At 47.3% G+C, this 52,999-nt stretch overlaps 1 protein-coding gene across 1 annotated transcript; it reads left to right on the top strand.

The window, feature by feature from the left end:
* The first annotated feature begins 7,439 nt into the window (after nucleotides 1-7,439).
* Ahnak (AHNAK nucleoprotein) lies at nucleotides 7,440-37,174 on the top strand. The gene is made up of 5 exons (XM_085833990.1): nucleotides 7,440-7,609; nucleotides 18,020-18,124; nucleotides 18,452-18,608; nucleotides 19,015-19,202; nucleotides 20,037-37,174. Exons 3-5 carry the CDS (start codon nucleotides 18,452-18,454, stop codon nucleotides 36,288-36,290), a joined length of 16,599 nt encoding a protein of 5,532 aa, XP_085690116.1. The 5' UTR covers nucleotides 7,440-7,609; nucleotides 18,020-18,124; the 3' UTR covers nucleotides 36,291-37,174.
* The last annotated feature ends 15,825 nt before the right edge of the window (nucleotides 37,175-52,999 follow it).

Raw genomic sequence — 52,999 nt, 5'->3', positions numbered from 1 at the left:
GGGTACCCACCCTACTCCCTTCCTCTAATGCTGTGCCACTGAAATATTGATGCCCCTGAAAGACAAGCTACCACCTGCTCCTGTCTGTGTGTACTAAATCAGGCTGGCATGGATCCCAGAGTAGGCTGTCTCTTAACTCCAGTGGAGTTCTGGGATGTCCTGTGCTCAAGTGCCTAGGGCTCGGGGTAGAGATCCTTCTCCGGGGGACGTCTGTAGAGTATCACTAGTCACTTTAATCATAAGAGGAAGAAAACCTAGTGTACATTGTATTGTTTTACTGTGGTATCTGACTTTGGAGTCTGTTGGTAATAATTGTTTTTGTTTTGTTTTGTTTTTTAAGAGGGCTTTTCAATGCGTTAGAGAGCAGAGAGTGACGTTGTACTTCTATTCCCCACCTTAGTGTTAGGATTACAGGTGTGTGATCCTGAACCTGGCTTATATAATGGCTTCCCTCTGCTTAGCTGAACCCAGGGCTTTGTTTATGCTAAAAAAGCAGTCTGCCAGCTGAACTACATCCCCATCCCTGATACTGCCCAGGACAGGAGCTGGGGTGGTCAGGCTGTTGGGACTGTTTTCTAATAGGATCTTCTATGGAATGTGCCTCTATTTCCAGCTGTCCCATCCCCTTGCACCAGCAGCAGCAGCAGCAGCAGCAGCAGCTGTCATGTGAAAGCCTCTAGCTGGCTCAGCCCTTTTGCAATTATCTGGCTTGTTCTGCCAGGTTTGGGGGTGGATAGTGAGGATGGGCAGAGCTAATGGCAGTTGGGAGCATGGCAGGACATGAGGGAACTAACTGGTGGAGGCTAAAGAGGACTGGGTTCAAGGCCTGAAGAAAAGGGAGGCAGGCTCCCATCATAGGAAGGGGGTGGTGGTAATGTGGGACCGACAACTTTGTAGATGTAAGGAGGGTGAGTGTTTGTCATAGCAGGACCCTAGCCAGTCATCAAGGAGATCCTCATTTCTCCTGACTCACAAACTGCAGAGCAATAATGCACTTTCCAGCCAGTCCTTTACCATGTGGGACTTGAGTCACCCAGTTCCTAGGGTGTTGGCTGCCTTTACGGTGGCAATGCCTCTGCCAGGCTCTGCCCACCCATTCCCATTCATCTCTCCTGTTAGGACAGGGGCTAGTGAACACACAGTTTTTATCCTACTCTCTTCAAATAGTAAGTATCCATTTCTTTGACTCAGCCTTACAGAATGTACCTCACGCTGGCTGTCAGTAAGACCATCCCAAGTCATTCTTTATCTCACATGCCAATGAACTGGAGCCCGGAGAGGGGAAGTGACTTATCACACATACTTCCAAGTCTCTGTTCTTGCAGCCACATACTGAGTCAGTCACCTTTGCTCCTAAGTAGGGGAATGCACCTCTCAGAAGGTGATGGTAATTACAGTGGATACAGAACACAAATTTTGGAGGCAGGGAGTAGGTAGCTTCTAAAGGTTCTAGCAGCCCCCAAGCTCTGTGTTAAGAAGCCTAGAAGTGAAGCCAGTCCCAGGGCAGGGTCAGCTACAGCAATCTAAGTCCTGGGGCGGGCAGAGGGCATAGGGTGTAGCAGAGACAAGACTGAGTGACAGGAACCTCAACTATGTGGTGACTCAGGCTCTGGGCAGCCTAGGCCCTTCCTTCTCAGCCTGATCTTAAGCTGAGCTTGGGGAAGTGTGAACAGAAGAGGGAGGGAGACCCAGGCTGGCATTCCTTTCCCCCAGGAAGGCAGAGGAAGTTAGAAAGCCGATTCCAAGGAAGAGTCAAGAATGGTGTTCCCCAGGGTCTCTGCTCCTCCCTGTCCCTTTGGGAAGGGAAAGCAGGCCGGACTAATTCTATTTGTTCTAGCTCCCTCTCTTTGCTTCTATTATAACACTGCTTGTCCAGTCTGAGCGCTTATCTTCTTCCTTACCTCCCCTCTCTTAAGCAATCATGCTCTGCCTCGGTTTCTTTTTCCTGATCTGCAACAGCACACCCATGACTGAAGTCTCTCCATTGCTGGTGTGGGTACCCACCTTCCCTCTGCTTAGCTCTTTTCCTTTCTCCAGATAGTCTTTCTAAGACTTCTGTCTCTCAAGACAGTACCATCATTCTTGTTTCCTAACCAGCTTTAACTTGAACTCTAGCTGGTCCTAAAGATTTCATTAGGACCCAGTGCCATGGAAGGTTTCCCTATAGTAGAGCAATTCAGGAAGTCCCTTATTTGAAGTCTGAGGTTAGTTAGGCTGGGATTTGTACTGCATTGGGAAAAGTGATCTTGTTTTTGGTTTTGTATTTTTCTTAAGAGGGAAGAGTTCAGAGTTTGAGAGTTGCTCAGGAAATGTTGGTTGGCTGGGAAAGAGGATAGAATAGAAGAGCTTAGAGTTAATGGAGAAGGGCCTGCTTAACAGGGTCCCCTAGTGCTGGGTGGAGCTTGGCGGGTGGAAGTAGGCACTGGGAGAACCCTGTGTGGAACTCAGAAGGGTTACCAGTCATTTTTCTGTGTTTAAGGGTGTTGTCCAAAAGGACCTTCAATAGGGGAAGGAGTATGTTTCTAAATTGCAGACAGCACACTTTGACTTCCTTTCTAGGATCACACTTAAAAAGCTGTTGTTTTTTTTTTTTTCTCTAAAGAGAAACCAGTACATTAAAATGTACTGGTTTCAGAAAAAGGGACTGTGGCAAGAAGGGAGGGGAAGGGGAATCCCCTGGCAGGCGGCCCATCCACAGAGCTCCCCTTTGTGGTTACTATGGAAACAAGCATAATAGGAACAAAACATAATCATGTTGCTTGGCAACCTAGGAGCCTAAGGTTTATCACACACATACTCATGACTCCTTCATTTCAGGGAATCCCCCCAGGGTAGGAGCGTCATTCCTGGAAGCTGGGTTATCCCAGTGATGAGTCCTGGAGCTCATGTAGCTTGCTTTGTGAATCGGAATGACTGGTGTGGGGCACCTCGGAAGGGTGACGCAGTGCCCCTCCTACAGCTGACCTGAACCCAGGCCATTCTAAAGTGTGCATATGAGAGAGAGGCTTGCTCCTGCATCTGGTATTAGGTGTGGGGTAGCAGGAAAAAAGACAGCTTTGCATTTTCTGAACAGGAACATTTTCTGGCAAGGAACTGAGAAGACAAGGTCAAGGGTTCTGAGCCATTCCTTCTGGGCTAAGTACCTGAAGGGCAGGGATTCCATCCTGCTGAGTTCCCTGTTACCTACTGACAAGTCCTGTGTTGGATGGACAATAATGTTTGTGCAGCTGCAACAAAGATCTGTAAGTAGAGGAATTGTTCCCTAGGGGCTGACAGTCTAGAGAAGGCTTGAGAGAGAGGCAAGACATTTGTATAAGGAGCAAGGGTTTTTGGATCCAGTTATATTAAGAAAGCATTCAGTAAATTAACACGCCACTGAGGGCTGGGGAATCTATCTTAGTGGTGGAGTGTTTGCCTAGCATGGATGAGACCCTGCCTTTGATCCCTAGCATTACAATGAATAAACAACTCTTGGTTCTGAGTGATTGCTGAATGTCTGCCAGGGCCTCCCACCCACCCACCTAGAGCGCATGCAGAGGGAAATCCCTTTAAGGAGTGTAAACGTGAGTGAGAATTTTTCCTTTGCCAGCTGTGTGACTTAAGTAAGGTAAATCAGCAACCCCTCTGAGACTGTTTCCCTATCGAGGACCTCCTTCTCAGGGTATGTGAGAACTAAGTGATCTTACCTGTGAAAATCTGCTGCAGAATCACATACAGTGGGCATCATGGTAGGGGTGAGGTAAGGAGGGGTGGCATGGGATGGGGATGGGCTAGAATTTCCACTTAAAACACTGAAAAAAATTGTTATGTGTGATTCCCTGAGGCAAAGGTCTCACTTTGTAGCATAGGCTGGCTTAGAACTATATAATCTAGGCTGGCCTGGAACTTGGTGATCCTCCTGCCTCACTCCATCAAGCACTTAGATTTGCAGACATGGAACCAGCATCGCCCCTGTCTGAAAACTTGAAAACAACGCCTTCCTCTGGGCTGATCAGGAAACTTCATGTCTGGTTCCAATTGCACGATCATGATCTTTAAGGATTTTAAGGATGGAGGTTATCCTTTCTCTGTTCTCTTAGCCTAGACTTGGACAGGAGCCAGTTCCCAGAACCATGCCCTGACCAGGCAATCTTGACATCCTTAACCCTGAATGAAACGTCTGGACAGTAATCCCTGTTCTGCAGCTCCAAAAGCCAGCCTTGTCCTCCTGCCTTCTTCCCTGTTGACCAAGAGGGTGGCCAGAACAAACACTGGGGCTGATACAGTTGGCTCAGGTCCCAGGAAGCTGTCCCTCTTGGAGATGCAGAGTGCGGCAAAGTTGAGGTGCCTGGTGCCCACATCTCTTCATTTCCTTCTTTCTCTCCTGTGCCAGCCTCCTTCCTCTAACACTCCTGCCTGGAGTGCACCTTGAAGATACCCTGTGTCTTTGGGCTTGCATCACATCATAGTCACCTTCCTGAAAGCCTAGGGATAAATCAATTTCCATTTGAACATGCATCAGGAAACTTGTTCTTTCAAAGAATAAAATGAAGACCCCCACCCCACAAAGTTCCCACACCCCATACACAAAGTTTCTCTGTGTAGCCTCAGCTGTCCTGGACTCACTCTGTAGACCAGGCTGTTCTCAAACTTAGAGAGCGTCTTGCCTCTGCCTCCTAATCTGTTGGTAATTGGTTAACTGGTGACTTTTGGGGGGAAAGTGGGTAGAGAAAAAGGGAGAAATATACATTTTTTTGAGACAAGGTATTATGTAGTCCAGGCTTACTTTAAACTCTTATGTAGCCAAGGTCACAGATGACCCTGACTCCTAGGTGTCTCGGTCAGACAGCCTCAGAGTGATAACCACACTAGGCAGAAGTTTGCTTTTTATGGTTCTGCCTCTCTATAGTGCTTCCATTTCAAGGACCGGGACGAAGCTCAATTGTACAGTGTTCATTTCTCACATAAAAGAAATTCCTAATACTCATACACAAAACACCTGCCAAATGCCCTGACCATTATGGAGGCATTGATTTAACGTCAACAGGGATTACCTAGCTAGTAGGATTGCAGAATACTTCATTTTTATTCTTGGTCTATATTTAAGAGGTGAAATAAACGCTATTTATATGTAGACAGGGTCTTACTATGTAGCTCAGGCTGGCCTCAAATTCAAAGTTTGTCAATCATTGCCTCTTGAGTGCTAAGATTAAAGGTATGTACCACCATTTCTGGCTCAATAACTGTATGAGTACCCATCTAAAATGAATAAAATAAAATGTCCTCTTTTTTTTGTTTTTTTGTTTTTTTTTTTCGAGACAGGGTTTCTCTGTATAGTCCTGGCTGTCCTGGAACTCACTCTGTAGACCAGGCTGGCCTCGAACTCAGAAATCCGCCTGCCTCTGCCTCCTCAGTTCTGGGATTAAAGGCGTGTGCCACCATGCCCGGTGAAATAAAATGTCTTGATGTGGTGAAGACTTGTAATCTCAGCATTTGAGAGGCTAAGGCAGAATTGTTGTCATTTGAGGACAACCAAACCTATATCGTGAATTCCAGAACAGCCTGGGCTACACTGTAAGACCCTGGTTCAGTAAATCAGAACTGTGGGCTAGGGGATGACTCACCGTGTTCAGGTAGTTGCCACCAAACCTCATGACCTCTTTGATCCCAGTGGAAAGAGAGAAGAGACCCTCACAAGTCCCATGGCCTCCACATGATCATGCACACTAAGTAAAAGAAAAAAACCATGACTGGCTCTTGAGTTTTATTTTTTGAAATGTGTTTTGGCCTGATCCTCACTTCGTATCTCTGGGTGGCCTGGAACTCACTGAGTTCACCCTAGGGAGTATGCTGGGAAGGGAGTAGATTTGGAGGGGGGGGCGCTGTTAAGCCTATTGACAGTGTGTTTGTGATGTCTAGTGGGTTTGAGGAGGGAGGGAGGGAAAGAGGGAGAGAGAGAGAGAGAGAGAGAGAGAGAGAGAGAGAGAGAGAGAGAGAGAGAGAGAGAGAGAGAGAGAGAGGAATGTTAGTAGCCAAGTCTCTGCTTTGCCTGTCTTTACATGTCCATGCCTGTCTGAATTTCTCCCTACATTTCTCTGCACCCTGGTGTGTCCATTATATCTGTGTCTGTTCCCTGTCACTCCTTTCTGTTGTCTCCCTCCCCCCATCGCCTGTACCCTGTGTGGTAACTGGACCTGGACACAGCCCCCAGGGCTGGCAGCAGACTTGGCTGATATTTTTAGCCTGTAAACATGTTTGCCATTTCAGAGGACAGGGCAGGGCTGGTCTCAGCCCCAGCCCACTCATGATCTTGGAGCGAAGGTGCTCCTGCCTCAGGCCAAGGTCTCAGTTCTCCAGCTTGAGGTCTCGGGGCATTTGGGAAGGAAGGGAAACTGGAGTGGGCAGCTGGGCAGCCACCTGCCAGAGAGGGTAGAACTCAATAGGGAAGAAGAAAAAGGGAGGTGTGGAGGGGGGATGCAGCCAGAACATCTCTGCAACCCCATCATTAAGCATTTAATAAAATCCACATAGAGTTAGAAGTGGCTGTGGGAAATGGCTGTAAATTGGGGAGCTGAGTAACTTGCAAATGGAAATATGGGGGAGGAGCTGTGAGAGGCGCAGAAGGCCTGGGAATGCAAAGAAAGAGCTGGATCTTGGGTTCCTCAAGCTTTCTGGGGCATAGTGGCTCATGCCTTTAGTCCCAGGGTGGCAGAGGCAAGGGGCTCTGTAAGGCTATCAGTTCTAGCCAGTTCTGTGATGGCCGGGCTACACAGTCTGTGCTCCCTCCCCCAAATAAAATACCCAAAAGGCATGGGGGACAGAGTTTACAGGAGAGAGTGAGCAGTTCCATGGTGCGTCCAACGGCTGCAGGCCTGACTGGTGTCGCTGCAATGAAGAACAGCACGGTGGTGTGGTGCATAGGTGACTCCATTCCTAGGGGTCGGATCTAAGTCTTAGAGTCAGTGTGTTTTGTAGAAGAGGAGAGAGCCTGAAGGCGAGGAATGGGGCGAGGCTGCAAGAAGCCTGGGAACTGAGAGAGGAGGCTGGGGCCTGGGACTAATGTATCTGAGCTTGAGAGAAAGCTCAAAGGTCTGTGTGGAGGCTGGAGGTCGAGGTTGAATCATCTGAGCTTCTTGGCTCTTCTGCAGACTAGGTTGATTCTGGATTCCGACTGTGAATCTGTGCCCCTGAGTGCTTCCAGGAATTTCTTGCCGGTGAAGACACACACACTGTTTAAAATGGGGTGGGAAGATCCAGAGCCGGGACACGAGCAATAGATGGGATAGGGGAGGGGAAAAGGCGACGCCTCCTCGTCCCTGAGCCCCCTCAACCTTCTCCCTTCACCGGCCCATTCCAGGGTGGCTTCAGTGTTAGTCGTGCTCTCGGGTCCCAGCCCTATTCGGGCCCCGCCCGGCCCCGCCCTCTCCCCACAGCTCCGGGCAGACCCGCCCGAGTTACAAGAGCCGCCTCCGCGCGCGGGGGCCCGGCCACTTGGAGCAGCTCTGCCGCGGGGACTGCACTGTCCGCCCTGCCAGACCCGCCCCGACTGGGGCTCGCTGTCGCCAGCAGTCAGCACTGCGACCTCGGGCCCTTCGCCGGCTATGGCTGCGTCCTGGGGCTGAGCCCGCAGGTAGGGAAGCGGAGCGCTGGGCGGTAAGGTGTGGGGCCAGGGTTCGGGTGACCAGGGGAGAGAGGGACTCGGGCGAGGTGCATTTGCGGTAGTGTCACTACGAGGGTTCCGACTGTTGGGAGCAAACCTGGCCGCTTGCGGCCGCCGGGGCAGGCGACGCGTCACGCTTCAGGAGTAAAGCTCTTTCTCTGGAGTTAGGGCCAAGTTTAACTAAGTTAGAAAATCGCTTCGAAGTGTGCTTTGCTGCGCTTTTAGTTTTTTCCCGCGGGTGTATTGTCGTTCCAACTGCACTGCAGGGTGTTCCTGATCTGGTGGTCCCTGACCGATTCCATCTCTTTGGGGCGGCGGCTCAGAGCGCTACTTGGTTCCTATACCATGTTTACTGGAGAAGTTTTCCAAGAGCCCCATCGCCCCTCCCGCGCCCCTGCACCGCGTGCCCCCTCTGCTGTCCTTCGCGGCTCCCCACACCTCCATCTCGAACTTCGCGTCCGGATTCCCCTCGGCCCCACCCTGCTCTGTACCACCAGCCTCTCCCTTTCTGGCTCCTAGCGGCGACTTCAACAGCTCCCCTTCAACTGCCCCGCCCTAGTCTTGCCCCTCCGTGTTTCCAGATCCAGAAAACTCCCTTCTTTCTCCTGGGCGTCGGAGCCTGGAAGTTTGCAGCGTGCCTCCCTGTGGGATGGGTGGGAGTCGGGGGGGGCATAATTAGGGAGATTCCTGCGCTGGGGTGGGCGGGGAGGGGGCTGTGCAATCCACACAGTCCCCAGAACCTCCCTTGCTCCTTCTAGGGGCGGTGCTTTCTCCCTACCCCACCCCACTCCCAAACTCGTCCGGGCGGGATGGCCCCCGCCCCAGCGCCTGGCTGGATTCCAGCAGCCTGAGGAATGTAGTGGTTGGAGCCGGTGACTAATTCAAACCAGAATTCGGGGGTGGGGTGGGGGTGAGGGGCAAAGCGGAGGGGGAAAGAGGCCGTGTGTAGGCGGTGGGGGCCAGAGCGCAGGGCGTAGGTGAAGGACTTCACTGCTCTCTTTGGAACCCTTTACTTTTGCAGTGCGCGCCAGCAGAGAGGGCGGGGGGCAAGATCCTACTGTGGGGTTGGAAAGGCAACATGCTTAGGGTGTGTGCAGAGCTGTGTTATGTAAGGCTTTCCCATGCAGGGAGGGGATGTGCAGTGTGCGGGAGCCTGGGCCTCCTCTGGCTGGAGCCCCTTTCAGTGCCAGGGCGGATTTGGAGGACGCAGAACCTTGGTGGCGTTGGGTTGGCATCAGGGCTAGCTGTACATGGCTATGAGGACTGAAGACTCTTGGGGTGACCCGGAGATATCCTACAAGTCAAATGGAATGGAGCCTTGACAACGTAGTGTCCCTGGTGTGTGTGTGTGTGTGTGTGTGTGTGTGTGTGGTGTGCTTGCCTGCTCACTCTATTGTCACTTCTGCACAATGTGACCACAGAAGATTGTGCGCATGATGTCTGGGTTGGCACCCTCGTTTGGCAGGGTGTGGCCCTAGGCTGTCTCTGAGGACACGCGCGTCCAGGGGTGCTTGTCTCAATGTCCCTGTTCTGTGGAGGCGATTTGCAGAAAAGCTTCTGGAGGTAGTTGGGGGGTGAGGGTGGGGGGTCCTTGGAAAGTGACCTGGAATTCCCAGGAGAAAAAGGACTCCCAACAAATGGTTTTGAAACAGTCTGCCCTTAAACTTTAGCAATGGCAGGAACCATCTTACTGCACCTACCTAGATGGGATGAATTCACAAGATCCAATGATTCAGCTAGCTGCTGTCCTCATAGGTGACTGGGAGAAGGGAGGGCACATGGGAAGATGCCATGGGCAATGTGGGCAATGTTTAGGGCCTCTACCCACACTGAGAATAGCTTAGGTGAGTATAACTGTTTTAGGGTCTCTACCCACACTGAGAATAGCTTAGGTGAGTAGAACTATTTTGGCCCTGCCCTATTAGGGAAGTCTCTGGGGGTAGGGTGGGTCTCTTTTCCTTTTCCCAAGCTGAATGAACTAGTAGCTTCCTTTTCTTGAAAAACTATGGGGATGTGGGGGAGGGCAGGCCTGTATCTGGTCTGTAGAGTGTGCAGATTGTGCAGTAGAAGGGAACCCCTCATTTAAGGGCTACTTCCTCGGTCTGAGCTGAGTTATGGGGCAAGGGGAGTGTGGGAAAGGAACTGGGAACATGGGAGCTGAGCTAGTAAAGGACTGGGGGGGGGTGTGGACTGGCTGTGGGTAGGGATGACATCTGGAAGATGTCTGAACTCCTTTCTAAAGCTCTTGTCCCTAAGAGATTATGCAAAGGGACATTGTGAAGAGAACCAGGACATTCAGAGAGACAGGCATGTGAGTCATCCGAGACTTAGTGCTCATGGTTTGGAGGTCAACAGTGATACTCTGAGGGTCTTGGCCTAGCACCCCACAGCTCCAAGTCCAGGGAAGGACAAGAGAAAGAAAGAGTGGACTGGGGAGCTCTGTGGAAGAAGAAAGGTAGCCTTAGTTAAGGACAGGGAATGAGTGATGGGGCCCCAGATCACTTCAGGCCTAGAGAGGCTCTGCTTAGAGGTTCAGAGCCCTACAGGCCTTATGCTCCACTTGGAACTGTCTGTCGGGTTCTGGCAGAGCACACCACTCTGAGCCTGAGGAGCTGGTTTGAGGGGTTGGGGTAAAGCTGTGGGAGTGGAGGATGTGTTGGGCACTGGGGTGTGGTCACTACCTTTTTCAGAACTTGGGAACTGCCTGGAGACAGACAAGAGAAGCAAACTGGGAGAGCTAGTCTGACTTCTGAAGGGATCTTTGCCTGGACACCCCCAAGTTTCTCTCCTTGGGGCTGGGCTGACCACGTGCTTATATTCACTTGGGTTAGAGGAAGGGAGGTGGCTGCCAATTTAGAATGTGCAATACACCTGGGCCCCTTCGGGCTTCAGCCAGGGCTCCCAGGAACTTGCAATTCCTTGAGTTGATCACTGGATCATCTGGCTGGCTTCCAAAGCCTTCTTGATCATAGTATCGTCCATGTTTGAGTGTGTCCAAAAAGTGTCCGAATAGGGGTTGGTGTCACAATGTTTCTGCGGAAATGTCTGTGTTATTTGATGAAGATCCCCCTTTCTCTTTCCTAGCCCCAGTTTCCGTTGGTGTTAAAGCTCAAATAATTGGTCTTGGGCCCGTCACTGTTTGCATTTCAGGAGTCATTGTTCACTTTCAGTGAAGTTTGTGTTATTGCCTGTGAGAGGATGCCCTGTTCATGGGGTCCTCACACTGTGATAAACCTGGATATGTCACCTCTGTTAGCCTCCCGGGACGTGGAGGGCAGAGGCAGTGACTGACTACTCTGGGGTAGAAGTTCCATGTCAGTGTACAGAGACTGCAGTTATGGACTGAAGTGAGCTCCTTTGTCCTGCACAGGTCCAGGCCTTGACCTAGAGGCCCTCAAGGAGGATAGGGCAGTCTTGGGAGTATTTTCCCCACACATGGAGGTTGAGCTGGGCAAAGCATTGGATACGGCCTGTCAGGGAGCGGCATCCTGCCTGGTCCCTGGGGCCTGGAGCGGAGGTTCTGGGGGAAGGGGAAGTGCCTGGAGCTGATCCTGGCTACGTGTCCTGGCTAGGCTGGTGGGAGGGAGCATTGCAGCCATCGTTTGAAGACCTGGCTCTGAGTCTTTTTGCTACATGGCTTGACCACTGGGGGGCGAACATGCAGCACTTACTAGGGAGCTGGGTGGGGCACAGGGTATAGTCTAAACTGTAATCTACCCCACAAGGCAACAACAAACTTCTCCCTCAGGTTCCCCAACCATAGGACACTGCCCTTAGAGTTGGTGTTTTAATCTCAGAAGTTCTGTCTAAGGCCAGTTTTTCCTTGGTGTTGTGTCCTGATGGGGAAGTTTCCACTGGGTAATACAATGCTGTCTTCAGTCTCTGTCACTAGGAGAGGTGGAGGGCCCCTTAGCTAGGGGAGGGAGAGGGACTCTCCCTTCCTGCTGGAAGTGAGAATTTAGAGTTTTAGGGCTTGCGACTTGTGGGGAAATGTGTGTGGCCCGAGTAGAGAGAAGGAGGTGGAAATCAAGAAGCAGTTATGGCTCTGGTTATGGCTCTGGTTATAGCTGTCCTAGAAGTCAATGAGCAAAAAACCTAGCATGCTGGGGAGGGGGCTGCTAACGGAGGCTGGTGAAACTTCCTTCTGGTAGTTGTGGTAATGTGGCTGATCCTCAAAGGACAGACACAGAGGAAGGTGCAAGCCCAGGGATCTGAGTACCAGGTGGACAGGTGGCCATAAAGCTTACCAAGAGGACTGCCTAAGCTGGGAAAGGTGGGAGATGGGATTGACAAGGGTCTCTGTGAGCTTCTGCACGTGTGTAGTGTGTGTGTGTGTGTGTGTGTTTTCCCCTTATGTCTTTCTCTGAATATCCCTCCAATATCCAGGTCATCTGGGTCTTGCTGGTTTAATTCTCTTTGATCCCTCCCATAAGTGGAAAGTTCCCTGTCCCATGTCTACTTAAGTAGCCTCATTGGCCTAAAACTTTAGATATTCTTGTCTTAGCCTCCTGAGGATTCTAGGTGACATGAGACATGAGGTTTACTCCTATAATGTTTTTTGATTGTTTTTGACAGGATCTCATGTAGTCAAGGCTATCCTTGAACTCACTATATAGCCTAGGAGGGGCTGGAACTTGCAGTGATCCTCCTGGCTCAGCCTCTTAAGTACTAGGATTATAAGTGTGCACCATGTCTGTCTCTGCTAAATGTTTGTTGCTTTTCTTGTTTTGTTATAAATGCTTTCTGTGTGTGTGTACACGCATGTGTGTGCGTCCTCATGCTTTGGCACATGTGTAAATGTTTGAGGACAACTTGCAGGCATCAGTTCTCTTCTACCATGTGGGTTCTGTTGATCCAACTCAGGTTGGGTGCTAGAGAGAAAAGCATCTCTTGTCTTCCATATGTCGGCCCAAGAGAGATCCAGAGTTAGGTTCTGGGGAGTTCAAGCGTTTGACAATCTTGGGATTCCTGCCTCTTGGAGACACAGTCTCGAAGAGACCCAGAATAAAGGTTCCTTAAATGCTGGGCCCGTGGTACCTACAACTCTGCCTAGGTAGGGTCGACATGAGGCTGGTGGAATGCAAGAGCGAGGCTTCTTGCCCTCTTCTGGTGTGTGCTTCCCTCTGGCTCATTCTCTCCTGCTTCATCACAGGACTTGCTTCTGGGTGTCTGTCTCCCTTATGGGTCTTTCTCTATGGTTTCCCATGTGTCTCATCCTATATGTATTTTTGTGTCTTGATCTCTTTGCTTGGACGAAGACTGTTGGATTGTTTTCTCCATATTCCTAAAATAGTGGTGTTAATTCATCCCTGTAGGATTGTTTGTACACGAGATGAGACCCTAAGAAAGGGATAACAGTGGCACAGTCCTGGCAGGGCAGGGTTCTGCAGAATTCCTTCTCTCTCTCTTCTTTTTTTTTTCTTGGTGAGAAATTTTTTTTTTAAATTATCTTTAATCTTTTTTTACAATCCAGTTGTTTTCCTCCTCCAGGCCTGTCCTAGTCCTCTGACAGTTCCACAACCCATTCCTCCTCTCCAGTCTTCAAGAGGATGTCCTCCACCCCTCCCCACTCCCCACCCTGTCAGGCCTCCCCACTCCCTGGGGCCTCAAGTCTCTTGAGGGTTAAGTGCATCTTCTTTCACTGAGGCCAGACGAGGCAGTCCTCTGCTGTATATGTGTCGGGGACCTGGTACTGGCTAGTGTACGCTGCTTGATTGTTGGCTCAGTGTCTGAGAGATCTTAGAATTCCTTCACTTAACTATTGATGGCAGGTCAGTGTTCAGCTCTCTTTCCCTTTGGGGAGTGTTTATGACAGCATATCTATCGTCCTTCTGGGTGTGTCTCTCTGACTATCCAACCCCTCACCTGGTTAGGAGTGTCAGAGCTTTCCCTCTGGTGGAGATCTCTAATCCTAGCTATGAGTCATTATGTTCTGGGGATGGAAACTCCGTGTCCCTGGCCTTGTGTGTATGGCAGGTTAGTTAGACCATGTGGGTGCAGCAGTGATGGAAGGTCCTCCCTGACGTAGGCGGAGAACTTTTTTCTTCCCCTGAGTATTATGCAGATCCATTCCTTGTGTCGTTCTGGTACAGGCCTATTCAGCCATTGAGGTCCTAGGGTTTGGCTTAGCAGAGAGAGAGAGAGAGAGAGAGAGAGAGAGAGAGAGAGAGAGAGAGAGAGAGAGGAGAGAATGAGAGATCCTGTCATCTTGACACATACAGTGGTTGTCTGTCGCTGCAGCAGCAATTGCCCCGAGCTTTCACCTGTGGGGAAGAAAGAACGGCCTAGTTCTCTGAGGACAGAGGGGAGAATGGCTGTCTGGAGGCCCCTGTTGCCGGGACTGTCTGCTTTTGGAAATCCTCTGGATCTGCTTAGTACAGCCCCTATCGTAGCAGGCACATATATTTTTGCTGCATATATTTTATTTGTGATTTTGAATTGCAGAAGGGGCATTCTGTTATGACATTTGGGCAGAATCATGCTCTATCTCTGAGTCCTTTCTGTTTTTTTTTTTACTTAGAGCATCCTCACTACCTCAGTCCTGTGTTCCCCAAGCATCCCTCTGCCTTCGGGGTTCTCCACTGCAATCCTGCCTCTTCTCATCACAAAGGATTACATGCTCATCTCTATTGGGTCATAGGACTGGAGCTAGCAGACCTGAGTTCTTGGGGTCTAACACTTCCTATTCTAGCCTCTGTGTATCTTCCTTTCCCTGTATGTGAGCAGCAGCCATGCTGTCCTCTAGGATGCTACTGTAGGGGAGATTTTGCATACCCTTGCTGTCTAAATATGGCAGGGACTGTTAGGCACCTGTAATGTGACTGTAATGTATTACATTTTTAACTTTGAGCCAGGCATAGCAGAATTCCTTTGTAACCTCAGAACTGGGAAGGTTGGAGGCATGAGGATCAAGAAGTTCTCAGCTACAAAGCTGAGGTCAGCTTGGACAATATGAGTCCCTGTCTCAAAAAGCTAAAGACCAAAACAAAAGACCCCACAGGGCTAGAGAGATGGCTTGGTGGTTAAGAGGGAGTACTCTTCTTTTAGAGGACCCACGTTTGGGACCTATGTTGAGCCTCTTAACAACCACCTCTAATTCCAGCTCCAAGGGAACTCAACATTCCTGGCCTCAGGGGAACTTGCAGTCACATACCCATATATACAAACACACACAGGTAAAATGAGTTTAAATGCTTATTTATGTATATACATGTAAGCCTGTGTGAGTGTGCGCCACATATGTAGAGGGATACATGGAAGCTAGAGGGCATGGGATTCCCTGGAGCTGGAGTTGTAGGTGGTTGTGAGTCACCTGACTTGGCTGCTGGGAGCGGAACTCAGGTCCTGGGGAAGAGCAGCAAGCATTCTTTACCACTGAGTTATTTCTCATCTTCTTTTCCCCATGTAGTGTGTGTGTGTGTGTGTGTGTGTGTGTAACCATGGTAATTTAATTACTTGCCTAAAATGATTTTAGTTTTGGCTTTTGGAGACAGGCGCTCATGTAGCCCAGGCTGGCACTGAACTTGTGCTGTAGTTCAGGCCACCCTTAAACTCTTGATCTCCTGGCTTTCCCTCTTGAGTGATGAGATTATAGGTGTGTACTCCCATGCTAGGCTAATCCATTTAAATTTAAACAGCTACATGTGGCTACCATGTTAGCAGCTCACATTTGACTCTTTTCAAGCCCCAAAGGCTTGTGATGAGTGACTGAATTGTGAAGAATTCTCCCAACCTCCAAAGATCTTTTTGATTTACCTGGAGGCCCGACTTAACCTTTATGGGAGGAGAGGGAGGAACATCTGGGCTGGCTACAGGCTCCATTAGTGGAGGACAGACCAAGAGCTGCTGCCCAGATGCAGAAAACAAAGCTTGTTGCCACCATGGCCTCCCATCTCTTGTATGGGTTGCCATGGCTTTCAGGACCATGCATGTTGAGAAGGGAGTCCTTATTGGCCAGTGGCACAGTAGACAGGTGCTTGGCAGACCCACTTGGGTAGGGCCAACCTGTGGCATGAGTCCGGTGGTTCCTTTTTGCAGTGGTTGAGAGCTTTTTTTTTTTTTTTTTTTTTTTTTTTTGGTTTTTTGGAGACAGGGTTTCTCTGTATAGCCCTGGCTGTCCTGGCACTCACTTTGTAGACCAGGCTGGCCTCGAACTCAGAAATCCGCCTGCCTCTGCCTCCCGAGTGCTGGGACTAAAGGCGTGCGCCACCACGCCCGGCTGGTTGAGAGCTTTTTAGAATGACTTCTCTCATTAACCTACTGAGCGGCACATACAGCAAGTCCAGGTTGGTCCTCAGTGCTTTCGGCATCTAAGGACCCTTGTTCCAGGGCTCAATCGGGAGAAGGGAAACTGTGGGAAGTGTACTTGGGTGCCTGGCCTAGGAGGTATTGCATTGACTAGGCTCTAGGCGTGACCCTGTGCATGTCTGGAGCTGTTGCTGCAGACTGCAGTGACTCACTGTGGAAGGAGGCAGGGTGGGGCCACCATGTGGGTGAGAGTGAGCTGGCTCTCTTTCTCCTCTGCTGGCTCAGCACCAGGATGTTTGGCAGAGCAAGGGGCCCTGCACAAGGAGGAAGGCGGGGACTAGGAAACTTGAAGGGTGGCTGGCTTCAGTTCTTAGGTGTTGGAGCTTGAGACTTTTACTTTCCTGTTTCTGCCGGGGATTCTGACTTCTAGTCTGGCTTCTCAGTGTTGGTCCAGGGTAGGGCAGACAAGCCAGTGCCAGTTTCAAGTTGTGAAGAGTCAGTGTGGCTTTACTCTTAAAGTAGCCTCTTCTGCCTGCTGGGAAGGGAGGGGGTGTTTCCCTAGCTCAAACCTGCACCAGCAGGCTTCTCTCTTGTTTTCTCTTACTCTCTAGCCAGCACCTGTGTTGTTAAGGAGGCCCATGATAAACACTGTGTTTATGAGTTTGTCAAGTTTGAGAACAGGTGTGGTGATCTAGGTTGTTGGATGTTTGTTTGTTTGTTTTGGTTTTGGTTTGTGTGCGTTTATCTTTTGTTGTTTTCTGCCTGAGACTGGACCTGCTGAGTGCCATGGGTTTCTAAAAGCTACTGTTCCCATCCTGGAGGCTCGCTCCAGCACCTTGGAAGCCTCATTTATATTTCATTTCCCGAGATGCCTCTGAACACTTCTGGAACATTGTGGAGCCCAGTTAGCCACACCCAGAGTCCCTTGTTTATCATTTGTATGGAGATAGGACTCAAGTCTTTTAAATTTCCATATCTAGCATAGGGAGTACGTTTAATAAATGTCTAGAGGATGCATGAATGTTGGGAGGTAACAATCTAATGCAGTGTACAATTAAGTGCTGGGCTGGGCTGATTTCCTTTGCAGCATCTAGTATAGACTCGGACATGCAGGAGGTGATCGGGATACATGTATTTATGATTGGTTGACTAATTTCTGGATGTAAACAGTTTCAGGGTGGGGCTTTGGGTGAGGCTCACCACAATTTATAGAGTCCTTCACACAATTTCACAGGTATGCTTTTAGACGACTGCCAGTGGTATTTTGTGTGGGTGGCTGTAGCTCATTGCCATATTCACCATTCTGCTGGGTGCTTTCCCAGGGCACCTCTGCAGCTGATAGCTCATCCTATGGCAATGAGGAACACCTTCACCTATAGTGTCTATCTTAGGGTCCACTGTGGGCATCCACATTGCCTTGACTAACTAGGGGCCCAAGCAAGGCTTTTGGCTTTGGGAACCTAGTGGGGATGGGATTGTCTTTGTCTAGGCCACTACCAGGAGCATGGCTATGGAACTTCCAGCGGGTAAGGGGTCCTTTTGGTCCTGAGGGCCAGGCTACAGATAGTAAGCTGAGTCACTGTCACTGGGGTGGATGCCACCAACCATGCTTAGAGAACAGTCTCACATTAGTGAAGATGTATAGATTGAAGTTGGCATAGCGGAAAGACCTGTAGAAATATCTGTGTCATCACCCTCTTTATGTGCACTCCAGGCAAATGGGCTTTTCAGAGTCTCAGCCTCTGCTTGTAACTGTGGGACCAGTTATTCTAGAGACCGATGAACATGAGCGTTTTGTGGAGCCTTCGTGGAGCTGCTGCTGTCTTATATTCCATCAGTCTGCATGGAACTCTTACTATTTCCATGTTCACAGACAAAGAAACATAGGTTCAGAGAGGTTAAGTGTCCTTGGCAGGAGTCCGATAGCTGGGAGGATGCAGATGTTAGAAACCTATTCCCTTTCCTTTAACCTCATTTTCTGTAGCAATGGGCTTCAGAGTCATGTAGTTACTGAGTGTAGTGGGGGCCAGAGTTTTGGCCTGCCCTGGGGTTCAGTATTCATCTGTCATTTGGGTGGTAGCTCACTGAGTTTTGAGAGGATGGGGGTGAATATCATGGTGAAATTTTTCCTAGGTTGTGTGGCCAAGATTCGCAAAGAGAGAGAGACTGATACAGAAAGAAAAGAAGGAGGGGCGGGCTCCTGGCAAGGCGTTTGCTCCTGAGCTGAGTCCTGCAAAGGTTAGTAGGTGGGATGGTGCAGAGGAATGGAGGATAGCATGCGGCATGCTGGATACTTGGTGTAACATTTGGACCTGTGCCATGGGTGGACCGAAGGGCGGGTTTCCCTCTTTCTGTCTTTATTGTGCATTGTGAGAACTTCCACAGTGGAAAGACATGGAACAGACCATCCTTCCCCAAGGAATCCCCAGGTGAGCCAGGGCTGAGGGAGCAGCTTGGGCTCTATTCCCTGGATGTGCACAGCACCAAAGATCTCTGGATCTCTCATATATCATACTGCTCTCCATGTCCCCGTGACCAGAGCTCTGTTCTTTCATCTCATCCCAGATGGAGAAGGAGGAAGAGACAACCCGGGAGCTGCTGCTGCCCAACTGGCAGGGCAGTGGTTCCCACGGGCTGACCATTGCCCAGAGGGATGATGGAGTCTTTGTTCAGGAGGTGATGCAGAACTCCCCTGCGGCCCGCACTGGGGTGGTCAAGGAGGGTGAGTCTCCCCAGGATAATGACTGGGCCCTGGCGGGGGGCAGGAGGCAGGAGGCAGGGGGGCAGGCAGAAATGACCAAACGACTGTGGAAGGCAACATAAAGAAGGTCAGTGCCCAAGCCCTGTCCCTTGCTACTCTGTGTCTTGTGAATCTCAGGGGAGGTAGTCACGTGGAATCTTGGAGACCGACCGTATCTTCAGATCTGATTCTGCGCTCCTCACCAATTCTGCAGCTATGTGTAAAAGAGTTGGCCTTTCCAGCTAGTTTCCTCCTCTGTGCTTGAATGGGCAATACTATGTCTGTGTGGTGTTCGTGAAGCTAAAGGAAAGTCAGTTTTAGTGGCTCTTATGTGGTGCTTTCTTGAGACCTGTGGCTCTTTACTTGATTGTTGTACTCCCTTACTTAGGGGACCAGATTGTGGGTGCCACCATCTACTTTGACAACCTGCAGTCTGGTGAGGTGACCCAGTTGCTGAATACCATGGGGCATCACACTGTTGGCTTGAAGTTGCACCGTAAAGGGGACCGTTCCCCTGAGCCTGGACAGACCTGGACCCATGAAGTCTTCAGTTCCCGTAGCTCTGAAGTGGTTCTGGTGAGTACCTGGTGACCCACCTTTGTTCAGAACTCCCCCATGATCCTGATGGCTTCTTGGCCTACTTCCTGAGCCTTCCTTCTTATCTCTTCTTCTGCATTCTCTTGTGACTTCTGTCCTCTGGTTTCTTTCTGTTTATATGTGGCATGTGGCTGGTTCCGTTCCTACAAGTATAGTGTTCCTTCAGTCTCTTAAGACTATGCCATGGTGAGGGAAACAACTCAAGCAGTGGGGGCTTAGGTGCCAAGAGGAAGGTTGGCTGCTTTACTCTGAAATGACCTTACTGGTGTTCAATCTGCCTCTCTACATTCCATGAGTGAGAAGATGAACAGCACAATGCTTGTGGAAAGTGCTTCTTTACTCCTAATGGCTTGCTAACTGAATAAAGCATGTGTCCTCAAAGTGAAAGTATTACCCAATCACAGCCAAGCCATCAGCTGTCACAGATGCTTTCCAGTGTGCAAAGGCTCCTGGGTGACACCTTAAACAATCAAGCCAGTGATCTGAGAATTGAAAGATGAAGGGCCTGATTGGGATGGGTCCCTGGAACAGGTTTCTTTGAACTATCACTGGGTGGTAGAGCCTTTCCTGGGCAGCCAAGACTTTTGCTTACAAGAATTTTCTTCCAAATAGTTTCTATTTTCCTCTTATGATATGACTGTCAACCCCTTTCTTCAGTGCCCTGTGTTCTGCCCCAGGAGGCTCTCTAGACCTCTGTTATGGTCTGAGCACCTTTGGGAACCAGGCAACCCTGTTGTTGGCTGGACTGCAGCCAGGCATCTGCTGATTCAGGCAGGCTTTGCTGCAACCTCTGCCGGGCATGTCTTTCTGCAGAGCGGGGATGATGAGGACTACCAGCGCATCTACACCACGAAGATCAAGCCACGCCTGAGGTCGGAGGATGGAGTAGAAGGGGACCTTGGGGAGACCCAGAGCCGCACCATCACAGTGACTAGAAGGGTTACAGCCTACACTGTGGATGTGACCGGTCGGGAAGGAGTGAAGGACATTGACATCAGCAGCCCTGAGTTCATGATCAAGATACCAAGGCATGAAGTGACTGAAATCTCCAACACAGATGTGGAAACCCAGCCAGGGAAAACGGTGATCCGACTGCCATCGGGATCCGGGCCAGCCTCTCCAACCACAGGCTCTGCTGTGGATATCCGGGCAGGTGCCATTTCTGCTTCAGGACCAGAGCTTGAAGGTGCCGGCCACTCAAAATTCCAGGTCACTGTGCCTGGGGCAAAGGTGGGAAGCCTAGATGTCAATGTCAAAGCAAAAGGCTTGGACTTGGGTGGCAAAGGAGGGATCCAAGTTCCAGGAGTGGACGTTTCGTCTTCTCTTGGGGCTGGCTCAGTAGAGGTACAGGGCCCATCCCTCCAGAGTGGTGATATTGGGAAAATTAAAATTCCTACCATGAAGGTGCCAAAATTTGGTGTCTCCGCAGGCCTGGGTGGCCAGATTCCAGAGGTAGGGCTGAATGTTTCTGCACCTGAATTCTCTGTGGGACACAAGGGTGACAAGCCAGGCTTGGCTATTGGGGGAAACATCCAGGCTCCTCACCTGGAAGTAACTCCCTCCTCTGTCAATATTGAGGGGCTTGAGGGGAAACTGAAGGGTCCCCAGATCACTGGGCCATCACTTGAAGGTGACTTAGGCCTGAAAGGTACCAAGCTTCAAGGGAACATAGGAATGGATGCCTGTGCTTCCAAAATTGAGGGCAGCATCACTGGTCCTAGTGTGGAAATCGGAACCCCTGATGTTGATGTTCATGGGCTAGGGGGCAAACTGAATATGCCCAAGATGAAAGTCCCTAAGTTCTCTGCATCAGGTTCAAAGGGAGAGGGGATTGGTCTTGATGTGGCACTGCCCACAGGTGAAGTGACCCTTCCTGGGGTCTCTGGGGATGTCAATCTGCCTGAGATTGCTACTGGTGAGCTCGAAGGGAAGATGAAGGGTGCTAAAGTCAAGACTCCTGAAATGATCGTCCAGAAACCTAAAATCTCCATGCAGGATGTGGATCTGAGCCTGGGGTCCTGTAAACTGAAAGGAAATGTGAAGACATCTGCTCCTGAGGTGAAAGGTGATGTTAAAGGCCCTCAGATGGCAGTTAAAGGCTCCAGAGTGGACATAGAGACACCAAACTTAGAGGGGACCTTGACAGGTCCCAAGATCAGCAGCCCTTCTGGAAAAATAGGGTCCTGTAGGATTTCTATGGCAGATGTAGACTTAAATGTAGCTGCACCTAAAGGGAAAGGGGGTGTAGATGTCATTCTCCCCAATGTAGAAGGAAAAGCCAAAGGTCCTGAAGTTGATGTCAAAGGCCCCAAAATGGACATCAGTGCTCCAGATGTGGAAGTCCATGGTCCAGAATGGAACTTGAAGATGCCCAAGTTCAGTGTCCCAGGAGTCAAAGGAGAAGGCCCAGATGTAAATGTTACTCTGCCCAAAGGAGATATTAGTATTTCAGGGCCTAAGGTCAATGTAGACGCTCCAAACGTCAACATGGAAGGTCTGGGTGGCAAACTTAAAGGCTCTGACATTAATCTTCCTGAAGTAAGTGTCAAGTCTCCAAAGATTTCTATGCCTGATGTGGATCTGCATATCAAAGGGCCAAAGGTGAAGGGAGAGTATGAAGTAACACCACCAAAGCTTGAGGGGGAACTGAAAGGCTCCAAAGTGGACATTGACACCCCACAAGTGGATGTTCATGGCCCAGACCTGAAGATTCCCAAGATGAAAATGCCCAAATTCAGTGTGCCAGGGTTCAAAGCAGAGGGCCCAGAAGTGAATGTGAACCTGCCCAAGGCTGACCTTGACATTTCTGGGACTAAGGTGGAAGTCAGTGCTCCAGATGTAAGCATTGAAGGATCAGAAGGGAAGTTGAAAGGGCATAAGTTTAAAATGCCTGAAATGAATATCAGAGCTCCAAAGATCTCCATGCCAGATGTGGACTTACACTTAAAAGGCCCCAATGTAAAGGGAGAATATGATGTCACAGTGCCAAGGGCAGAAGGTGAGATTAAAGTTCCTGATGTTGAACTTAAAAGTGCTAAACTGGACATTGATGTTCCAAATGTGGATGTTCAAGGTCCTGAAATGCATATGAAGATGCCCAAGATAAAAATGCCCAAGTTTGGCATGCCAGGCTTCAAGGCAGAGAGCCCAGAAATGGAGGTGAATCTCCCGAAGTCTGACATTGATGTCTCAGGACCCAAGGTGGATGTCAAAGTTCCAGATGTGAACATTGAAGGACCTGAAGGAAAGCTGAAGGGTCCTAAGCTGAAGATGCCTGAGATGAACATCAAGGCCCCAAAGATATCCATGCCTGATGTGGATTTGCATATGAAAGGTCCCAAAGTAAAAGGAGAATATGATGTCACAATGCCAAAGCTGGAAGGAGACTTGAAAGGCCCCAAAGTAGATGTCAGTGTTCCAGATGTTGATGTTCATGGTCCCGATTGGAACTTGAAAATGCCAAAGATTAAAATGCCCAAATTCAGCATGCCTAGTCTCAAAGGAGAAGGCCCAGAGTTGGATGTGAACATGCCCAAAGCTGATGTGGACATTTCTGTACCAAAGCTAGATATTAGTGCTCCAGATCTGAACCTTGAGGGACCAGAAGGGAAGTTGAAAGGCCCCAAATTTAAGATGCCTGAGATGCACTTCAAAGCTCCAAAGATGTCTTTACCAGATGTGGACCTGGATCTCAAAGGACCCAAAATGAAAGGAAATCTAGACATGTCTGCACCAAAAATAGAGGGAGAGATGAAAGCTCCAGATGTGGACATTAAAGGTCCAAATGTAGATATTAAAGCACCAGAAGTGGATGTGCAAGGCCCAGAATGGAGCCTGAAGATGCCAAAGATGAAAATGCCCAAGTTCAGTATGCCTACTCTCAAAGGTGAGGGTCCAGATGTGGATGTGAGCCTGCCTAAGGCTACTATTGATGTCTCAGGACCTAAACTTGACATTGAAACCTCAGATGTGAGCCTTGAGAGCCCAGAAGGAAAGCTGAAGGGCCCCAAGTTTAAGATGCCTGACATGCACTTCAAGGCCCCCAAGATCTCCATGCCTGATGTGGACTTAAACATGAAAGGCCCCAAAGTGAAGGGGGACATGGATGTGACAGTGCCCAAGATAGAAGGTGAAATGAAAGTGCCAGATGTGGATATCAAAGGCCCTAAAGTGGACATCAGTGCCCCAGATGTGGATGTACAGGGCCCAGACTGGCACCTGAAGATGCCCAAGATGAAAATGCCTAAGTTCAGCATGCCTGGCTTCAAAGCAGAGGGCCCTGAAGTGGATGTAAATCTGCCCAAGGCTGACATTGATGTCTCAGGACCTAATGTGAACATTGATGCTCCTGATGTGAATATTGAAGGGCCAGATGCAAAGCTGAAGGGTCCTAAGTTCAAGATGCCTGAGATGAACATCAAGGCTCCCAAGATCTCCATGCCAGATTTACATCTTAAGGGTCCCAAAGTGAAGGGTGATGTAGATGTTTCCCTGCCTAAAGTGGAAGGTGACCTCAAAGGCCCAGAGGTTGACATCAAAGGTCCCAAAGTGGATATCAATGCTCCAGATGTGGACGTTCAGGGCCCAGACTGGCACCTGAAGATGCCCAAGATGAAAATGCCTAAGTTCAGCATGCCTGGCTTCAAAGCAGAGGGCCCAGAAGTGGATGTAAACCTGCCCAAGGCTGACATTGATGTCTCAGGGCCCAAAGTTGATATTGAGGCCCCAGATGTGAGCATCGAGGGACCAGAAGGGAAGCTGAAGGGCCCTAAGTTTAAGATGCCTGACATGCACTTCAAGGCCCCCAAGATCTCCATGCCTGATGTGGACTTGAATATTAAAGGGCCCAAAGGAAAAGCAGATGTGGATGCATCATTGCCTGAGGTAGAAGGTGGAGTAAAAGTGCCAGATGTGGACATTAAAGGGCCCAAAGTTGGCATCGATGCTCCAGATGTTGAGGTTCATGGCCCAGACTGGCACCTGAAGATGCCCAAGATGAAAATGCCCAAGTTCAGCATGCCTGGCTTCAAAGGAGAAGGCCCTGAAGTAGACATCCCCAAGGCCAACCTTGATGTTTCAGGACCCAAGGTAGACATCGATGTTCCAGATGTAAATATTGAAGGTCCAGATACAAAACTAAAAGGTCCAAAATTTAAGATGCCAGAAATGAACATAAAGCCTCAGAAGATATCCATGCCAGATGTTAGCTTAAATTTGAAAGGCCCTAAGGTAAAAGCAGATTGTGATGTCTCAGTTCCAAAAGTGGGAGGAGAAATAAAAGCTCCTGCTGTTGACATCAAAGGTCCTAAAGTAGAGGCACCAGATGTGGAAGTTCATGGCCCAGACTGGCAATTGAAGATGCCCAAGGTCAAAATGCCTAAGTTCAGCATGCCTGGCTTCAAAGGAGAGGGTGCAGAAGTAGATGTGAATCTTCAAAAGGCCAATATTGATGTCTCAGGACCCAAAATGGACATTGATGTTCCAGATGTGAATATTGAAGGGCCAGAAGGGAAACTAAAGGGTCCCAAGTTCAAGATGCCAAGCATGAATATACAGACACACAAAATCTCTATGCCTGATGTTGGGCTTAATTTGAAAGGACCTAAACTGAAAAGTGGTGTAGATGTTTCTCTTCCAAAAGTAGAGGGAGAATTGAAGGGTCCTGAAGTTGATGTGGATGTTGGTGATATTGATATTGAATGTCCAGAAGGGAAGCTGAAGGGTCCCAAGTTTAAGATGCCTGACATGCACTTCAAGGCTCCTAAGATCTCCATGCCTGATGTAGATTTACATCTGAAAGGCCCCAAAGTGAAGGGTGATGTGGATGTGTCTCTGCCCAAAGTGGAAGGTGAGATTAAAGTTCCTGAAGTTGACATCAAAGGCCCCAAAGTGGACATTGATGTTCCAGATGTGGATGTGCGTGGCCCAGACTGGCACCTGAAGATGCCCAAGGTGAAAATGCCCAAGTTCAGCATGCCTGGCTTCAAAGGAGAGGGCCCTGAAGTGGATGTGAACCTGCCCAAGGCTGACATTGATGTCTCAGGACCAAAGGTGGACATTGATGTTCCTGACTTAGATATTGAGGGTCCAGAAGGAAAACTGAAAGGCTCTAAATTTAAGATGCCTAAGTTGAATATCAAGGCCGCCAAGATCTCTATGCCTGATGTGGACTTGAATTTTAAGGGGCCCAAACTGAAAGGAGAGATAGATGCTTCTATGCCAGAAATGGAAGCTGATCTCAGAGGCCCCCAAGTTGACATCAGAGGACCCAATGTGGATGTGAAAGTACCTGATGTTGATCTGGAATGTCCTGATGCAAAGTTGAAAGGCCCCAAGTTCAAGATGCCTGACATGCACTTCAAGGCTCCTAAGATCTCCATGCCTGATGTGGACTTGCATCTGAAAGGCCCCAAAGTCAAGGGAGACATGGATGTGACAGTGCCAAAATTAGAGGGAGAATTAAAAGGCCCAAGTGTGGATGTGGAAGTGCCTGATGTTGATCTGGAATGTCCTGATGCAAAGTTGAAAGGCCCCAAGTTCAAGATGCCTGACATGCACTTCAAGGCTCCTAAGATCTCCATGCCTGATGTGGACTTGCATCTGAAAGGCCCCAAAGTCAAGGGAGACATGGATGTGACAGTGCCAAAATTAGAGGGAGAATTAAAAGGCCCAAGTGTAGATGTGGAAGTGCCTGATGTTGATCTGGAATGTCCTGATGCAAAGTTGAAAGGCCCCAAGTTCAAGATGCCTGACATGCACTTCAAGGCTCCTAAGATCTCCATGCCTGATGTGGACTTGCATCTGAAAGGCCCCAAAATCAAGGGAGACATGGATGTGACAGTGCCAAAATTAGAGGGAGAATTAAAAGGCCCAAGTGTGGATGTGGAAGTGCCTGATGTTGATCTGGAATGTCCTGATGCAAAGTTGAAAGGCCCCAAGTTCAAGATGCCTGACATGCACTTCAAGGCTCCTAAGATCTCCATGCCTGATGTGGACTTGCATCTGAAAGGCCCCAAAATCAAGGGGGACATGGATGTGACAGTGCCTAAGATAGAAGGTGAGATGAAAGTGCCAGATGTGGACATCAAAGGCCCCAAAGTGGACATCAATGCCCCAGATGTGGATGTGCGTGGCCCAGACTGGCACCTGAAGATGCCCAAGATGAAAATGCCCAAGTTCAGCATGCCTGGCTTCAAAGCAGAGGGCCCAGAAGTGGACGTGAACTTGCCCAAGGCTGACCTTGATGTCTCAGGACCCAAGGTGGACATTGATGTTCCAGATGTGAACATTGAAGGGCCAGAAGGGAAGCTGAAGGGCCCCAAATTTAAGATGCCTGACATGCACTTCAAGACCCCCAAGATCTCCATGCCTGATGTTGATTTCAACTTAAAGGGTCCTAAAATCAAAGGAGATATTGATGTTTCAGTCCCAAAGATTGAAGGAGAATTAAAGGGTACAGAACTGGATCTCAAGGGCCCCAAATTGGATGCCAACATACCAGAAGTTGCTGTTGAAGGACCAGAAGGTAAATGGAAAAGCCCCAAGTTCAAGATGCCAGACATGCACTTCAAAACTCCCAAAATCTCCATGCCAGACATTGATCTTCACTTAAAGAGTCCAAAGATAAAGGGGGAGGTGGATGTAGATGTTCCCAAATTGGAAGGAGACCTCAAAGGGCCAAATGTGGACATGAGCGGGCCAGACATTGAGATTGAAGGACCAGAGGGCAAATTGAAAGGACCAAAGTTCAAAATGCCTGAGATGAACATCAAGGCTCCCAAGATCTCCATGCCTGACTTTGATTTGCATCTTAAGGGTCCTAAAGTGAAGGGTGATGTAGATATTTCTCTGCCCAAAGTAGAGGGTGACATCAAAGGCCCAGAGGTTGACATCAAAGGTCCCAAAATGGATATCAGTGCTCCAGATATGGATGTGCAGGGCCCAGACTGGCACCTGAAGATGCCCAAGATGAAAATGCCCAAGTTCAGCATGCCTGGCTTCAAAGCAGAGGGCCCAGAAGTAGATGTGAGCCTGCCCAAGGCTGACCTTGATGTCTCAGGACCCAAGGTGGACATTGATGTTCCTGATGTGAACATTGAAGGGCCAGATGCAAAGCTGAAGGGGCCCAAGTTCAAGATGCCTGAGATGAACATCAAGGCCCCCAAGATCTCCATGCCTGACATTGACTTAAACCTGAAAGGCCCCAAAGTGAAGGGTGATGTGGACGTGTCTCTGCCCAAAGTGGAAGGTGAGATTAAAGTTCCTGAAGTTGACATCAAAGGCCCCAAAGTGGACATTGATGTACCAGATGTGGATGTTCATGGCCCAGACTGGCACCTGAAGATGCCCAAAATAAAAATGCCCAAGTTCAGCATGCCTGGCTTCAAAGGAGAGGGCCCTGAAGTGGATGTAAATCTGCCCAAGGCTGACCTTGATGTCTCAGGACCCAAGGTGGACATTGATGTTCCTGATGTGAACATTGAAGGGCCAGATGCAAAGCTGAAGGGTCCTAAGTTCAAGATGCCTGAGATGAACATCAAGGCTCCCAAGATCTCCATGCCAGATTTACATCTTAAGGGTCCCAAAGTGAAGGGTGATGTTGATGTTTCCCTGCCCAAAGTGGAAGGTGACCTCAAAGGCCCAGAAGTTGACATCAAAGGTCCCAAAATGGATATCAGTGCTCCAGATGTGGACGTGCAGGGTCCAGACTGGCACCTGAAGATGCCCAAGATGAAAATGCCCAAGTTCAGCATGCCTGGCTTCAAAGCAGAGGGCCCAGAAGTGGATGTGAACCTGCCCAAGGCTGACCTTGATGTCTCAGGACCCAAGGTGGACATTGATGTTCCTGATGTGAACATTGAAGGGCCAGATGCAAAACTGAAGGGCCCCAAGTTCAAGATGCCTGAGATGAACATCAAGGCCCCCAAGATCTCCATGCCTGACATTGACTTAAACCTGAAAGGCCCCAAAGTGAAGGGTGATGTGGACGTGTCTCTGCCCAAAGTGGAAGGTGAGATTAAAGTTCCTGAAGTTGACATCAAAGGCCCCAAAGTGGACATTGATGTTCCAGATGTGGATGTTCATGGCCCAGACTGGCACCTGAAGATGCCCAAGGTGAAAATGCCCAAGTTCAGCATGCCTGGCTTCAAAGGAGAAGGCCCTGAAGTGGATGTAAATCTGCCCAAGGCTGACCTTGATGTCTCCGGACCCAAGGTGGACATTGATGTTCCTGATGTGAATATTGAAGGGCCAGATGCAAAACTGAAGGGCCCCAAGTTCAAGATGCCAGAGGTGAACATCAAGGCTCCTAAGATCTCCATGCCAGATTTGAATCTTAATCTTAAAGGCCCCAATGTGAAAGGAGATGTGGATGTTTCCATTCCAAATATAGAGGGTGATTTGAAAGGCCCTTCTCTTGATATAAAGGGCCCCAAATTAGATGTAAATGCTCCAGATATTGATATTCATGGTCCTGAAGGAAAATTAAAGGGTCCTAAACTAAAAATGCCTGACATGCATGTAAGCATGCCCAAGATCTCTATGCCAGAAATTGACTTGAATTTAAAGGGCTCAAAGGTCAAGGGAGATGTTGATATCTCTGGACCCAAACTGGAGGGTGACATTAACGCTCCCAGGGTGGATTTGAAGGGCCCAGAAGTGGACATTTCTGCTCCTAAGGTCAATATTGATGGGAAAGCAAAGAAATCTCGTTTTAAGCTTCCTAAATTTAATTTTTCTGGGTCCAAAGTTCAAACACCTGAAGTGGATGTCAAACTCAAAAAGCCAGATGTTGATATAACAGCTCCAAAAGTTGATATTAATGCTCCAGAAGTTGAAGTCCAAGGTAAAGTGAAAGGATCCAAGTTTAAAATGCCCTTTCTGAGCATTTCATCTCCCAAAGTCTCAATGCCCGATGTGGAGCTAAACTTGAAAGGTCCTAAAGTCAAAGGAGACTTAGATGCAGCAGGCCCAAATTTAGAAGGAGACTTCAAAGGTCCCAAAGTGGACATTAAAGCACCAGATGTTCAACTTAATGCACCAGATGTGGATGTTCATGGACCAGAATGGAATCTAAAAATGCCCAAGATGAAAATGCCCAAGTTTGGTGTGTCTGGCATAAAAGCAGAAGGGCCTGATGTGGCTGTGGATTTACCAAAAGGAGACATTAATATAGAAGGTCCCAGTATGAATATTGAGGGCCCAGAACTCAATGTAGAATGTCCGGAGGGAAGCTTAAAAGGCCCCAAATTTAAGATGCCTGAGATGAACATCAAAGCCCCCAAGATCACCATGCCTGATATTGACTTAAACCTGAAAGGCCCCAAAGTGAAGGGTGATGTGGACGTGTCTCTGCCCAAAGTGGAAGGTGAGATTAAAGTTCCTGAAGTTGACATCAAAGGCCCCAAAGTGGACATTGATGTTCCAGATGTGGATGTTCATGGCCCAGACTGGCACCTGAAGATGCCCAAGGTGAAAATGCCCAAGTTCAGCATGCCTGGCTTCAAAGCAGAGGGCCCAGAAGTGGATGTGAACCTGCCCAAGGCTGACCTTGATGTCTCAGGACCCAAGGTGGACATTGATGTTCCTGATGTGAATATTGAAGGGCCAGATGCAAAACTGAAGGGGCCCAAGTTCAAGATGCCTGAGATGAACATCAAGGCCCCCAAGATCTCCATGCCTGACATTGACTTAAACCTGAAAGGCCCCAAAGTGAAGGGTGATGTGGACGTGTCTCTGCCCAAAGTGGAAGGTGAGATTAAAGTTCCTGAAGTTGACATCAAAGGCCCCAAAGTGGACATTGATGTACCAGATGTGGATGTTCATGGCCCAGACTGGCACCTGAAGATGCCCAAAATAAAAATGCCCAAGTTCAGCATGCCTGGCTTCAAAGGAGAGGGCCCTGAAGTGGATGTAAATCTGCCCAAGGCTGACCTTGATGTCTCAGGACCCAAGGTGGACATTGATGTTCCTGATGTGAATATTGAAGGGCCAGATGCAAAGCTGAAGGGGCCCAAGTTCAAGATGCCTGAGATGAACATCAAGGCTCCCAAGATCTCCATGCCTGACTTTGATTTGCATCTTAAAGGACCAAAAGTGAAGGGTGATGTAGATGTTTCTTTGCCCAAAGTAGATGCTGACATCAAAGGCCCAGAGGTTGACATCAAAGGTCCCAAAATGGACATCAGTGCTCCAGATATGGACGTGCAGGGCCCAGACTGGCACCTGAAGATGCCCAAGATGAAAATGCCCAAGTTCAGCATGCCTGGCTTCAAAGCAGAGGGCCCAGAAGTGGATGTGAACCTGCCCAAGGCTGACCTTGATGTCTCAGGACCCAAGGTGGACATTGATGTTCCTGATGTGAACATTGAAGGGCCAGATGCAAAACTGAAGGGCCCCAAGTTCAAGATGCCTGAGATGAACATCAAGGCCCCCAAGATCTCCATGCCTGACATTGACTTAAACCTGAAAGGCCCCAAAGTGAAGGGTGATGTGGACGTGTCTCTGCCCAAAGTGGAAGGTGAGATTAAAGTTCCTGAAGTTGACATTAAAGGCCCCAAAGTGGACATTGATGTTCCAGATGTGGATGTTCATGGCCCAGACTGGCACCTGAAGATGCCCAAGGTGAAAATGCCCAAGTTCAGCATGCCTGGCTTCAAAGCAGAGGGCCCAGAAGTGGATGTGAGCCTGCCCAAGGCTGACCTTGATGTTTCAGGACCCAAGGTGGACATTGATGTTCCCGATGTGAATATCGAAGGGCCAGATGCAAAGCTGAAGGGTCCTAAGTTCAAGATGCCTGAGATGAACATCAAGGCTCCCAAGATCTCCATGCCAGATTTACATCTTAAGGGTCCCAAAGTGAAGGGTGATGTAGGTGTTTCCCTGCCTAAAGTGGAAGGTGATCTCAAAGGCCCAGAGGTTGACATCAAAGGTCCCAAAGTGGACATCAGTGCCCCGGATGTTGATGTACATGGTCCTGATTGGCACCTGAAGATGCCCAAGATGAAAATGCCTAAGTTCAGCATGCCTGGCTTCAAAGCAGAGGGCCCAGAAGTCGATGTGAGCCTGCCCAAGGCTGACATTGATGTTTCAGGGCCCAAGGTGGACATTGAAGGCCCTAATGTTAATATTGAAGGACCAGAAGGGAAACTGAAGGGCCCTAAATTTAAAATGCCCGATCTCCACCTTAAGGCACCCAAGATTTCAATGCCAGAAGTTGACCTGAACCTGAAAGGGCCAAAGTTGAAGGGTGATGTAGATGTTTCTCTACCTAAAGTGGAAGGAGACCTCAAAGGCCCTGAGGTTGATATCCAAGGTCCCAAAGTGGACATCAATGCCCCAGATGTGGATGTTCATGGCCCAGATTGGCACCTGAAGATGCCCAAGATGAAAATGCCTAAGTTCAGCATGCCTGGCTTCAAAGCAGAGGGCCCAGAAGTGGATGTGAGCCTGCCCAAGGCTGACCTTGATGTCTCAGGACCCAAGGTGGACATTGATGTTCCTGATGTGAACATTGAAGGACCAGATGCAAAACTGAAGGGCCCCAAGTTCAAGATGCCTGAGATGAACATAAAAGCCCCCAAGATCTCTATGCCTGACTTTGATTTGCATCTGAAAGGTCCCAAAGTGAAGGGTGATGTGGATGCTTCCTTGCCTAAAATGGAAGGTGAATTAAAGGGTCCTGGTATTGATATAAAGTGCCCCACTGTGGATATTGACACTCCTGATGTCAATATTGAAGTTCCAGAAGGAAAATTAAAAGGACCCAAATTTAAAATGCCAGACATGCATATCAAAGCTCCCAAGATCTCCATACCTGACTTTGACTTAAGTCTAAAAGGGCCTAAAATTAAGGGAGATGTGGACCTTGCACTCCCTAATGTTGAAGGTGATCTTAAAGGGCCAGAAATAGACATTGAGGGTCCTGAAGGAAAACTCAAAGGCCCCAAATTTAAGGTGCCAGATGTCCATTTCAAAACTCCACAAATCTCAATGAGTGACATTGATTTGAACGTGAAAGGGCCTAAGATAAAAGGAGATTTGGACATTTCTATTCCTAAACCAGAAGGGGACTTGAAAGGTCCCAAAGTGGATATCAAAGGCCCTAAACTGGACATTGACACTCCTGATATTGACATTCATGGTCCAGAAGGGAAACTGAAGGGCCCTAAATTTAAAATGCCTGATCTACACCTCAAGGCACCCAAGATTTCAATGCCAGAAGTTGACCTGAACCTGAAAGGGCCAAAGTTGAAGGGTGATGTAGATGTTTCTCTACCTAAAGTGGAAGGAGACCTCAAAGGACCTGAAGTTGATATCAAAGGTCCCAAAGTGGACATTGATGTTCCAGATGTGGATGTTCATGGCCCAGACTGGCACCTGAAGATGCCCAAGGTGAAAATGCCCAAGTTCAGCATGCCTGGCTTCAAAGCAGAGGGCCCAGAAGTGGATGTGAACCTGCCCAAGGCTGACCTTGATGTCTCAGGACCCAAGGTGGACATTGATGTTCCTGATGTGAACATTGAAGGGCCAGATGCAAAGCTGAAGGGGCCCAAGTTCAAGATGCCTGAGATGAACATCAAGGCCCCCAAGATCTCCATGCCTGACATTGACTTAAACCTGAAAGGTCCCAAAGTGAAGGGTGATGTGGACGTGTCTCTGCCCAAAGTGGAAGGTGAGATTAAAGTTCCTGAAGTTGACATCAAAGGCCCCAAAGTGGACATTGATGTACCAGATGTGGATGTTCATGGCCCAGACTGGCACCTGAAGATGCCCAAGGTGAAAATGCCCAAGTTCAGTATGCCTGGCTTCAAAGCAGAGGGCCCAGAAGTGGATGTGAGCCTGCCCAAGGCTGACCTTGATGTCTCAGGACCCAAGGTGGACATTGATGTTCCTGATGTGAATGTTGAGGGTCCAGATATGAAAGTAAAAGGCCCCAAATTCAGGATGCCTGAGATTAACATCAAGGCTCCCAAGATCTCTATGCCTGATGTTGATCTGGAGTTAAAAGGACCCAAAGTAAAAGGAGCCTTTGATGGGACTGTCCCTAAGATTGAAGGTACTCTTAAAGGACCGGAGTTAGACCTGAAAGGTCCAGGTCTGGATTTTGAAGGCCCTGATGCTAAACTTAGTGGGCCTAACTTGAAGATGCCATCGCTGGAGGTATCTGTTCCTAAAATAACTGGGCCCGATGCTAATGTGCACCTTAAGACACCAAAAGTTGGAATTTCTGTGCCTAAGTTAGGAGGTGGTGAGGTAGACCTCAAGGGGCCTAAAGTTGATTTAGAAACTCCAAGCTTAGATGTCCACATGGAAAGCCCAGATATTAATATCGAGGGACCGGATGTTAAAGTTCCGAAGTTTAAGAAACCCAAGTTTGGATTTGGTGCAAAAAGCCCAAAAACTGACATCAAGACCCCCACAGTTGATATGACAGTCCCTGAAGCAGAGCTGAATGTTGATTCTCCTGAAATAAACATTGGTGGCAAGAGCAAGAAAAGCAAGTTTAAAATGCCTAAAATTCACATGAGTGGTCCTAAAGTTAAAGCCAAAAAACAGGGATTTGATTTGAATATTCCTGGAGGTGAGATTGATACCAGTCTCAAAGCTCCTGATGTAGATGTTAGTGTTACAGGGCCTGATGCTGCACTCAAAGCTGAAGTAAAATCTCCCAAAGTCAAGAAAACTATGTTTGGAAAAATGTACTTTCCAGATGTAGAATTTGACATTAAGTCACCTAAATTTAAAGCAGAGGCTCCCCTACCTAGCCCCAAGCTGGAGGGTGAAATCAAGGTACCCGATGTGGATATTTCTTCACCAGGGATTAATGTGGAAGCTCCTGATATTCATATGAAGGCTCCCAAGTTCAAGGTGCCAGGCGTGGAAGCCTCAGGGCCAAAGATAGAGGGCAACTTGAAAGGTCCCAAGGTGCAGGCAAACTTGGACACACCTGACATCAACATCGAAGGCCCTGAAGCTAAAATCAAAGCACCCTCTTTTAGTGTTTCTGCTCCTCAAGTCTCCATACCTGATGTGAATGTTAATTTGAAAGGACCAAAGATAAAGGGTGATGTTCCCAGTGTGGGGCTGGAAGGACCTGATATAGATCTACAAGGTCCAGAAGGGAAAATCAAGTTCCCTAAGTTTTCCTTGCCCAAGATCAGTGCGCCAGGTGTGAAAATGGAAGGTGGGAGCACTGAGATCGGCGCTCAGATGCCCTCTCTTGAAGGAGGGTTGAGCACATCAGATATGAAGCTTGAAGGGCCTCATCTGTCTCTAAAAGGCCCAGGAGTAGACTTGCCTTCGGTGGACCTCTCTATGCCAAAAGTGTCTGGGCCTGATCTTGACCTGAACTTGAAAGGACCAAGTTTGAAGGGAGACCTGGGTGCCTCCAGTCCCAGCATGAAACTGCACGCCCCAGGTCTTGACCTCAAAGGCGTTGGTGGAAAAGTACATATAGGAGCAGATGGTGTGAAAATGTCAGGGATTGATGCCACAACAGCACTCAGTGTTGGGGCACCAGATGTCACACTGAAGGGACCAAGTCTACAGGGAGATCTGGCAGTGTCTGGAGACATCAAATGTCCTAAAATATCTGTGGCTACTCCTGATGTTAGCTTGGAGGCTTCAGAAGGTGGTGTCAAACTTCCCCACATGAAACTGCCTCAGTTTGGCATCTCCGCTCCGGGATCCGACTTGGACATTAACATCAAGGGGCCACAAGTTTGTGGAGAACTAAAGGGATCAGGGATGGATGTGAATCTGAAAGGGCCTCAGATCTCAGCACCAAGCATGGACTTTAACTCGGAAGGACCAAAAGTGAAGGGGAGCCTCGGGGCTGCGGGTGAATTGAAAGGCCCAGCGATTGGGGCAGCTCTTCCAGGCATCAGCATTCAAGGCCCAGAAGGAAACCTCCAAATGCCTGGAATTAAGGCTTCTGGGTGTGATGTGAAACTCTCATCAGGGCAGATTTCTGGTCCCGAAATTAAAGGAGATCTGAAAGGTTCAGGAATAGGTCTCCATGGGGCTGTTCCTGATGTCGGCATCAAGGGGCCTTCCTTTAATGTGGCGTCTCCGGAGTCAGATTTTGGTGTCAGCTTGAAGGGCCCCAAAGTCAAAGGAGGTGTAGATGTTTCAGGGGGCATCGGTGTCCCAGATATCAGCCTGGGTGAAGGGCATATGAGTGTCAAAGGCTCTGGAGTTGAGTGGAAGGGACCCCAAGTCTCCTCTTCTCTAAACTTGGATACATCTAAACTTGCTGGGAACCTTCATTTCTCAGGACCAAAGATAGAAGGAGACGTGAAAGGGGGCCAGATCGGACTCCAGGGTCCCGGGCTGAGTGTGTCTGGGCCTCAATGTCACTTGGAAGGTGAATCTGGAAAAGTAACATTCCCCAAGATGAAGATCCCTAAGTTTACCTTCTCTGGCCGCGAGCTCACTGGTAGAGAAGTAGGAGTGGATGTCAATTTCCCTAAAGTGGAGGCCAATGTGCAGGCTGGTGCTGGAGAAAGCAAGTGGGAAGAGTCTGAAGTAAAACTGAAAAAATCCAAAATCAAAATGCCCAAGCATATCTTTTCTAAATCTAAAGGAAAGGGTGGTGTCACTGGCTCACCTGAAGCATCCGTTTCTGGGTCCAAAGGGGACCTGAAGAGCTCAAAGGCCAGCTTGGGCTCCCTGGAAGGAGAAGTGGAAGCCGAAGCATCTTCACCCAAAGGCAAATTCTCCCTATTTAAAAGTAAGAAGCCACGACACCGCTCCAACTCCTTCAGCGACGAGAGGGAGTTCTCAGCGCCTTCCACGCCAACTGGGACTTTGGAGTTTGCAGGTGGAGAGGCTAAAGGCAAGCATGGAAAGCTGAAGTTTGGTACCTTTGGTGGCTTGGGATCAAAGAGCAAAGGTCATTATGAGGTTACTGGGAGTGATGATGAGGCAGGCAAGTTACAGGGGAGTGGCGTGTCCTTGGCCTCGAAGAAGTCCCGACTGTCTTCCTCCTCTAGCAATGACAGTGGGACCAAGGTTGGTATCCAGCTTCCTGAGGTAGAACTGTCAGTTTCCACAAAGAAAGAGTAGTGGGCCTTCATGCATGTACATATATATATATATATAAAACATCAGCCTTGGGTGTGTTTGTATATAAACTCCAAAGAGAAACACCCCAATAGCCTAAGCAATAATGCAAAGATCTTGCCCCTGCCAGTGGCAAGTGCCGACAAACCAAGTGCCTGTAGGCTCCTGGGACTCTGCAGCTAGGTAAAGAGTTCTAAGTTCATCTGGCCCACGTGCAAAGTCAACAGTATTGCCTTAAGATTTCAGTTTTTTTGGTTTCTGTTTTCTTTTCTTTTTCCTTTTTCTTTTTTTTTTTTTTTTTTTTTGCATTGAACGCTGAGAGCTCGTGTTTACTAAGCAAGCTTTTGTGTTTATCTTCCTTATTTTTACTGAACATCTTCAGTACCTGGGTAATGGAAACCCACTCTTTTTTCATTGTAATGACTTTGGGGGCTTTTGTGAGTAAGGGAGGGTGGGATAAAAGGTGGCAGAGGGAGCGAGGTCTTAATTGCTCTGAAGGTTGGACCTGTGAAGCCCTGGCATAGCCCTGAAGGGGTGGCAGCCAGTGGGTGGTTGATTCTCAATCTCTGTAGCATGACTTTTTAATCCCCAGGTGTGTTAGTCCCAGCCTAGTTTGGTGCTCCAGGTGAGAGGGGATTTGAATCTGTTTGCAAATTGTCCAACCCACCAGGTCAACATGAGGGGCTTACATTTTGGGTTTGATAAGAAAAGTGTTCATTCATGACCGCTATGTCCTGAGAAAAGTTCCGATTTCTTTTAACAAATGTCATCATGATTAAGGAAATGTCTGGCACTTTAATGGCAAATTAATTGAGAATGTATGAAAGTCATGAATGTACAAGCCAAATAAAGCTCTTTATTAACCCTGATATATCGTGCTCTTGTATTCTGTGTTGAAGGGATGAAGCCAAGGGAGGCTGCACACACAGCCCTCATGGTTCAGATTTGACCCACCCGATGCTATTGCTACTTTTGTTAGTGACTTTAAGGCATTACCTCTGCACAGGTACCAGAAGGAAGTCTTTGCTTCTTGATTATGATAGGAGACTGGCAGCATCATGACTGAGCAATTGAGAGTGAACAGTGGTCATAATTCACCATAGAACATTAGCAAATTGTCCTTTAGCGGGAGCAAGACTTTAAAATGGAGTGGGGGTTAGGGGTGAGGCTGAGGATGTAATTCAGTTCATAGAGTGCTTGGCTGGTATATGCATGAGAGCCTGGATTAAATTCCCAGACACTCATAAGACCCAGTGTGGTGGTTCACAGCTGCCACCCCAGCACATAGGGGTGGAAGCAGAAGGATCCTCTTTTTTCTTTTTTCTTTTTGTATTTTTGAGACAGATATTTTATATTTTGAGACACACTGTAACCAAGTGTTCATTGCTGTCCTGGAACTCCCAGTGTAGTATGAGCTGGCCTTGAATTTGAGACAATCTTCCTAAGTGATGGGGTCACACGTGTAAGTCATCACATCCAGTACCCATGTACATTGTTGGGAAGTTGACCGCTAGGATATTGGGAAGATATCCTAGACAGAAGTGTCCAAGCTGTCCAATTGTACATCAACTCATTTATGTTTAGCTTGAGTTAGACTGAAGTGTTCACTCATTCAGTAAATACTTATTGAGCACCATGGCTAGATGCTAAGGCCCAGTGTCAGAACAAATGACTGTAATGAATGCTGAAATCTGGAATGATTTGAATCCTGAAAAAGGGCGTGGGGTTGGGCGAAATGACACATCTAGTGGAGATGATGAGACTCCCAAGACCTTCAGTTATTACTTATTGGCTGGGAGAGTTGGGAATCTTGAGTAGAATGGGTGGGCAGTAACTGGCCATTAAACCTCAAGGAACCTTTCAGGTGTTCTTATATCAGGCTCAGGCTGGAGGCAGTGACTATAGAACAGAAGGTCTCTATCCTGCAGGGGTCCTCTCAGCAGGAGGAGCAGCATGGAAGGAGGCAGTAGGGGCTGGAGGATAACCTCGATCGTCCTTCTCCTTCCTCTGCTGGAATTCTGTATGCTACCTCTCTGCTTTAGTAGGTGTTGGGGATTGAACCCAGTAAGAACCTCTGATATGCTAGGCAGACACTACCCAATGTGCTAAATCTCCAGAAACAATATTTTTGTTCTTTCTCTGTTGTAGTTGCCTACAGAGTTATTTAACTCTGTATACATTAAAAAAAAATGATCATTTGGACTCATGAAATGGCTCAGTAGGTAAAAGTGATTGCTGTAAAACCCGATGACCTGAGTTTAATCTCCAAGATCCAAATGGTGGAAGGAGATAACTGACTCCTGCAGTTTGTTTTCTGACCTACAGATAGACCGCCATCCATCCATCCAGACAGACAGATGCATGCACACAGACACATACAGAGGAAAGATAATTTCCTCAGGGAAACAAAGTTTTCTCTCAATTTTGCACAGAGCCAAAAGGGACTAGAAGACACTGCAGAGTCCCTGGGGCCTGCAAAAGAGTACTGGCCTGGGAGTCACTGGGTTAATCTCCTGTGTTGGGTCCATTAGGGTCCATTGTGAACCTCTATTTACTTCCTGGTAATGTGAAGGGAGCATTTGGAGTCTCTAAGGTCCTTCCCAGATCCAATAGTCCATGATGCCCTTGGAAGCAGGCTGAAGAGTGGTATGGATGGGCCATTTTGGGTGAAAAGCAAGGTGTGATTTTAGTAACACCGAGTAAATAATTATTTTTCCTGTGTGACATTGTCTGAAATGTTCTGAGACATGTCAGTGTTGAAGTGTAGCTGAGTCTCCAGCTTCCCAGACCAAAATGGACAGCCTCCGCTGGGACTCACACATGGCTAATGCACACATCCTACTTCAGGGTACCATCTGAGCTGTGAAGTTAGGAAATACAACCAGGGGACTCAGCTAAGCATGCAACTAAAGGTGTTGGTCCTTTCCTTCATCCTTCCTTCCTTTTATCTTCTCTCTTTCCCTTACCTCCACCCCTACCCCATCCCCAGATCTCACTTTGTGTCCTTGACTAGCCTGAAACTCATTATATAGACCAGGCTGACCTCAAACTCTCAAAGAACCACCTGCTTCTGCCTCCTGGGTTCTGGGATTAAAGGTGTGCACACCACTTCTGTCTTTTCTCATTCTTTTTAAAGTATGCACACTTTAAATTAAAATCTTCAGAGAAATTGCAAGAATAATATGGTGATACACATATACATGATACTCGTGTTCTCCTCCCCCTCCCTCCTTCACTCCACACCCTCTTCCTCCTCTTCCTCTTTGGAGGACAGGGTTTCTTTGTGTAGCCCTGGCTGTCCTGGAACTCACTCTGTAGACCAGGCTGGCCTCAAACTCAGATCTGCCTGCTTCCTGAGTGCTGGGAACAAAGGTGTGTACCATCTTTAGGGGTGTTCTCCAATTCTTAACACTTTCCTCCCTTACTTTAATCTTTCTCCATATAGATATTATAATCACCATTATTTTTTGTTGAATTGGTCAAGAGCTCACTACAGACGCCACAGCACTTTAACCCCTAAGTGCTTCACTGTGTGCGGACACTTTCTTATGCAACTCTAATATAATGAATACATTTAGTAAGTCTTACTTCGATCTATCATTCATATCATCCATTCATAAGTTTCTTGCTCATCCCTGTAGTTTCCTTAACAGAGCTGACCTTTTTGTCCCAGCTAGGCTTCTGAGTCCCCCTTGGAATTTTGTTCTCTTCTCCATGATTGTTTTGTTTTTAATACTGTCTCTAACACAGAGTCTTATACTTGTTGCCTAGGTTGCCCTAAAACTCCCTGTGTATGATTGGCTCACACTAATGCTGATCCTCTTGCCTCAGCCTCTCCAATTCTGGGATTACAGGAAGGTCTCACTATGTAACTCAGGTTGGCCAGAAGGTCCTTCTGTAGTTCAGGCTGACCTCAAACTCACAATGCTTTTGCCTTAGCCTTCCAAAGCTATGACTACAAGTGTATACAACGGCCCCAGCAGCTGCAATATCTTTTCCTTTTAAAAAAATTTAATGTGTGTATGAGTGTATGAGTATGAGTGAGTGACTGTGTGTCTGCGTGTGGGAGACATGGCTCAAGTGTGGAAGTCAGAGGACAAACCTTGGAACATGGGACCTTTGGTCTTGAGGATTGAACTCATGTCCTTAGGCTTGGCAGCAAGTACTTTAACCTGCTCCCCTCTTGCTGGCCTGGCATTGATCCTTCTGAAGGGTATGGAGCCAGTTGTTTTGTAGCAATATCCCTTTGTGTGATGAGTCTGATGCTGTTCCTTATGATCACATCAGGTGACACCTTTTCAGGTAGGACACTCATAGAAATAAATGTTAGGTGCCTTTTAGCTCATCCTTCTGAAGGCATGTGAGTGTACTAGTGCCAATTAAGTAGGAGCTTGCCAGACTTCTTCCTTGTAATCTTGCCATGTTTTCCCTTCAGAATTAACAAGTAAATCTAAGTTTTCAAGCGAGAAGTCCAAGTTTGGGCAAGTTTATTTCGCAAGTGCGCTCTGGAGGCTGGTGGCATGCTTGGCTTTGGCTTTGGTGTGATCTCTGGTTGGGGATTTTGAAAGTGGGGCTCTGGCCTAGGGCTTTGCAGCACACAGCAGCTTTCTGTCTTTGCTCACGAGGACAAAGAATTCTGTGCATGAATGCTTGCCACAGAGCTGGGAATACCATGAGCTGTTTACCAGCCTCTGGATCACCCTGTGGCGTCAGGCAGCTTCAGGGGCCTCCTGAGGCTGAACGCTCCCTGCAGAGTAGCAGCCTTGTGCCACAGCAAATGTGTGGGGGAACATTCTGCCCAGGAGGGCGGTTTCGGTTCCCCATAAATGCCTCTGTTTTTTTCCACAACAAGTTTGAGGTCTGGCCAGCACAGAAAGACTTCCCAGTAGGACGGTTGAGGTTGGAAAGGGTTACAGATGAAGAACCCTTCTTTTTTTTTTTTTTTTAAATTTTTGGACAGACTTTTAGTGCACAAGTGCTTTATCTTCAGACATTTCACACTGTGTTCTCAGCTCCACCCAGGAAAGTAGGCACTACCCACTCCATCTCACAGTCCAGAGAGGTGAGGCTCTACTCACAGCCTAGAGGGAGTGATCCTGCCTAGGGAAATCAAAGCTTTCAGATTTTAGAAACTAAATTGTTTTTTCTCCCCCTTGATAGTTTCCTGAAGGAAGGGGATTTGGGGGGGGGGCATAAAAATCTCTTGCAATCTGTAGGATCTTAGACATTTTCTTGTCTCGGAAAGTATAAAAACTACAGTCAAGCATGGTGACACATGCTTTTAATCTCAGCACTTGGGAGGCAGAGGCAGGTGGATTTCTGAGTTTGAGGCCAGCCTGGTCTACAAAATGAGTTCCAGGATAGCCAGGGCTATACAGAGAAACCCTGTCTCGAAAACAAACAAACAAACAAACAAAAAAAAAAAAACAAAAAAAAAAAGAAGTTAGATGGAAGATGGTTTCTTAATTTTGTGAGGCCTGTGGATATGGAGATAGATCTAGATTTTACTAATGTTTCCCTTCTCCAGAGGAGGAGCTTAGAGGAGCCCCAGATGGGGCTATTATCGGGTTTTCCAGATTCAGTGTCTGTCTGCTACTGCAGTCATGATGTCTTTCTCTGCTGTCTCCTCTGTATTCTGCCTCGTTCCCCAACAAGAAAAAACCATTAAAAAAAAAAAAGGTTCTTTTTGGGGACTTTTGGGACCCTTGGTAAACTCATTAAAATCTGTGACATGAGGCTGGAGATATAACTTGGTAGAATTTTTTGCATGGTGTGTTCAGGTCCGGGGGTTCATTCCTTAGGACCCAGGTCAGGAGACAGATATGGAATTTCCTTTTCTATAAGATGAAAAGAAGGAGATGGTATGGAATTCTTCTTACAGCATTATGAGAATAATGTAAATTAACATGCATACCTTCTTCCTAATAAACTCTAACTTCTGCATCATGAATAGTACAGTGTGCTCAATGTATAGTAAAAATTGTATGTATGAATTATTTCCATGAACTGCTTGCTAACTCTTGGTTAAGTGTTCTATAAGGCACACACAATGCCACAAGGTGGACCCTAATTTGCATTTAATGGGCAAGTTCAGACAGGGTTAGTGCTGTGTGCAGGGGCACATAGTCCAACAGCGTCAACATTCTCATTGGAATCGGTTCTGAGAAACCTCATGTCTTTATCAGCAGTTTGTTCTTTCTGCTACCGGGAAGGCTGGGTCAGTAAACTGTGTTTTAAGGCTTGGAGAGGAGCTGAAGGGGTCTTTCCAAGCAGGGAGGCAGCAGGAGTGAAAGCTGGTAGTGAAGTGTGGGACAGCAGGGTGGGACTAGGGCAGGAAGGGTGGACACTGAGGTCCCAGAGGAACACAGGTTTCAGGATCAGCTTTGGAAGGCAAAGACTGGTGAATGCATCCAATTTTTCCCTCTCCAAGGGGAGGCAGTGGGCTCAAGAGCAATGAGACATTGGCCCAGGCTTGCCCTCCTGGGCAGCTGTCAGTCTCTTTCTTGGACTTCCTACCTCATACTATTCCCAGTCCTTTGCCCTATCCAGTCTTCACTCTTCCATGACACTAATAAATGAGAGAAACAACTGAAGTTAATGTATTATAGTTAGTCCTGCCCACTGGTCCCTAGAGAGTGGACAGGTTGATTGTCTGCAAACACTGCTCTGATCAATCTGGGACCCTCGGAGGTTGAACCTTGTGTCTAGGGGAGGGCCTGAAAATGTGAGGTACTTCCACACAGGGATTGGGAGGAGGGGAGAGTTGTTTTCAAGTGTGGTGTTTCCCGGTATATCTCTGCACCTGCCATGCCTGCTCGATTCCGGTTTGAGAATCATCCAACAGCCTGCAGTATGATCAGAGATTTCCACGCTCCCCAAGTGGGATGGGGCAGTTCTTCCACCCACCCAAGCCCAAGGGTAAGAACTCAGGACATCTAGAGCTCTTTAATCACAGATTAGAGCCTAGAAGGAAACAAGTCAAAATCCAAGAAGAAGCCTGGGCAAAGTGGTTAGTCAGAGCCAGGATGATTGGATGAGCCTGAGGAATGTAAAGGGTGTGGCAAAGGAAGACCAGAAAAAAGAAGAAGAAGGGCTGGGGTGTGACTCAATGGTCTAGTAAGTGCAAAACGTTGGCTTTATTCGTCACTATGCAGACAGCCTCAAAGGATGGCTGTTCATAGGGTTTGAGCCCTGCCTTTCTGGGTGCCCCAAATAAATGTACTCAAAGAAAACAGAATACTGTAACATCAAGGCAAAATTTTTGCTCTGACCCCAAATCAAATGATCTGACACCTCGCCCCCTACCCCAATTCACCAATTCTGGCTGTTAGTGTCCAGGAAACAAGGGAACCCAGTCTCTGGGAGTAATTGTAGCCACTTTTAGCCAACCAGCCAATCCTGGAACTAATCCAAGTTCTGCCACAGTTCCTAGGCAGATTTTTATCTATTTAGACCAGGCTGCTGTGAAGTAATGAGCCAGGCTGATGGCCAAACAAGAGTGGGCATACGATACTGGGCAATCACAGAAAAAAGACCAGCAGAGACCAGCTGGAAGCTGCTGTATGTGGTTCACATGTTATGTGTTGCCTCTGGGGCCTACCCCTTACCTGGTGGGACCTTCATTTCTAAAATGCAGCATCAGCCCCAACTCTCCCCTTTATACAGACTTTGCCTAAGAGATGACTTGGTAGATGACAGCATCTTAGGGTTACATTTTTGAATGTTGGTATTTAAAAGAGGGCTGGGGACATGGTTTGGTTCTTAGTTAGGCTCTTGCTGCTCGTACGTGAGGACTTGAGTTCTGCTGTCCAGAATTGAGGTGAAAGGTAAGCATGGTATTCTGGTCTGTAACCCTATCACTGGGAGATGGGGTGGGGATAGAGAACTCCCGGAGCTCTCTGGCCTGACAGTCTAGCCCATTGGTGAGCCAGATCAAGTAAGAGACAAGGTGGACAATGATAGAGAAAGACAGGTGACTTTGGCCTCTGGCCTTCACTTGCATGGGCATAGTCTTGTACACACATACACACATGTGCACATGCATAAACATGCACACAGATACAAGTACACACAAACAATAACAAAAACAGGACTTGTGTGTGGGGGCTGGGAATGTAGCAAGTTCTGGACTTGCCATATCATAAGCCTGGTGTGGTGGCATACAGCAGAAGCCCCAGAACTCAGGAGGTGGACCCAGGAGAATCTAAAGTTCAAGGTCATCCTACCATTGATGGCTTTATTCCAGGACAGCTTGGGCTACACAAGAAGTGACTATTTAAGGTCCATCCATCCATCCATCTCCTGGAGTCTGGCAGCCCTTGTTACTGAGCTGTAGTCACACGGGACTGCAGTGTGGGGCACTCAGTACCCTCCCCGAGGAAGGAGCTTCAGCTTAAAGGTCGCTACTCCTGTCCACCCAAAGTGGAAGGCTTTGATTTTTTTTTCAGCCATGCAGTATAGCTTGCTCTGTGTGTTTTTTCCTGTGTGTGCTGTCTCTTCCAGGATACACAGCTGCCAGGCAGCCGGTGCTCTGTCCCCTCGCTCAGGCAGCCAGGCCGTGGGGAGGACTGGAATGTGAAAAGCCAGGGAGAAGAATGACAGTGCATTTTCTATTTGCAAGCCTGCGAGTCTGGCTTGCCACTTGAATTTCAAGTGGGCCCTTCAGGCAGATAGGGATGTCAGGTGAGAGAGTGGAGGCAGCCGATCTGAATTGTCTAAATTCCTAGAAAATAAATTCTAGGAATTTCAGCTGTAGGAGTAAGGTGGGTCAGGTAGGGCAAATTCACTGTAGGGGGTGGGGCCCCCGTAGGTGGTGGGGGCCTGGTGTGGGTAGGCTTCCACTTTTTTTTCTGTTTGCACAGCATATTTTCCTATTGACTCTAATAGACAAGCTTTGAACTAAGGATTTTATTTTTTTCTTTAACTGAGCTGCAGATCTCTTTTAGAGGAAAAAAAAGCCACTCCCTTTAACCACTGTTTTCGGTTACTGCTCTTTGTTTGGAGTAATTACTCCCCTTAAATTACAGATTACTGATTATCAGAAGGAAATAAGTGCTTTGGATTAGCCAGACTCTTGCCCCTGGATGGCCATTCCAGGCCTTGCCAGTCTCCCAGGTACAAAGCCCTGTACTGCATGTTCTGCAAACACTCCCTTTCCTTGTTTCCAGAGAGGAAACGGTAGGATCCTGTGTGTCACTTGTTAGGTTCTTGTTACATAACCGTGGAAAACCTTTGATAGGGTTTGCTGGTCACAGGAATGAGTACAGGGAACAACATGGAGTCGTGGCTTGTCTTTTATCCACTGTGCCCTGACAGTGGGTTGAACTTGGAGTGTATCTACTAGCACTGGTTGAATATTCACTAGAAAGATTTAAAAGTTGGATGGGGAGGTGTCTTAGTCAGGGTTTCTATTCCTGCACAAACATCATGACCAAGAGGCAAGTTGGGGAGGAAAGGGTTTATTCAGCTTGCACTTCCATACTGCTGTTCATCACCAAGGAAGTCAGGACTGGAACTCAAGCAGGTCAGGAAGCAGGAGCTGATGCAGAGGCCATGGAGGGATGTTCTTTACTGGCTTGCTTCCCCTGGCTTGCTCAGCCTACTCTCTTATAGAACCCAAGACTACCAGCCCAGAGATGGCCCCACAAGGGGCCTTTCCCTGCTTGATCACTAATTGAGAAAACGGATCTCCTGGAGGCATTTCCCCAACTGAAGCTCCTTTCTCTGTGATAACTCCAGCCTGTGTCAAGTTGACACAAACTAGCCAGTACAGGTAGGGTGGCTGAAGAGAGGACTTAGTGGCTAAGAGTGACTACGGATCTTTGGGAGGACCAAAGTTTGATTCGCAGCACCCACACTGGGTAGCTGACATTCATTTGCTACTCCAGCTCCAGGGGATCTGACTTTCTCTTCTGGCCTCCTTGGGTATCTGAACTCATGTGGCATATACTCACACAGATACACATACCCATTTAAAAACAATCTTTGTCGGGTAGGGTAGCACACACCTTTAATTCCAGCAGATTAATCAGGAAGCAGAGACTCTGAGAGTCTGCGGTCAATCAGAACTACACAGCAAGTTCCAGGACAGCCAGAGCTACATAGTGATACCCTGTCTCAAAAAAACCCAAAAAATTTGGATGAGAATGCTGTGGTGGGACGGCCTGACTATTGGTTTACACAGAGAGGGAAGCCTTGTGGAGGTACCTCAGCTTGTCCATACCTCATCAAGACCCAGGGAACCCTTGACCCCCAGGCTCCTCTCTACTGTTTACTGCAATGGTTGTCAGTTTCTGCGAGGTCATGATTGGCCTTGCCAGTCACTCTCAGCTTTTCCCAGCAGCCCTCTGGCTTTGATACAGCCTTCTCTTTTCTCACCCTTGGGTTTTAGCCTAAGGGGCATTTCCTCCTGGAAGCCTGCCTGGACTCCTCTCTCTTTCCCAACTATTCTGTGCTCTCATTACTTTAGTTTCCTGGTCTCAGTGCTACTTACATTTAGTTATCAGTGAGAGACTACTTGTCAGTCTCTCTCCTGAATTAGACTGTCAACCCTGTGAGGGAGGGATGCTGTATTCTTATTTATTATTTTATTTCAGGCATAATGCCAGACACCTGGCATGTGGCACCCAGCACTTGGCAGGAACTCTGTAGGTCACGATGGCCCTGTCTTATCACTGCATACAGTTCCCATCAGCAGTAGGGACACCTGTTTTCCTTCTGTCTTTTGCTGGGTAGTCTCAGAGCATTTTCCAAAATTCAGGGTGAGAGCAAACATAAATAAACAGAAGATGAACAACAAACCCAGGGCTGTTTTTATTCTTATTTTTATTCTTCTTCTCTGAGCTATTGTTGAGGTTTCTGCAGGCCAGTCTCTTCCCTTGAGCTGTTAGGGTGTGAATTCAGCTGTGGTCAGGGATGCAAAGTCTGCAGACTGTTGGTGGCGTTCCCCAGGTCTGCACCATTCCAGCTTCCAGAACGACATATGGGTAGACAGGAGGTCAGGCAGAGCTTGGAGACACAGAAAGTGAAGACCTAAACTCTGAGAATGGTGGGTTACTGGTACCTGCTGTGGGGTGAGTGGAAGAGTATCCTGTCAGTAAGGTTCCAAACAAGAGGCAGGCACCTGGCATGTTAGTCATGGCGCAGTCAGTGAAGTGTGGCTGTGATTATTATGTTATCCTTCAGTTGTGTTGCGGCCCGCCCGCGGTCCACAACACGAACGGTTCACTGAGAATGGCAGTTCCCTGCAAAGAGAGGTAACTAGACGGGGCGGAAGAAACAATGGAGTCAAGACAAACAGATTCTGATCAAGACTCAATTTAATATTTCCAGACACTCAGTTTATAAAGGAGGGGGGAGGGAACCCAATTTCCCGCCAAGTAACTCAGGGTCCAGTAGCAGGACGAACACGTGTGTGACTCCAGGCAGCAGAGTCAGGTTCCAGCAGTGGGCGTGGCAGGACGAATGAGCCGGTAGCTCCACCCTAGAGCAGGCAGATTCCAGGCTGGGGGAAGGGAGACCACATTTCCCCCCATTAGATAACAAAAATAAAAATAAAAAAGGGGTGGCCTGTGGCAGAAAGATTATCTATGTTCAATCGTTCTGCCTAAGTTCCTAGGGCTAAAGAAAAAACCTATTTCCGTGGGATTTCTTAACTATTCTAATGGTAAACTGTATCTGGCTAAGGCTGTAGGCTCTGACTTTATAATGCTAATTAGTGCTGAATAGGTAGCTACCTGTTTGCCTTTTAAGTAGGGCGTTGGAACCCTGGCTGAGTTTAGCTAAACAATTTTAGAATAACACTGAACTGATAATTATCCACAATTTTGGGTGACAGGCAGGGGAAACAGTGAGAAGCGATTAAGACTGGCTGGCTCCTAGTACAAGGCCAATTGGCTTTTTTATTTTTTGGGTGGGAGGCAGTGAAGGGCCTGCTCTTACGACAGCAAGGTCTCCAATCTCTCTCCCCCCTGTTAATTAAGTTTAAATAGGCAATGCTTAACAGAGGTGATCAAAAGATTTTCTCATCCGTAGATGAGTGGGCCTTAACCTTGACTTGGGTGGACATTAACCTGATTCCTCCCGTGAGTAACAACTCACATCTGTGGCTCTTGGTATCTTTTGGGGAGGGGAGGCAGAGCCGTAAGTATTTTTAGTTTTTATCTGGAGTCAGATACCAACCTCTTTTTAAATCAGGTGTGTCGCACAGGGAACTCAGAAACGGTCAAGCTGGACCTTCCCTCCGCAGTGATCTCCTGCGCCAAGCGGTACCCATACCGTATTCATATGATTATGAATTAGTATCGCAATTCTGAGTTATTGCGAGGCCTCTATGTGAGACTTGTCAACCTCAGATTTAGCAAGGCCTAGACAAGAATTATGTCACTATTAACACCGTTAATTTTGGTTAAACTAGGAGCTAAAAGTCTTTTCTTTTCATCTCTGTTATTCCCAGTAGCCTGAGGAACTAAGGACACCTTGCAGTAACAGCAAGGGTGAAAAGCCAGAGGCCAATTAAGGGACTAAACCTATATCTATCAAAATAAGAACTAATCTTTGTAAATATATATGAAATTTCTACTTCCCTAGCTCTCCTGGTAAATCTAAATCCTATCTAGACTGAAAGGCCACATGCTGAGATTAGCAGAACCACCTGTTTGCTCTTAGGGGCGGGGCGGAGAATGTAGATTGACCTGCTTGAGAGAAGGAAGAATACTAAACAGTTAGAGTGTAGTAATGTAAATTTTCTGTTTGGAGAAGTCAAGGTACTTTATTTGGATGCAAATTGTAAAGCTAAAGTTTATCTCCGGCCTTTTGTAGGGGAATTGGCTCAGAGGAAACAGTGTTTTTTGAGAGCTTCCACTCCCAGCTCAAGAGGAAATTTTAGTCCTCAAGGAGAGACAGAATCTGTGTTTACCTGACGAATTAATCTCTCTGGTAGCCACCGTGCTTCATCTTCATCTCGTGAAAAAACACAAACCGACCCTCTTCCCCAAATTAGGACTGGATCTGGACCCTTCCATTTATTAGTCAAGGGGTCCTTCCATTTTGCCAATGCATAAGAATTAGAAGTAACTGGGTGCCAGCGGCGTTCCGCTGCAGACTGACCTTTATTGTCAGTTTGCAAAAAGTTTAGGACAAATAAGGTAAAGGCAAGATGAGCCTTTGGTGACCTTGGGGAAAATGCTCTGAATTAACTTTGCTAGGTAATTTAGAATATAGGAATCTCTAATAATTGAACTGAATATTAGACCAGTCTAAGATTGAGTTAGAATGGCTGGTCACACTGAAGAAGAGTGAAAAATCATTATGACTCTATTAAATGACTAATTTTACTAAGTCTGAATATACAGTCTCTGATGTACTATTGCCATAAAGTTAAAAGGCTAGAAGCTAGTCTAAACTGGAAAAATGACAAGCAAGGATGGATCTAAAACATGAATTTAATCTTTTAGTCCTTTTAATCAGGACACTGAGTTAACTTACCTGTCAGCTCAGCACACGAATTACTAATATGCTTCTGTAGAGTTCTGTGGAGAGAACCTGTTTTTCCCTTTTCTAATAAGGTAGCTGTTTTAGGATCAATTTATAAGCCAATAAGTAGATCCTTTTAAGATACTAAAAGGCATTTATTAAATTTGACATATTAATTTCAAATTTTGAAAATAAAGGTATGTTTTAAATAGTGTGCATGGAAATGCACTAAATAGTATATATGGGAATACAATTTCTCTCTTTTGTCTTTTAAGAGGTTAAAGTTTAAAATTTTACAATATCTAACCTTTTGAATTAATAACTTTTTGGACAAAACATTTTAAATATTTGGCTGTAAAGGGGCAGTGACTAATTGCACTTTCAATTATTTTTCTTAAGGAACGGTTGTAACTAGAAGGCTAGAAAAGTTATTAAGAGTCACACGTGCATAATTTATTTATTTATTAACTAAAAATATGTATAAGCAATTGTAAATTTGAGAATTAATAGTATCTGAGGGACGAACAATTTTAGGTAATTATGAGCTCAGAGATATAGCATTGACTATTAATATATAAATTAAGGTTTGATTGTTCAGCATTTTAAAACACCATCTACAGCACACAACCAGATTATTTGTGCTGGAATAGGGGCAACTGTGTGTCTTAAGACTCCGCTCCACAGCAGCTAGTTGGGACCACGTGGCCAACGATTGGCTGGGAGGATGAGAAAAATGACTTTACAATAATGTTTTTTCTGGCCAAAGAATTGTCTTGGGCACAACTAATTTTTAATTACCAATTAACAACAATTATAAAAGCTTTCTTTATTTCCTGCAAAACCCCTTGCAGCAAACCAAAACACCAAATAACAAAAGGATACTGTCTCTGAATCTTTTGGGTGAGAGCAAGGATTTAAGGTAAACTTCCCTTGAGAAGCATTAGTTAATAAAATATTTTCCACTTAGGAAACAATATATACTGAAAGATTAAAACTTTTGGCTTCTCGTAAAGAAGCAGAAACAATAAACATTTTTCTTACATAATGTAAAGCTATATTAGCCATACATAGAGGCAAAATTTTCTAGTGATTACCAGTTTACTAGAAGCAAAAATCTTTGAATTTAAGCATTATTTTAAACATTTGAATAGATCTGTAACACTGTTAAAAGGAAATTTTCTTGAACACAGGGAAAAACTTTTTTAGGTATTGTTTGCAAAACAAAAGAAAAGGCCACAAGCCGCTCTGGGACTGCCCAGAGCCCTGTATTGACTCAAAGGTAAAATACTTTTTAATTTAAGCATTAATCTTAAATTTGCAATCAAACTGCAAGCTGCAGTCAATGGAACAATGGCAGTTTTAACCATAATTTTTAAGTTTTTGTGCAAGGTTAGGATAATACCTACAACTTTGGGAAAGCAAAACCTATGTTTAAAACAATTTATCACTGTTAAAATCAATATTAGAAGCATTACTATCATATTACGAAGTTTGGATATCAATTAATACCTATGAATACCTATTAAAGCAAGCTTTAACGCTTTAATAAAGAGGCATTGCTTTATATCTTATCTTAAATTTTACTATTTAGGATAGGAACCACATTAATTATTATCTAAACTAGAAATATCTTAAGAGACTCAGCCTCTAGGGCTGCCTTAGGCCACGTGTCAGAAGGACTCTAAACTTGAGTTATCAAATTTAACATTAACCATCTGTAGCAATGTAACAATTATTAATTTTAACCAACAACTTATGAGCTGAATGCGAAAACATGCAGAGCACATTTTTAATAAAGAACCAAATGAAGCAGTTAATTTTAGACCAATCAGAGAATATTAATCTTTGTAGCTACAATCATAGAATAAAAAAGCACTTTACCATTGTCAAACACATTAATCATGAACCATTTATCAGATTTGAAACTAAGAGGCTGTGTACTCGCTGCTTTTTCTTAAAACGAACATTTTTTCCATCAGGGGCCTTCCTGCCACGTGTCTGGTTTTTGGCTGAAACACGTGGCAGCTCTCGGCCTTGCAGATAAAGTTTTTTATACCATTTTTATTATCCAACATAAAACATAGAACATTCATTCATACAGACTGGACACGAACATACATGAATTGAACACGAGAACAGATTGGTGCACCAGACATAAACAAGACACAAAATGGGGCAGAGTACTCCTGCTATTTGGGACAATTTCCTCCCTCATGATGCAGCTTTTATAACTGGGGCAATCCGCCTGTATTAATTTCCTTTATCCTTAAGCAACTCCTGAAAACTAAACACAACGGCCTAATCATGATTTTGAACCCTTCTTTCCTCCACCTAAGCAGTTTTTTCTAAAAAAAACTGCGGCACACCGCCTGTCTCCGTATCTAGTTCCGATTTACGAACTGCTGACCCAAGTAGAACCAGTGTTGGGTTAGCACTGCTTCAAACTTGCTTCGTATCCTACTGCATCCCCGCAACACTTTCAAAACTGAAATTTTTTTGGGCTAGCGCTAGCATGTGTACCTGTCCGTTGCTCCGATGCTCCTCCTCCGATACGAAGATTCTTTCCTTTCTTGTGGAGCTCCACACAGCAATCGTTTCTCTTAGCATCTCTCTGCCATTCTTCAGGTCCCAGTTCTGGCGCCAACTGTTGCGGCCCGCCCGCGGTCCACAACACGAACGGTTCACTGAGAATGGCAGTTCCCTGCAAAGAGAGGTAACTAGACGGGGCGGAAGAAACAATGGAGTCAAGACAAACAGATTCTGATCAAGACTCAATTTAATATTTCCAGACACTCAGTTTATAAAGGAGGGGGGAGGGAACCCAATTTCCCGCCAAGTAACTCAGGGTCCAGTAGCAGGACGAACACGTGTGTGACTCCAGGCAGCAGAGTCAGGTTCCAGCAGTGGGCGTGGCAGGACGAATGAGCCGGTAGCTCCACCCTAGAGCAGGCAGATTCCAGGCTGGGGGAAGGGAGACCACACAGTTGTTTTCATTTTCATTAAATATATATTATATACTTATATATTACACACACACACACACATACACACACACACACACACACACACACACACAGAGAGAGAGAGAGAGAGAGAGAGAGAGAGAGAGAGAGAGAGAGAGAGAGTGGTGGTGCATGCCTTTAATTCCAGCACTATTGAAGCAGAGGCAGGCGGATTCTGAGTTTGAGGTCAGCCTTGTATTATACATCATACATTCTAGGATAGCTAGAGCTACACAG

Source organism: Mus caroli, unplaced genomic scaffold (genome assembly GCF_978045245.1).
Source record: "Mus caroli unplaced genomic scaffold, Mus_caroli_1 scaffold_20, whole genome shotgun sequence".
Lineage (NCBI taxonomy): Eukaryota > Metazoa > Chordata > Mammalia > Rodentia > Muridae > Mus > Mus caroli.
The sequence above is the reverse complement of the archived record's forward strand: the minus strand, read 5'-3'. Positions and strand labels throughout refer to the sequence as shown.

Bases quoted from the DNA above. Each gene is read 5' to 3' on its own strand.
- Ahnak (XM_085833990.1), top strand. From the start codon at position 18,452: ATGGAGAAGGAGGAAGAGACAACCCGGGAGCTGCTGCTGCCCAACTGG. The intron at 18,609-19,014 runs GTGAGTCTCCCC...TCCCTTACTTAG, and splicing joins CACTGGGGTGGTCAAGGAGG to GGGACCAGATTGTGGGTGCC. The intron at 19,203-20,036 runs GTGAGTACCTGG...GTCTTTCTGCAG, and splicing joins GTAGCTCTGAAGTGGTTCTG to AGCGGGGATGATGAGGACTA.